The sequence below is a fragment of the Mesoplodon densirostris genome, chromosome X (genome assembly GCF_025265405.1).
Source record: "Mesoplodon densirostris isolate mMesDen1 chromosome X, mMesDen1 primary haplotype, whole genome shotgun sequence".
NCBI lineage: Eukaryota > Metazoa > Chordata > Mammalia > Artiodactyla > Ziphiidae > Mesoplodon > Mesoplodon densirostris.
In genome coordinates this window covers 47962681-48034769 of record NC_082681.1, presented here as the reverse complement: position 1 = coordinate 48034769, position 72089 = coordinate 47962681, and the positions used below count along the sequence as shown (strand labels likewise).

Genomic DNA, 72089 nt, shown 5'->3' with positions numbered 1-72089 from the left:
TTTTTTGTGGCTGAGTAGTATTCCATTGTATATACATACCACATCTTCTTTATCCACTCATCTGTCGATGGACATTTAGATTGTTTCCATGTCTTGGCTATTGTAAAGAATGTTGTTATGAACAGTGGGATGCACATATCTTGAATTAGAGTTTTCTCTGCATATATGCCCAGAGAGTGGGATTGCTAGATCATATGGCAACTCTATTTTTAGTTTTTTAAGGAACCTCCATACTGTTTTTCATAGTGGCTGTACCAATTTACATTTCCACCAATTTATGATTCATGGAGATCTAGGGAGAAAGTGAATATGAAGATGCAGCTGAATGGGTTTCTAAAAGCATGGTAAATAGCAGAAAATCACAGCAAAATATAACATTGACAGATGGAGTTTTCAATAAAGTAGCTATAGTAGGTATCTATGTAGATTTCAGTACAGATATAATGCATAAGGCAAATGTAATGTAAAGTGGAGAGGGCAAGGGGATCTATTAAGGTGAGGTTTCTACATATCAGTTGAAGTGGTAACATAATGATTCTGAGTATTGATTCTGAATAGACTGTGAAAAGTTAAGTAGGTAGTTTGTAATCCACAGAGCAACCACAAAAATATTATACAAAGAGATATATTCAAATTCAGAATAGAAAATTAAAATGAAATACTAAAAGGCATTCAGATAAGCCAGGGGAAACAACGTAATGAAAAACAGAGAGGACAAACAAAACATGAAAAATAAAGTGGTAGATCTAAATAGAAACATATCAATAATTAATTGTCAATGGTCTAAATACATAACTAAATGACTTAGATCATCAGAATGGATTTATAAAACAACAAAAAACAAAAAATGGCCCAACTATATGTTGTCTACAAGAAACTCCCTTGAAATATAATGATATAGGTAGCTTAAGAGTAAAACAATGAATAAAAATACACAATGCAAACACTGATCAGAAGAAAGCAGGAGAATCTATAGATTCTTTACATTATCAGACAATGTCGACTTGAAAGCAAACACAGTTACCAGGGATAAAGAGAGTCAGTCAATTCACCCGGAAGATACAACAATTTTAAATATGTATTATATCTAACAATGGAGTCTTAAAATACAAGAGGCAAAACTGACAGAACTGAAAGGGGAATAGACAAATCCACAATTATAATCGGGGTCTTCAATACTCCTCTCTCAGTAATAGATAGAATTAGTAGACAAAAAATCAGCAAGGTTATAGATGAACTGAACACCACCATCAACCAAATAGATCTAACTGACATTTATACAACAGTCCACCCAAAACCAGCAGAATACACACTCTTTTCAAATGCACATGGAACATTCAGCAAGATAGACTATATCTTGAGTCATAAAACAAACCTTAACAAATTTAAAAAATTGAAACCAAACAATGTGTTATCTGACAACAATGGAATAAAATTCTAGAAATTAATAATAGAAAGAGAACAGGAAAATCTCTAAGAACTTGGAAACTGAGCAACACATATGAAATTAATTCATGCATAAAGAGGAATTCTCAAGGGAAATCAAAAATACGTAGAACAGAAATCAACTATACTACAATTAAAAATACATAGAACAGGGCTTCCCTGGTGGCGCAGTGGTTGAGAGTCCGCCTGTCGATGCAGGGGACACGGGCTCGTGCCCCGGTCCGGGAAGATCCCACATGCCGCGGAGTGGCTGGACCCGTGAGCCATGGCCGCTGAGCCTGCGCGTCCGGAGCCTGTGCTCCGCAGCGGGAGAGCCCACAACAGTGAGAGGCCCACGTACTGCAAAAAAAAAAAAAATACATAGAACAGAATTAAAATGAAAATAAAAGTGAAAACCTACAGCTATCAAAATTTGGGAGTCAGAAAACAAATAGGTCATTGTCAGGGTTGAGGTAGGGAGAATGGACTGACTACAAAAAGGCACAGGAGAATTTTTTGGCATAATGGAACTCGTATATCCTGATTGTGGTGTGGTTATACAACTGTATACAAGTGAACATATACAAGTGTATGTACTTTTCAAGACATAGAACTGGACACTGAAAGGAGTGAATTTTATTTTCTCTAAATCATACCTTAATGAAACCAATTTAAAAGGCACACATCTTGTTAAATGAAGAATGTAAGTAGCAGATCAGTGTTATTCTGTGATTCTAATTTCATATCTAACAAATAAATCAGTTGATGTGTAAACCACTGTATCTATTTATGTATGTGTATTTCAATATGCACAGAAAAATGCATGCCAAATACAAATCAAACAATAGCAGTGGTTACCTTTGGGGAGTGGGATGCAGGAATATTGATTAGAAAAGAGACTTTCACTTTGTCTGGCTGTGAGGCATTTTAAACCACACATAAATTATTTATATTTATAATCCATTATGAAACAATGTATATGGGAGATATTCTGATAGACTGAGGGTATTTAGGAGAATAAAAATAATATTCATTATACACTTAAAACACATTTGTCTAACTCTTCCTTTCACTAAAATTAATGCAGGAATGATAATTAGCTCCATATGGTTTATGATCTAAAAATGCAAAAAATAAAATCAAGTTCAGTGGATACAGCTAAAAATTTAAATAAATGTGAACTATGTTCCTTCAGAATTATAGTTCATTAAGGGAAGATGTTATGCCCTTGGTGAATAATAATGGTATCTTTTAAGAACATCAAATGATCAGGAACTGTAACTGGGTATGATTATAATAGGGAAAATGTTATAGGGGAATATGGGCCTCTTGTCATGAACAATTTCCAGGTAGGTTCTAACCGGATTTTTTTGGTATCCTGTTCTTCCTAATGGCTGTCATTCTTTTAATGGTTGTGCCCTGCCTCCTTCCTTCCTGTCTCAGTTAGAACCTACTAGGCTGGGCCCAAGATGGTGGAAGGCTTGACTTCCAGTAGACATTGAGCCTCATTATATGCTCATTGTAATATATTAGCATATACCAAATGACACAACCACCTGCGCCATGACAGTTCCCAGGCCATAAAAGGCCACAAAGTGGGCAGTGGCTCAAGTCCTGGAATCCCCACCACTTCTCTAAAGTAGTTGGAATAATCTTTCCACTTATTAGCCTATGAAATTACCCAGCCCATAAAAAACGAACTACTCCATATTTGGGGGCCCATTCTCACCATCTGAGATGGCCCACACTCTGTCTGTGGAGTGTGTATCTCTCTCAGTAAATCTACTTCTTACCTATCACTTTTCCTCTCACTGAATTCCTTCTGCAGTGAGACATAAAGAACCTGAACTTCATTAAGTCCTGAGGCCAGGTGTATGGTTTTAGCTGGGAGACTGTGGATTTGACTACCTTCCTAAGCCAGAGATTGTGGGTTCAAGTCCCATCTGAGGTGCAAGTCAGGTGGGTTCGAGTCTCATCTGAGGTGAGATTGGGTTCAAGTCCCAGTCTGAGGTGCATGGCTTCAAAAACTAGAATGAGGTATCACCTTACACTAGTCAGAATGGCTATTATCAAAAAGTCTACAAATAGGGCCTCCCTGGTGGCGCAAGTGGTTGAGAGTCCGCCTGCCGATGCAGGGGATACGGGTTCGTGCCCCGGTCTGGGAGGATCCCATATGCCGCGGAGCGGCTGGGCCCGTGAGCCATGGCCGCTGAGCCTGCGCGTCCGGAGCCTGCGCGTCCGGAGCCTGTGCTCCGCAACGGGGGAGGCCACAACAGTGAGAGGCCCGCATACCACAAAAAAAAAAAAAAAAAAAAAAAAAAAAAAAAAAAAAAGTCTACAAATAATAAATGCAGGAAAGGGTGTGGAGAAAAGGAAACCCTCCTACGCTGTTGGTGGGAATGTAAATTGGTGCAGCCACTATGGAAAACAGTATGCAGGTTCCTTAAAAAACTAAAAATGGGGCTTCCCTGGTGGTGCAGTGGTTGAGAGTCCACCTGCTAATGCAGGGGACACATGTTCATGCCCCAGTCCAGGAAGATCCCACATGCCGTGGAGTGGCTGGGCCCGTGAGCCATGGCCACTGGCACGTCCAGAGCCTGTGCTCTGCAACGGGAGAGGCCACAACAGTGAGAGGCCCATATACTGCAAAAAACAAAAAACAAACAAACAAACAAAAAACTAAAAATGGAGATATCATATGATCCAGCAATCCCACTCCTGGGCATATATCTGGAAAAGACAAAAATTTTAATTCGAAAAGATACATGCACCCCAATGTTCATAGCAATACTATTTACAATAACCAAGACATGGAAACAAACCAAGTGCCCACCAACAGATGACTGGCTTAAGAAGATGTAGTACATATTTATAATGGAATATTATTCAGCCATAAAAAATAATGAAATATTGCCATTTGCAGCAACATGGATGGACCTAGAGAATATCATACTAAATGAAGTCAGACAGAGAAAGACAAATACTATATATCACTTATATGTGGATGTAAAAACTAATACAGGTAAATTTATTGATCAAACAGAAACAGACTCACAAACACAGAAAACAAACTTATGGTTACCAAAGAGGAAAGGAAGAGAGGGATAAATTAGGAGCATGGGATTAACAGATACACACTAATACATATAAAATAGATAAACAACTAGGATTTACTGTATAGCACAGGGAACTATATTTAGTATCTTGTAATAACCTATAATGGAAAAGAATCTGAAAATATATACATATATATAACTTAATCACTTTGCTGTACAGCTAAAACCAACACAATATTGTAAATAAATTATACTTCAATTTTTTTAAACCTGCAAAATGTTGCTGAAAGAAATTAAAGACAGAAAGAAATGGAAAGACATCCTGTGTTCATGAATTGGAAGACTTAATATTGTTAAGATGGCAATACTGCCTGAAGTGATCTATAGATTCAAAGCAATCCCTATCAAAATCCCAATGATATTTTTTTTAGAAATAGAAAAATCCATCCTAAGATTCATAATGGAATACCAAGGGACCCTGAAGAACCAAAACAATCTAGGAAAGGAAGAACAAAGTTGGAGGCCTCAAACTCCCTGATTTCAAAGCTTGCTACAAAACTACAATAATCAAAACAGTATGGGGAATTCCCTGGCAGTCCAGTGGTTAGGACTCCATGCTTTCACTGCCAAGGGTGTGGGTTCAAACTCTGGTCCGGGAACTGAGATCCCACAAGCCGTGCAGTGTGGCCAAAAAAAAAAAAAAGTTTACAATAGAATGTTATTCTGCCACAAAAAAATAAAGAAATATTGTCTTTTGCAACAACATGGATGGGCCTTGAGGGCATTATGCTAAGTAAAATAGGTCAGAGAAAGACAAACACTGTATGATCGCACTTTTATATGGAATCTCAAAAAACCAAGTTCACAGTTACAAGGAACAGATTGGTGGTTGCCAGAGGTGGTGGGTAGGAGGTGGGTGAAATGTGTGAAGGGAGTCAAAAGGTACAAACTTCCAGTTACAAAACAAATTTTGTAACTATGTATGTTGACAGATGTTAACTAGACTTACTGTGGTGATCATTTCAAATTATATACAAATATCGAGTCATTATGTTATACATTTGAAACTAAAATATAAAGTATGTTAATTATACCTCAATAAAAAAATCTTTCTTTGAGATTATTGTTTATCAAAAATGGGAGAACTACAGGGAAAAATTTTTCTTCAAAGGAAAATTATGTATAAAACCTTCTGGTTTATTTGATTCTCATTCTATGGGAGCTATTTATAACTGAGAGCTTTAGGCAACTTAGAGCAATGGAAATAACTCTTGTCTAGAAATATGCAAATGGACTTTGGCAAGACTGAGAAGGAAAGGTCATCCCCTCCTGGAGAAAAACCGCTGAAAAAGAGGCCAGGAATTGTCAGTTGATCTGATTACCTGCAAACAATACCTGGAGCAGTTTTGGTCTCAGAGCACCTTATAGATTTAAAAATTATGCAGTTTTAAATTTTTATGTGAGTTATATCTGTCAACATTAACTTTATTAAATATTAACATGGAGAATTTTAATATTTTTAATTCATTTAAAGCTTACAATAAAGTAACTATTACATCATATAATCCTAAATTATAAATTTGCACACAAAATGTATTTCCTAAAAGAGTCATGAGGAGATAGGAATTTTTAAAAAATATTTGAATACAACTCAATAACAATAAAACCCAACCAAAAAAATGGGCAGAAGACCTAAGTAGACATTTCTCCAGAGAAGACATACAGATGGCCAATAGGCACATGAAAAGATGCTCAACATCACTAATTATCAAAGAAATGCAAATCAAAACTACAATGAGGTATCACCTCACTCCAGTCAGAATGGCCATCATCAAAAAGTCTACAAATAATAAATGCTGGAGAGGGTGTGGAGAAAAGGGAACCCTCCTACACAGTTGGGGGGAATGTAAATTGGTGCAGCCACTATGGAAAACAGTATGGAAGTTCCTTAAAAAAATAAAAATAGGGCTTCCCTGGTGGCACAGTGTTTGAGAGTCTGCCTGCCGATGCAGGGGACATGGGTTCATGCCCCGGTCCGGGAAGATCCCACATGTCGCGGAGTGGTTGGGCCCATGAGCCATGGCCGCTGAGCCTGCACATCCAGAGCCTGTGCTCTGCAATGGGAGAGGTCACAACAGTGAGAGGCCCGCATACCACCAAAAAATAAATAAATAAATAAATAAATAAAAATAAAGTTACCATGTGATCCAGCAATCCCACTCCTCGGCATATAACTGGAGAAAACTCTAATGTGAAAAGATACATGCACCCCAATATTCATAGCAGCACTATTTACAATAGCGAAGACATGGAAGCAACCTAAATGTCCATTGATACGAATGGATAAAGATGTGAAATATATACAATGGAATACTACTCAGCCATGAAAAAGAACAAAATAACGCCATTTACAGCAACATGGATGGACCTAGAGATCATCATACTAAGTGAAGTAAGTCAAAGAAAGACGAATACCATATGATATCACTTATATGTGGAATCTAAAATATGATACAAATGAACTTATTTACAAAACAAACAGACTCACAAACATAGAAAACACACTTATGGTTACCAAAGGGGAAAGGAGGGGGGAGGAGTAAATTAGGAGTTTGGGATTAGCAGACACAAACTACTATATATAAAACAGATAAACAACAAGGTCCTACTATATAACACAAGGAACTATATTCAATATCTTGTAATAACCTGTAATGAAAAAGAATATGAAAAAGATTAGATATATGTATAACTGAATCACTTTGCTGTACACCAGAAACTAATACAACGTGGTAAATCAACTATACTTCAATTAAAAAAAAGAAAAAGAAAATAACCTTAATATCTGTTCTAATATGTCTGTTGAATTCTTATACATGTTCCTGCACTTAATTTGTTGCCATTATGGTACATAATGAATCTCTGGAAAATTTTGCCATACATTCATGAGAAAATGAGAGTGAAAAAGGTAAATAACTTTATCTTACAGACCCTGTGGAAGGTTGACCTAGAAAAATAAAAGAACTGACTCTTTAGTAAAGTGGTATAATGCAACATTATTGAACAAAACTCACTATTTCATTTTGAGCAAATTAGACCATAGATATATTAAAATGTAGTTGATAATATTTAGTTCTTTGTAAAAAAGATGTTTAAAAAATAGCAGGATGCCACACTTTAAAAAATAAAGTAGATCAAACTTTATTAGAATACAGTTCTTATTAAGGAAACTGAGGTGGCTCTGTAAAGAGCCTTTGGTTTGCGATGCTCAGCTGGCCTGGAGGCAGCTCATATGTGGGTGGTGTTTCTGATGACTACTTTGGTGGCCTCGGACACGACATGCTTTCTGATATTCCCAGGCAGCAGCAGGCACAAGGAGATGAGGATCCCTCTGGAGGTGATGACAGAGCACTTGGTGGAGAGGGCCAGGAGGGAGGCATAGTCTGAAATACCCCCAGTGATATTGTTAAGAAAACAATTCATGCTGTGCATGACATTTAATGAAATACCAATGTTAGAGTGGACCTGCTTCAGAGCCTTGTAGACAGGGGTGGAGTAATAGTTACTAGAGTATCTCTATCCATCTCCCCCTTCTCTGTTTTGGAAGTGGCTTTCTTGAAGCCCTTCTTGGCAAAGATAGATTTAGAAGAATGCTCAGCCATGATGGACATAGTTTTCCAATATCTTTCAATGAAAGAGAAAGGTGGTAGTGACCGCAAGCTATTTATATACCGTGTATGCAGATGATGTATTGAGTACGAGCAACATCTGACTGGATGAAATGTAATGCAGGAAACCCTATCAATAAGCCCCCACGTCGTTAAATGTGATTGGGTAGTTCTACCTGGCAAGAGCCAATTAGAAGGCATCGAAAAACCTGACTATCTAAAAGCTTCCTGTAGCCTCTACTGAGAAACCGCTTTGCAGGCACCATCTACAGCACCTAAATTGTAGAAAATTCAGCTTCAGGTCTTTGAGACTATGACTTCTGTAACCCAGGTACATAATGCCAGAGCAATGATGCTGGCCACGTTTGGGCCATTTGTCCACCAACCCAGAATCTAATATCCTGGGCTAAGCCACCCTGGCTTGAACAGGAACTCTCCGACTTAGGGGATGAGCTCCTGGAAAACAAGGGACCTATCTGGAAAGCCACTGCTCCAATTCTGAACAAAAGCCTCAGTGAATTGCCAAAAAGGGGAAAATGGAAAAAACAATCTCCAAATACAGAACACAAACAAAAATAAGTATATTTATGAAAAATGTAACATATCCTTAAAAGTTAAACAAGATTAAAATTGTCTGTCTTTACTTTTTTTATTTTATTTATTTTTGGCTGCATTGGGTCTTTGTTGCTGCATGTGGGCTTTCTCTAGTTGTGGCAAGTGGGGGCTACTCTTCGTTGCAGTGTGCGGGCTTCTCATTGCAGTGGTTTCTTTGTTGCTGCATGCGGGCTTTCTCTAGTTGTGGCAAGTGGGGGCTACTCTTCGTTGCAGTGTGCAGGCTTCTCATTGCAGTGGCTTCTCTGCTTGTGGAGCACGGGCTCTAGGTGCACGGGCTTCAGTAGTTGCAGCATGCGGGCTCAGTAGTTGTGGCATGTGGGCTCTACAGCGCAGGCTCAGTAGTTGTGGTGCACGGGATTAGTTGCTCTGCGGCATGTGGGATCTTCCTGGACCAGGCATCGAACCTGTGTCCCCTGCATTGGCAGGCGGATTCTTAACCACTGCGCCACCAGAGATGTCCCAAAACTGTTTGTCTTGACAATACTTAAATCCAAGAAAACCACCCTTAACCACATAGTTGGTGAATAAATATGAGAGCTGTTGCCTGGGGAAAAAATAATAGATTACACATCTAAGTAACCTCCTTAGGGGAAAAAAAAAGGAATAATATAGAAAATATTATTACATGTAAAAGATAGCTATTTCAAATATCTATGTGATACAATTGAAAATATTGATAAAATGTGTGGATTTGTGGAAAGTATAAATTACAGAAATTAAACCTCCCCCAAAAAAGACTTAAGGATTAAGAAAATGGAAGAAATTGAGGTCATCAAAGAGCTACCATCCCAAATGGCCAGGCTACCAAAAGTACTTAATGTCAGACCATTAAGAAGAGATATTTTTGTTGTTGTTAATGAAAACAATAGATTATGAAGAAAATTACAATTTTATTTAAAGGAAATATATGAAAGAGCATGCTAAAAAGAGTTGAGTGGTCATATTTATAAACAAAGATATAAAAATTCTGCATAAATGATTAACAACTATATCTGGTATAGTAAAAGATGAACAAAAAAAGACATAGCAGGCAAAATGTTTCAGAATGAGTAAAATACAAATATGTTTCACTTTATGATGTTAAAGAGGAAAAAAACCTTCAATTAATCTCCATATATGCTTTAAATCCCTTTGCTAATATGACGTTTGTGTCATGGTGAAATACTAAAATTACCATCATTAGAGACAGGGTTCACAAAAACTGAGCCTTCTCATCAGGACTATTATTTATCATTATCTGGTATATTAGAAACATTTTATAAGAGGACTTGAAAAATGATTTTACTGCAAAGACGTAGACAAACTATCACAAAATAACCTGCAAGTAAATTCCCTGCAGGGGAAGGGAATGCCACATGATTGTCTTACACATCAAAAAAAAATTTGGGGGCCTCCCTGGTGGCGCAGTGGTTGAGAGTCCGCCTGCCGATGCAGGGGATACGGGTTCGTGCCCCGGACTGGGAGGATCCCATATGCCGCGGAGCGGCTGGGCCCGTGAGCCATGGCCACTGAGCCTGCGCGTCCGGAGCCTGTGCTCCGCAACGGGAGAGGCCACAGCAGTGAGAGGCCCGCGTACAGCAAAAAAATAAAATAAAATAAAATAAAATAAAATAAAATTTGGGGAAAGCAAAGGTTCTTTTCAGAGCTGTGTGTTCAGAGAAAACTGTGGACATGTTCAGAAAAAAAAATGCACTAAGTCAATTATATCATGCTAATTGTTGTTGCTTCAAAACGCCAGTGTTTGTCATTATGCCATACAAATGTTTTTACCAAAGTTATTCTAGCAAATTAGTCTCATACATATTGTGTTGGAAGGCATTTTGATGTATTGAATCCATTAGTACAGTTGTGTGTTTTGGCTGTTTTGTACTTGTAAATTCAGAAAATAAACAGAAGCATTAATAAAAGAACATCTAAAATGCACCTATAGGACTTCCCTGTTGGCACAGTGGTTAAGAATCCGCCTGCCAATGCAGGGCACATGGGTTCGATCCCTGGTCCAGGAAGATCCCACATGCCGCAGAGTAACAAAGTCCACGCACCACAACTACTGAAGCAGCCTGCGTGCCTAGAGCCTGTGCTCCACAACAAGAGAAGCCAGCACAGTGACAAGCCCGTGCACCACACCCAAGAGTAGCCCCCTCTCGCTGCAACTAGGGAAAGCCCTAGTGCAGCAATGAAGACCAAACGCAGTCAAAAATAAAATAAAATAAATAAATAAAATAAAATAAAATGCACTATAAGTTGGCTAAGAGTGCAGGGGTGATTGAGACAGATGGATCTGGTAAGTAGAGAGAAAAACCTGGCTTGGTGTTAAAGACTAGAAGGGACAATGAGTACATCTGATTTTTAACCTGGTAGGCGAATGAGGAGGAATCATGCTCTAATGCTGTGTTTTTTGAAAAAGGGTAAATAAGGGAAATGGCTTTGACTACAGTAAATAACATATTGTAAGCATGAATCAGGGAGAAAGAGTGTTAACAGAATAAAAATACCACAAACTTGTTTTGAATTGATTTTAATAAATAAAACAAACAAACTAAAAGCCCAGAAGTAGATAAATCAAAATTTTCAAAAAAGAGTACCTTTTTCCAGCTTCCAAGACTCTGAAATTACTATTATATTACATTCAGATTTATTTGCTTTTATTCTTTAATTTTTTTTTTTTAGATGTTGGGGGTAGGAGTTTATTAATTTAATTTATTTATTTTTGCTGTGTTGCATCTTCGTTTCTGTGCGAGGGCTTTCTCTAGTTGTGGCAAGCGGGGGCCACTCTTCATCGCGGTGCGCAGGCCTCTCACTATGGCGGCCTCTTGTTGCAGAGCACAGGTTCCAGATGCGCAGGCTCAGTAGTTGTGGCTCATGGGCCCAGCTGCTCCGTGGCATGTGGGATCTTCCCAGACCAAGGCTCGAACCCGTGTCCCCTGCATTAGCAGGCAGATTCTCAACCACTGCGCCACCAGGGAAGCCCTATTTGCTTTTATTCTTTTCCGATCTATAATCTTTCATTTTAAAAAACCTAAACCTTAATTACCTGCAGTTCTTCATCATTCTGATGATGGGAGACTTCAATGAGAGAAGTTCATGCCCCATTCTCCACTGGCTCAGACAATGAAGGATCTGGCTCTTAATCATATTAAATGAACCATGGTATATATGACAAACCCACAGCTAACATCATCCTCAATGGTGAAAAACTGAAAGCACTGCCACTAAGATCAGGAACAAGACAAGGTTGCCCACTCTCACCACTCTTATTCAATATAGTTTTGGAAGTTTTAGCCACAGCAATCAGAGAAGAAAAGGAAATAAAAGGAATCCAAATCGGAAAAGAAGAAGTAAAGCTGTCACTGTTTGCAGATGACATGATACTATACATAGAGAATCCTAAAGATACTACCAGAAAACTACTAGAGCTAATCAATGAATTTGGTAAAGTAGCAGGATACAAAAGTAATGCACAGAAATCTCTGGCATTCCTATACACTAATGATGAAAAATCTGAAAGTGAAATCAAGAAAACACTCCCATTGACGACTGCAGCAAAAAGAATAAAATATCTGGGAATAAACCTACCTAAGCAGACAAAAGACCTGTATGCAGAAAATTATAAGACATTGATGAAAGAAATTAAAGATGATACAAATAGATGGAGAGATATACCATGTTCTTGGATTGGAAGAATCAACATTGTGAAAATGACTCTACTACCCAAAGCAATCTACAGATTCAATGCAATCCCTATCAAACTACCACTGGCATTTTTCACAGAACTAGAACAAAAATTTTCACAATTTGTATGGAAACACAAAAGACCCTGAATAGCCAAAGCAATCTTGAGAACGAAAAATGGAGCTGGAGGAATCAGGCTCCCTGACTTCAGACTATACTACAAAGCTACAGTAATCAAGACAGTATGGTACTGGCACAAAAACAGAAATATAGATCAATGGAACAGGATAGAAAGCCCAGAGATAATCCCATGCACATATGGTCACCTTATCTTTGATAAAGGAGGCATGAATGTACAGTGGAGAAAGGACAGCCTCTTCAATAAGTGGTGCTGGGAAAACTGCACAGGTACATGTAAAAGTATGAGATTAGAACACTCCCTAACACCATACAGAAAAATAAGCTCAAAAGGGATTAAAGATCTAAATGTAAGACCAGAAACTATCAATCTCTTAGAGGAAAACATAGGCAGAACACTCTAGGACATAAATCACAGCAAGATCCTGTTTGACCCACCTCCTAGAGAAATGGAAATAAAAACAAAAATAAACAAATGGGACCTAATGAAACTGCAAAGCTTTTGCACAGCAAAGGAAACCATAAACAAGACCAAAAGACAACCCTCAGAATGGGAGAAAATATTTGCAAATGAAGCAATTGACAAAGGAATATTCTCCAAAATTTACAAGCATCTCAATAACAAAAAAACAAAAAACCCAATCCAAAAATGGGCAGAAGACCTAAATAGTCATTTCTCCAAAGAAGGTATACAGATTGCCAGCAAACACATGAAAGAATGCTCAACATCATTAATCATTAGAGAAATGCAAATCAAAAGTACAATGAGATATCATCTCACACCAGTCAGAATGGCCATCATCAAAAAATCTCGAAACAATAAATGCTGGAGAGGGTGTGGAGAAAAGGGAACACTCTTGCACTGCTGGTGGGAATGTGACTTGGTACTGACACTATGGAGAACAGTATGGAGGTTCCTTAAAAAACTACAAATAGAATTACCATATGACCCAGCAATCCCACTACTGGGCAATTACTCTGAGAAAACCATAATTCAAAAAGAGTCATGTACCAAAATGTTCATTGCAGCTCTATTTACAATAGCCAGGAGATGGAAACAACCTAAATGTCCATCATTGGATGAATGGATAATGAAGATGTGGCACACACATACAATGGAATATTACTCAGCCTTAAAAAGAAACAAAATTGAGTTATTTGTAATGAGGTGGATGGACCTAGAGTCTCTCATACAGAGTGAAGTAAGTCAGAAAGAGAAAGACAAATACCGTATGGTAACACATATATGTGGAATCTAAGAAAAAAAATGTCATGAAGAACCTAGGGGTAAGACGGGAATAAAGACACAGACCTACTAGAGAAAGGACTTGAGGATATGGGGAGGAGGAAGGGTAAGCTGTGACAAAGTGAGAGAGTGGCATGGACATATATACACTACCAAACGTAAAATAGATAGCTAGTGGGAAGGAGCCGCAAACCACAGGGAGATCAGCTCAGTGTTTTGTGACCACCTAGAGGGGTGGGGTAGGGAGAGTGGGAGGGAGGGAGACCCAAGAGGGAGGAGATATGGGAACATATGTATATGTATGACTGATTCACTTTGTTATAAAGCAGAAACTAACACACTATTGTAAAGCAAGTATACTCCAATAAATATGTAAAAAAAATGAACCATGGTAATAGATCAAGAGAAATATGACTCTCCCCCACCATCCTTTTCCTCAAGCTATGTGAATATCAAGTTTATTTTATTTTTTTCACCTTCCAGCATATATGCCTGACAACATAAATCCTACCACATTAACTTGGCAGGATGAAAATGTCACTAAAATTTTCTCCAGGATAGGGGCCAATAAAATGGGGTTGGTCGTGATTCCTAATCCATCATTGCCCTCCTCTTTGATCGTGACTGGTCACTCCTGGATAAGAAGAGAATCGAATGAGTGTGGTGTTGGGGAGGAGGAAGTTTGAAAAAATGGCCATTTATGCTTTCTCCTTAATATGAGGGACTTTAAAAGCAAATCTAGGATTATTGGTCAGCATGAGTGGAGCGTGAGGGCTCTGTATTCCCCTTTAGCAGGTTGTCAATCCAGTTCTTGCCATGCTTCCTAGCGTCCATCTGGGGGTCATGACATGCTCAGTCCTGCCCCTCACCGATCTGCTGTTGCCTTAAAATTCTTGTGAAATCCTGAAACCTGCCCATGATGTCACTAAGTATTCCTTCAAACGGTTCCTTATACAGAGGTACGTGTGAACAGTGTCAGCTCTTGGGAGTTGAAGTTAGGTGGTGACCATATGACTTTGGGTGGACATGTTGTTTGACCAGGTATTTTGTCGTACACCACTGGGAATTTTGTTTTAAGAAGGCATAAGGTTCATAGTTATAGTTCTTTTTAAAATAATTGGACTGGCATAGTGAATTCTATCCCTTCTAGGAACACAGTGTCTTTTCCCAGATGGGATCTTCACAGAGAGGTGAAGGGCATTACCCAAGGTCACACAGCTACTGGGTCAGAACTGACACCAGGACCCAGGTGATCTCCTGAATCTCACTTTACTGTCTGGTCTATCAGACATGGTATTAGCCTTTGTGTGTTTGAACCTATTAGAAGTGTATAGAAACCGTGCTTCTCTGCATCAATCTGCTTGACAGGAAATACTTTAAAATAAAAGCTAATACAGTGTTAATTTGTTTGACCATCTTAAACTCCATTTGGAGAATTAATTCAAATTAAAATTCATAAGCATAAAATGCATAATGCTTTTCCCTTAACAAACTCCAATAGCTGGGGATGTCAGACATCAGGTTGAGTTCTAGGGGATGCTTCTGCTTTTCCCTCTCCCTAAATTCTTTCTTATGGCCTCAAATCTGCCCCCATTTGTGACTCCACAGGTATGTGTTTTTGTAGGGAGGAGAGAGATGGAAGGATTACAATGGAAGTATCAGTGTTATATTTGTGATATTTACCCCATGTTGTTGTTTGTGGTTGTAGTTTGTTCATTTTCATGTCTGTATTTTAATGCATTATAGGACTATAACACTCTTTTTCTGTTGATGGACATTTGCATTGCTTTAAGTTTTGAGCTTAATAATCAGTCTTGTTCATGTCTTTTGGTGTACACAAGGACATATTTCTGTTGAAATATACCAAGAGTGCAACTGCTGAGTCAAAATGTATTTGAGTGTTTAGCCTTAGTAGATATTGACAGTTTTCCAAAGTGGCTGTATCAATTTACACTTCCTAGAGTAGGTATGTGGGTTCCAGTTACTCTATATCCTTGCCAACACTTGATACTGTCAGTTTTTTGTTATCCATTCTCCCATTTCATAGATGGGCAAACCAACTGGGCCTAAAAGAGGTTAAATACTTTTTTAAAGTGCAAAGTCTGAATTCTAGACTCTTTCCACTAGGCCATCAACTTTTACTTTATGGGTTTCCAGTACTCGAATTAGTTGTTTCAAAAATACACAGAATAATTTTTTTGTAAGTTTAAAATTATATTAAATAAAGTTACTCCCCTTAAATGAATGAAATGTTACCTGTACCCTGATATGCATCTATATTAGTACTTACTCAGCATCATATCTTTTTTTTTTTTTTTTTTCTTTTTGCGGTATGCGGGCCTCTCACTGTCGTGGCCTCTCCCGTTGTGGAGCGCAGGCTCCGGACGCGCAGGCCCAGCGGCCATGGCTCACGGGCCCAGCTGCTCCGCGGCATGTGGGATCCTCCCAGATCGGGGCACGAACCCGTATCCCCTGCATCGGCAGGCGGACTCTCAACCACTGCGCCACCAGGGAGGCCCCAGCATCATATCTTAATGATGATGGTTGTGGTGGTGGTGGAGGTTTAGTTGTTCCCTTTGGTCTAAGACATGGACTGACAAAATTTTCTGTAAAGGACCAGATAGTAAATATTTTAGGCTATGTGCACTATCTGTTATCATATTTGGTATTATCATATCCTTTCTTTAGGTTGTTCTGGTTACTATTCCTGCATAACAAATTACTCCAAAAATTAGCAGCTTAAAATGATCACTTATATTCAGGAAGTATTCAGCTTCTAGGTTCTTTATTATTATTATTATTATTACCACTATTTTCTTCCAGTTTTCTTGAGGTATAATTGACATATAGCACTGTATAAATTTCAGGTGTACAGCATAATGATTTGATGATTTACATACATCATGAAATGATTATCACAATAAGTTTAGTGAACATCCATCATCTTATGTACATACAAAATTAGAGAAATAGAAAAAAAAATTTTTGTGATGAGAACTCAAGATTTACTTTTTCATATATAACATACAGCAGTGTTAATTATATTTATGTTGTACATTACATCCCTAGTAATTATTTATCTTATATTTGGAACTTTGTACCTTTTGTCTGCCTTCATCCAATTCCCCCCGCTCTAGCAACTACAAATCTGATCTCTTTTTCTATCGGTTTGTTTATTTGTTTTTGAAGTATAATTGACCTACAACACTAAGTTAGCTCCTGTTACACAACATAGTGATTTGGAATTTCTATACATTTCAAAATGATCACTACAATAAGTCAAGTCACAATATGTCACCATACCAATATATTACATCGCTATTGACTATATTCCACACTGCACATTTCATACCTGTGACTCATTTATTTTGCAACAGGAAGTTTGTACCTCTTAATCTCTCTCATCTATTTCTTTCCTCCCCCCAGCCAGCTCCCCTCTGGCAACCACCTGTTTGTCCTCTGTATCTATAACTGCTTCTGTTTTGTTATATTTGTTTTGTTTTTTAGAATCCACATATAAGTGAAATCATACAGTATTTGTCTTTGTCTGACATTTAATTTAGCATAATACCATCCAGGTTCATTCATGTTGTCATAAATGGCAAGATTTCATTCTTTTTTATGGCTGAGTAATATTCCATTATATATCACATCTTCTTTATCCATTCATCTATTGATGGGCACTTGGGTTGCTACCATATCTGGGCTATTGTAAATAACGCTGCAGTGAACATAAGGGTGCACATCTTTTGTAATTAGTGTTTTTGTTTTCTTCAGATAAATACCCAGGAGTGGAACTGTTGAATCATATGGTAGTTCTATTTTTAGTTTTTTAAGGAAACTCCATACTGTTTTCCATAGTGGCTGAACCAATTTACATTCCCATCAACAGTGCATGAGGGCTCCCTTTTCTCCACATCCTCGCCAACACTTGTTATTTGTTGTCTTTTCAATAATAGCTATTCTGACAGGTGTGAGGTGATATCTCATTGTGGTTTTGATTTGCATTTCTCTGATGATTAGCGATGTTGAGCATTCTTTCATGTGCCTGTTGGCATGTATCAGTTCTTCATTTCATTTTTATTGAAAAATAGTATTCCATTATTATACCACATTTTATTTATCCATTCATCAGATAATGGACATTAGGGATATTTCCACTTTTTAATTATTATGAATAATGATGCCAAGGACTTTTGCATACAAGTTTTTGTGTGAATGTATTTTTTCATTTCTCTTGGATCTTTACTTAGAAGTGGAATTGTCAAATCATATGATAACTTAAGGTTTAACATTTTGAGAAACTGCCAGACAGCCTGGTTTCCACAGTGGCTGCGTCATTTTCCATTCCCACCATCACTGTGTGATTGTTCTAATTGCTCTACATATTTGCAAACACTTGTTATTATCTGCCTTTTTTCATTATATCCATTCTATGGGTATGAAGTGGCATCTCAATGTGGTTTTAATTTGCATTTCCCTGACAGCTAATGATGTTGAACATCATGCTTATAGGTCGTTTGTATATTTCCTTTGCTGAAATATCTATTCAGATCCTTTGCCCATTTTTATTTTATTTATTTATTTATTTATTTATTTATTTATTTATTTATTTATTGGCCACACTGCTTGGCTTGTGGGATCTGAGTTCCCCGACCAGGGATTGAACCCGCACCCTTGGCCGTGATGGGCAGCATCCTAACCACTGGACTGCCAGGGAATTCCCTGCCCATTTTTATTTATTTATTTATTTATTTATTTATTTATTTATTTATTTATTTTGCAGTACATGGGCCTCTCACTGTTGTGGCCTCTCCCGTTGCGGAGCACAGGCTCCGGACGTGCAGGCTCAGCAGCCATGACTCACGGGCCCAGCCACTCCACGGCATGTGGGATCTTCCCAGACCGGGGCACGAACCCGTGTCCCCTGAATTGGCAGGTGGACTCCCAACCACTGCACCACCAGGGAAACCCTACCTGCCCATTTTTAAATTGTTTATTTTTTTTTATTGAGTTGTAAGTGCTCTTTGTATATTCTAGATATAAGTCCCTTATCAGACATATTACTTTCAAAAATTTTCTCCCTTTCTGTGGGTTGTCTTTTCACTTTCTTAATTGTGTTGTTTAAATGAAAAGTTTTACATTTTGGTGAAGCCCCATTTTTCTATATGTCTTTTATTGCTTGAGCTTTTCGTGTCATATCTGAGAAACCATTGCCTAATCCAAGGTCATGAAGAATTACACCTTTATTTTCTTCTAAGAGTTTAATGGTTTTAGCTCTTATATTTAGGACTTTATTTTTTTTGAGTTAAGTTCTGTATGTGGTGTGACGTGGGAGTCCAAATTCAATTTTTGCATGTGGATATCTTGTTGTCTCACCATCATTTGTTGAAAAGACTCTTCTTTCACCACTAAATTTTCTTGGCATTCTGGTTGAAAATCAACTGACTGTAAATCTGAGGGTTTATTTCTGTACTCTCAATTCTATTCCATTGGCCTATATGTCCTTATGCCAGTAGTGCATTGTTTTGATTCCTGTAGCTATACAATAAGTTTTGAAATATGGAAGTGTAAGATCTCAAACTTTATCCTTCCCTTTCAAGATTGTTTTTGTCTATTCTGAGTTCCTTGCATTTCCATATGAATTTTGGGATCAGCTTATCAAAATCTGCAAAGAAACCATCTGATATTTTGATAGAGGTTGTGTCGAGTCTGTAGATCATCTTAGGAAGTACTGCCCATCTTAACAATATGAAGTCTTCCAATCTATGAACATAGGCTATCTTTCCATTTATTTAGGTATTCTTTAATTTTGTTCAACAATATTTTATAGTTTTCAGTATACAAGTCTTGGACTTTCAAAATAAATTTATTTTTAAATGGTTTATCCTTTTGATGATTTTTTTTGAAATCTAAGCAAGTTTTTAAATTTTTATTTATTTATTTATTTGGCTGCCCTGGGTCTTAGTTGCAGCACGTGGGATCTTCATTGCTGCGTGCAAGATCTTTTAGTTGCAGCATGCAGACTCTTAGTTGCAGCATGTGGACTCTTAGTTGCGGCATGCATGTGGGATCTAGTTCCCTGAGCAGGGATTGAACCCAGGCCCCCTGCATTGGGAGCGTGGAGTCTTAACCACTGGACACCAGGGAAGTCCCCTCTTTTTGATGATATTTCGAATGGAAATGTTTCCTTACTTTGCTCTTTGAATTGTTCTTTGCTAGCATATAGAAATACAGCTGATTTTTGTATGTTGATTTGTATTCTACCACATTGCTCAACTCTTTCTTTCTCATAGTTCTTTAGTGGATTCCTTGGGATTTTCTATATGCATGATCATGTCATTTGCAAACAGAGATAGTTTTACTTCTTTCCTTCCAATCTGGATACCTTTTGTTTCATTTTTCTTGCCTACTCTGAAAAGCATTTAAGTGTATGTCAGAAAATATGGCTCTTCATTTTCCTTTAACTATTAAAGTAATTATACAAGTTTAATTTCCATAATAACCTATATCTTACTATTGATCAGACATGCTTCCTTATCATATACTAAACACTTTTATACCTGGGAATGTTAGTGAGCTCTCTGTTTTATTCCTCTTACTATCTTTATTCCAGTACTACAGTGAGTTAAGATTGTAGCTTTATAAATCATTCCGCTTCATTGAAGTATGAGTCCTTCCATCAGACATAAATGAAATCTACACCAGATAAGATAAGGTAGCTAGCATAATGCCTGGCAGATAGGTGGTATTCTCTAGAGGTCAATACCACATCCTCTGGTTATCCTTTGTGTCCCACCATCCACAGTAATTTGGGGTTATGGATAGTTAATAATTATTTTTACGGCATATTGAGCACCCAACATAAAAGGATTATTTTTCTAACCAAATGTCCAAAGATAACCAGGGTAAACAAATGTACTAAGAAGATTATGTAACTAAATCTGTACCGATGGACAATTGTGATGCTCCATTTTTTTCCCTTTATAAACAAAGCCTACAGAATCACTACTGGAGCCCCTGTTCCAGCAAAGGATAAATGCATAATAAATAATTGTTATGGGAATTTAAAACCATAAAACTTTTTAAAACATAAGATTCTATTTTAGCACCTTACTAATTATCTCCATGGGTAAATATTAGAGGTGGAATTGCTGGGCCAAAATATAAAATATTTTTATTTTTAAACAATTTACAAAGTTGCCCTTCAGAAAATTTTACCAGTACACTCAACAAGAGCAGGCAGGGTAGGCGGGTGGGAGAGGGTAGGAGCAGGAGTTTGGGATTAGCAGATGCAAACTGGTATTTATAGAATGGATAAACAACAATGTCCTACTGTAGAGCACAGGGAACTATATTCAATATGCTGTGATAAACCATAATGGAAAAGAATGTATATATATATGTGTGTATATATATATATATATATATATATATATATATATATATATATAACTGAGTCACTTTGCTGTACAGCAGTAATTAACACAACATTGTAATTCACTATATTTCAATAAAAAATAAATTTAAAAAAAACAAGAGCAGGGAGAAATGCCTGTGTCCCCAATCCCTTAACAAATCTGTTACACATTTTAATGTAATCAAATCCATCAACGCTGTTCTTGTTTAACTTTCAGTTATTTTATTTTTAAAGACCTTCTACACAGAAAGCTTATGTAAAAGCAGAGGCTAGTTATTCACAGCTTGTTATAACATGGGAGTTAGCTCCCCTAACTTGTGTTTGGCAGAGACTTAAAGACAGGCAAGGGAATGGGAAAGCTTTAGAGTGAAAAAAAGGAAGACCAGGTTTTCTCTGATTGGAAGTTGTTGTCAGGGAAAAGCTGGAAGCCAGGTAACTAGAAGCAGCGGCATTTTATGTTACTGGTTTGGAGAGCATATTTAGGTTTCTCTAGTTGGGGCAGGGCAAAAATAGGGAAGCTGGCAGTCATTGATCAAGTCCTGAAGATTGCTGTAGAGGCTGTGGTTTGGCTTGCGGGGCTGCTTGCTACAGAGATTGTGGGTCACAATTCTATTGTCATGTATGATCTGGTCATCGTCCGTTGTGTATTCAGTCTCTCACTTAAAAAAATCATTCTTTCATTCTACTTCAAATATAATTTCATTTTCAGATCTAAATATTTAATTCATTAGAAAATTTATGTTTGAGCATACCAGGAAAAAGGGACAACTTCATTTTGACGGGAACATTTTTCTTAATTTTTTCTAAAGTGCAATATTCTACCCTTTGTACAATATTAAAGTTCACATTCGTAGATTTCATTGGTAAGTCTACGTTCTCCTAACGGAATTTAAGAGCAACGTTATAGACTCCTCCCCCGGACCGCCCAGCCCATTAAAAAAAGCTTCTGTGTTTTTTAATTAAAATTCTTTCTCTGACCAACTTCTCAAGAAGAGGAAAAGGACAAAGGGGCCGGGAGAGGTTGGCGGAGGGACCTGCCTGAGGGAGGCGGTGGGCGGCTTGCAGACTCCGGCTGGTGGGCGGGGTGCGAGGGCGGAGCTCGGGTGACGCAGCGCTCACGTGACCGCCGGGCGCCGAAGTGGGCACCGGTCCGGGTGCCAGCCCTCCCTCCCTGCTGTCGGACCCGGAGCCATCTGGGAGCCCCTAATTGTTGCTCCAGGTTCTTTCAGGTCAGTGTGAGAGCTCTCGTTGCTGCCTGCGGGACACCAGAATGAGGGAGGAGGAACGGGCGCGGAAAGGAAAAGGGCTGGGGATGGGGTCCGGGTCGAGGGGAGCTGGCCAGAGTGTAGATAGAGATGGCGGTGGGAAGAACGGCTAAGGGGGAGCAAGCGGCCATTGGGCAGAGGGTGGGGAAGGCGGACACCCCATGTACCCATTCGCCTTTCTGCACACTTCTTCTCTACCCTCCGTCCATTTTGGAGCCAGAGATGATGAGTTGGGGGGTGCCCCAGCAGTGAGACAGTGGAAATAAACCCCCTCTGGCACTCTGTGCGTAGAGTAAAAAGTTGACCTCAGGGGTGGGGGGGGGCGAGTTTCCTCTGGGGGAGAAGGACGCAGAGATCCAAAATTAGTTTGGAAAACATCCTAGTCTGGCGCCCGAGGAGTGAACAGAAATGGCGGCTGGGGTGCTGTGGGGGCGGAGGAGGTGGGGGAGGGAAACGTTGGGTGAGGAGGACCGGGATTCGGAAAAAGGACCCGAGTCCCTGTGCATCCACCGATGCCTCATCCCCGGTCTCCTGTCTGTCTGCAGGTGTACGTGTCTGTTGTTCCCAGGGCTCTACTGGGCTAGAGAAAGAGGACGAACCTGTCCAGAATCCCCGCAGGTCAGTGAAGGAGGAGGGCACTGGACAGGGACCCAGAGGGGTGGGGAGTGTGGAGGGCACGGCCCGGGCAGAATTGGGGGCCCCACTGCCCACTTCCCAACACATTTACACACGCTGCCATGCTGAGCAAGCGTAGGGAAAAATGGCAGGGTCTGTCTGGGAAATGGTTGGTGTGCACGAGGAATGGTGGGGTAAAGGGTGGACAGAAGGCACACTAGGAGGGCTGGGCCAGGTCCGGGGACCCCTGACAAGGGGCGAGAAGCGACTGCTACTATCCGGACCTGCAATCCATCCCCAAGCCCTCATCTCCCTTGTTTCCTCTTTGTCTTCTCTTCCCCCTGCCCCATCCCTAGGACAGGAAAAGGAGGGGACACTCAACATGGAAAAACTCTGCAGTGAAAATGAAGGAAAGCCTGAGAACCAAGGCAAGATGGAAAACAAAGAACAGCCACTGGATGCGGGAAAGCCGGGAGTAGCTTGTACTGTGGAAGACAAGGAAAAGTTAGAAAACAAGGGAAGGACAGATCTCAAGGGAAAGACAGAAGATGAGGAAGTACTAAAGGATAAGGAAAAGCCAGAGAGTGAGGCAAAGCCAAAAGAAGGAAATCCAGAGAGCCAAGGAAAGCCAGTGAGTGAGGGAAAACCAAAAGAAGGAAAACCAGAGAGTGAGGGAAAGCCAGTAAGTGAGGGAAAGCCAGTGAGCGAGGGAAAGCCAAAAGAAGAAAAGCCAGCCAGCGAACCAAGGGCTGCAGGAAAGCGCCCAGCTGGGGATGATGTACCCAGGAAGGCCAAAAGAAAAACCAACAAGGGGCTGGCTCAGTGTCTCAAGGAATACAAGGAGGCCATACACGATATGCATTTGAGCAATGAAGAGATGATAAGAGAATTTGACGAGATGGCCAGGGTGGAGGATGAGGTGAAGAAAACCAGACAGAAATTGGGGGGATTTATGTGGATGCAAAAAAGTTTACAGGACCCCTTCCACCCGAGGGGCCCAAGGGAACTCAGGGGTGGCTGCAGGGCCCCACAAAGGGGCTTTGAAGACATTCCTTTTGTGTAGTGCCCCAGCAGGCATTTGAAAGGCCTTGTGCTTTATTTAACCTTATGCTAATACTATGCTTTAGGTGTCACTCTCTTTATCCAACTGCAGCCCTGTGTGTTTCAGTAGCAGATTTTCATCCATTGCATGGAAAAATGTTTATGGTGCATTGTAAAATGTTTAAAAAACCAGTTTTCAGAACCATATATACGGCATCAGTCCATTTTTGTAAAACTACAAAGATACTTACCTAGTGATCCATGTACAGAAAAAACTCGGAAAGCTGTGTCTACTAAAAGATTAACAGTGGTTATCTATGGGTGATTTGTTTTCTGTTTTGTGTTCATCTGTTTATATTCTCTTAAAAAAACACAGATTACTTTTATCATAACAATAATGAAAGATAAAAAAAATAGGAAAGCAATACCAAGCAATCAAAAGTACTGTTCAGCTTATGAAGGCAGTGGAGACACATAAAATTTCTGTTGTCAGGACATGAAATGATAAGTAAAAGTCACATAACCTCTGGGACCCAAAGCTGGAAGAATCAACCTGGCAATTATTATAGATCCATTATTGTAAGGGAGAGTTTTAGCATCAGTGAATTGGGGATAAAACTTGCTTTCTAGGACTGTGGAGAATATCCGATGAGATGCCAAGTGTGTGAACTGTGTTAGGCTGGCTCCTACCCTCTCCCCTGCACTAGCAGGACCAGAACCCCATCAAATGTTTGGGAGAGGGCTGAGAGAGCTCTCACATGTGTCCATAAATAAATCCAGACAGCTGAGAGGTGGGTGTCACTCTCCCCTGGGTAATGCCATGACTCTTGGGCGCTGTGCCTCTTCTTGTTTGTCCTGTACCCTCCTAAGGCCCCCACTGCTGCTGATGTGCTGGAGATCATGATGGACTAAAGCAACACAGTGTCACAACAGAAGGGTGGAGAATTTTCTGCCTACAGTAGAGTTTCCCTAACTCCGGTGGGTAGCACCCAATTGTCACTTGGGCCTTGATATTTATGAAGTTCTTATAAACACACCTTTCCAAATTTTTTGTTGGTTTGTATGTGTTTTTGCATACAGCCCTCTCCACTGGATTTAGATACAGGAGATTGAGCCAGGAGAAAGATAAATCTGAGTGACCAGATGCTGTGCTATTCTCACCTGTTAATCTCTTGTCTGCTGACATTTTCTTCTTAGAAGGAGCTGTCCCCTAGGAAATTCCTGTTAAGCCCTGGCTTATCATTTCAGCAGACCCATCTACCTATGTGATTTCTTGCTCTGGCTCTTCATTAGCCTTTTATTTGCTTATAGTGTTTCTTTAAATAAACTTTTATTTTAGGACAGTTGTATATTTACAGAATTATTGCAAAGATATATAGATTCCGTTTACCCCATACCTAATATCCCCTATTATTAACAGCTTACTTTAGTTTGAAGTGTTTGTCACAATGAACCAATGTTGATACATTATTATTTACCAAAGTACATACTTTATTCATATTTCCTCAGTTTTTCCCTAATGTCCTTTTACTGTTCCAGGATCCTATCCAGGTTACCACCTTACATTTAGTCATTATGTCTCCTTAGGCTCCTCTTGGCTGTGACAGTTTCTCACACTTTCCCTGTTTCTTATGCCTTGACATTCTTGAGAAGTACTGGTCAGGTACTTTGTATAGTGTACCACAATATCAGCTTGCTTGATTTTTTTCTTGCAGTTAGGTGTTAAGTGCTTCTAGGAAGAAGATCACACAGGTAAAGTGGCATCGTATTAAAGGGTATATGCTATCAATATTATTCCTGTTGACGTTAACGTTGGTCACCTGGCTGAGGTAGTGTTTGTCAGGATTCTCCATGGTAAAGTTACCCTTTTATTTCTCCCTTTCCAGACTGTGCTCTGCAAGAAAGTCACTCTGCACAGTCCACACTTAAAGAATGCGGCGTTATGTCAAAGTTACCTCATTTCCAAAGTTACCGCCTTGAGGATGGAGTATCTCCAACATTTATTTGGAATTCCGCATAGGATATTTGATTTCTCCCTCATTTATTAATGTATTCAATTTATATAAGTACGGGCTCATTAGTTTTATTCTTTGGACTATAATCTAATACTATTTTATATACTTCCATTGCTCAAATTGTTCCACTTTTGGCCATTGGAAGCTCTTTCAGTTGGCTCTTGGATCTATTTGACATACTTCCATCATTGTGTATGTGTGTGCTTTTTTAAAAAAAATTCTTTCTGGCACTACAAGATGCTCTAGTCTTACCTTGTATATTTCCTGCCCAAGTCCTAGAATCAGCCATTTCTCCAAGGAGCCCTGGTACCTTTGGTTGGAGAATGGTATTAAATCCAAGATTTGGGTGTTAGGTGTACTTGTTACTATTGGGATATCATTGCTTATAGGCCCTCTCGGTAGACAGAGAAAGAAGATATATGGGTATATAATAACCCATGCATATATATGCATCTCTGTCTCTCTCCATATATATGTAGGTATGTGTATATATATGTGTCTTTATATGTTTTAAAATACATAGAAAATTTTGTCTTTAGTCTTACAGACTCCACTCATTTCCAAAGTTACCTATGCCAGTGCCCTATTTTTCCATCCCTTTCAGTGAAGTTGTTTCATGCATTTGTCATACACTTAGAGTCTTTTGTCACATCCTGTGTTGTGGGAATGCTATTATAAATGGCACTTTTAAATAATCAAATTCCAATTGTTCATTACTGGTATATAGGAAAGCAAGTAACTTTTTTGTTGTTGTTGTTGTTGTTGTTTTCTGTGGTACATGGGTCTCTCACTGTTGTGGCCTCTCCCGTTGCGGAGCACAGGCTCCGGACGTGCAGGCTCAGCGGCCATGGCTCACAGGCCCAGCCACTCTGCGGCATGTGGGATCTTCCCGGACCGGGGCACAAACCCGTGTCCCCTGCATGGGCAGGCAGACTCTCAACCACTGTGCCACCAGGGAAGCCCCAGCAAGTAACTTTTATATATTAACTTACATCCTGCGATCTTGTGGCCAGGAGTTTGTCAATGCTTTGGCATTTTCTACATAGACCATCATGTCATCTGCAAATATAGTTTTATTTCCTCCGTTCCAATCTGTATACTTTTTATTTCCTTTTTTGTCTTACTGCACTAGCTAGGACTTCCAGTATGATGTTTAATAGGAACAATGAGAAAGGACACCCTTGGCCTGTTCCTGACCTTAGGGTTAAGTGTCTACTTTCTCACCACTAAGTATAATGTTAGTTTCTTGTATTCTTTATCAAATTGAGGAAGTTCCCCTCTAATCCTAGTTTGAGAGCTTTTATCATGATTGGGTGTTGGATTCTGTCAAATGCTTTTTCTGCATCAAATAATAAAGATCATATGATTTTTCTTCTTTAGTCTGTTAACATGTGGTGGATTATATTGATTGATTTTCAAATGTTGAATCAGCCTTGAATACCTAGAATAAATTTAACTTGTTTGGTGCCTAACTTTTTATACATTATTGAATTCAATTTCATAATATTTTGTTGAGGATTTTGTGTCTGCGTTCATTAGAAATATTGGTCTGTAGTTTTGCTTTCTTGTAGTTTTGCTTTCTTGTAGTATCTTTTATCTGGTTTTGGAATTAGGGTAATATTGGTTTCACAGAATGAGTCACGTGTTCTCTACTTTAATTTTATGGAAGAGATTGTGGAGAATTGGTATTATTTCTAACTTAAATGTTTGGTAAAATTCACTGGTGATTTCTAAATGTTTACTGGTGATCCTTAAATGTTTGGTAGAATTTGGTCCTAGTGATTTCTATCTTTGGAAGGTTATTAATTATTGATTCAATTTCTTTAGTAGATACAGAACTATTCAGGTTATCTTTTTCCCCTTGTGTGAGTTTTAGTAGTTTGTACCTTTTGAGTAATTAGTCCATTTCATCTAAGTTATCAAATTTGTAGGCATAGAGTTGTTAATAGTATTCCTTCATTAAGAAGATAATGTCCATGGAATTAGGAGTGATAACCCCACTTTCATTTCTGATATTTTAATATGAGCCTTCTTTCTTTTTTTCTTGGTTACCCTGGTAAGAGATTTAACAGTTTTATTTATCTTTTCAAAGAACCAGCTTTTGGTTTTGTTGATTTCCTGTGTTGTTTTCCTGTTTTCACTTTCCTTGATTTTGTCTCTAATATTTCTTCCTGTTTGCTCTAGGCTTAAATTACTCTTCTTTCTTTAGTCTTCTGAGGAGAAAGTGTAGGTTATTGATGTTAGAACCTTCTTCTTTTCCATATATGCATTTAAGCTAGAAATTTCCCTTTAAGCACTACTGTTGCTTCATCCCAAAGATTTTGATATGTTGTATTTTCATTTAGTTCAAAGCATTTTTACATTTTTCTTGAGAATTCTTTGGTTCATGTGTTATTTACAAGTGTGTTGTTTAATTTCCAAATATTTGGGTTTTCCATCTATCCTGTTATTGATTTCTAGTTTAATTCTACTGAGAGCATACTTTTATGATTTCTATTCTTTTAAATTTGTTAAGGTGTGTTTTATGACCTAGAATAGGACCCTCTTGGTGAATGTGCTATATGAGCTTGAAAATAAATATGTTATGATGTTGGATAGAATGTTCTATAAATGTCAATTAAATCAAGTTGATTGATAATACTGTTCGACTATATCCTTACTGATATTCTGCCTGCTTAATCTGTCAATTACTGGATGGCGGCATTGAAGTCTTCAACTCTAATAATGGATTTATCAGTTTCTCCTTTCAGTTTTATCAGTTTTTGCCTCATATATTATGACACTTTTGTTAGGTGCATATACATGTTTAGGATTATTATGTGTTTTTCTCAGAATTGATCCCTTTATCATTATGCAGTGCCTCTTCTGATCTCTGATAATTTTCCTTGTTCTGCTTTGTCTGAATGTATGTAACTACTCCAGCTTTTTTTGTCCAGGTTTCTTCTGATTAGTGCAGATCTTTCTCTGTTGCTTTACTTTTAACCTCTCACTCTTTAAATTTAAAGTGGGCTTCTTGTACACAATATATAGTTGGCTTTTTTTAATCCACTGTGATAATTTCTATCTTTAATTGGTGTATTTAGACCATTCACATTTAAAATGATTCTTGATATATTTGGATTTAATATCAACCATGTTTATAACTGTTTTCTATTTGTTGCCAGAGGCTTCCTCTGCCTTCTCTAGTTTTCTTTTTCTAATACATTTATTTATTTATTTATTTTTATTGTTGACTGCGTTGAGTCTTCATTGCTGCACGTGGGCTTTCTCTAGTTGCGGCGAGTCGGGGCTACTCTTCATTGCAGTGTGCGGGCTTCTCATTGCGGTGGCTTCTCTTGTTGAGGAGCACGGGCTTTAGGTGCATGGGCTTCAGTAGTTGTGGCTTGCAGGCTCTAGAGCTCAGGCACAGTAGTTGTGGCTCATGGGCTTAGTTGCTCTGCGGCATGTGGGATCTTCCAGCCCAGGGCTCGAACCCATGTCCCCTGCATTGGTAGGTGGATTCTCAACCATTATGCCAACAGGGACGGCCCCCTGCCTTCTCTAGTTTTAACTGAGTATTTTACATGATTCCACTTGTCTTCTTAGTGTATCAGTTATATGTCTTTAAAAGAATTTTCAATGATTTTCCTCGTTTACATTTTTAACTAAGATCACTTTCAAATAACACTCTTTTGCTTCACTTATATGTAGTGCAGATACCTTATTACAGAATGTTCATCATTCATTTCACTCATCCATTTGCTACAGTCACTTAATACATTATTACTTTAGATAAAGAGTTATTTTTATATCAATTAAGAATAAGACAAGGGCTTCCCTGGTGGCGCAGTGGTTGAGAGTCCACCTGACGATGCAGGGGACACGGGTTCGTGCCCCGGTCCAGGAAGATCCCACATGCCGTGGAGTGGCTAGGCCCGTGAGCCATGGCCGCTGAGCCTGCGCATCCAGAGCCTGTGCTCTGCAACAGGAGAGGCCACAACAGTGAGAGGCCCATGTACTGCAAAAAAAAAAAAAAAAAGATAAAAGAATTCATTTTACTTTATTTATTGCATTTCCATTGCTCTTCCTTTATGTAGATCTGAGTTGTTGGCCTGTACCATTTTTCTGCTGCCTGAAGAAAATCTTTTAACATTTCCTGAAGGAAATGTTTGCTGATGCTGAATCCCATCACTTTTTGTTGTCTGAGAAAGTATTTTATTTCTTCTCCACATTTGAAGGATTATTTCACTGGGTATAGGATTTTAAGTTAGTGTTTTTTTTCTTTCAACACTTTATTTACACAGTTAGAGAGATAGGAGTGTTAACACTGAAATGGAGGATTTATTTATTCTCCTTGTATTTCTGTCAAATTTTATTTTAGTTATTTTGAGGTCAATTTAATAAATGCATACAAATTTTAAATATCATGAGGTGACACTCCTTATGTCTTGTAATGCTTTTTGCTTTAAAGTCTATTTTGTTATTAATTTAACTATAATGGCTTTCTTTTGGTTAGTGTTTTCATGGTTTTTTTTTCTGTACTTTTACTTTCAGTCCTTATGTATCTTTATATTTCAGATAGTCTTTTGTAAATAGTATATAGTTGGGTTTTTTCCAGTATGTTTCATTTAATATACTTACTGATATTAATACTGGATATAACCATTGTACCAAGTTCTGTCTCTATGTCCCACCTGATTTATGTTAGTTTTTTCTTCTTTAGGATTGGTTATTTTCTTATTTTTGCCCCTCTATTAGCTTAGAAGTTTTACACTCTTACTCTTCCTTAATAGTTATCTGGCAATTATAGCATACAGTCTTGACTTATTAAAGTCTTGACTAATATTAATTTATACTTTTACACATTCCCTAGATAACGCCAGAACTTTAAATACTTTTACTCTAGCTCTCTTGACTCTTATGTTGTCAATATAAATTAACAAGATAATATTATTTTATATAATATTGATTTAAATTTATATAGATATTTAGCCTTTTAATTGCTTTTTATTCCTTTCTTCATCCCCAGTCTTCCATCTGAGATCATTTTCCTGTTATCTGAAAAATGCCCTGTAGAATTCAGTACTTACTTTGGTTTATGCCTGCTGCTGGAAACTCTCTCTGTTTTTGTTTATTTGTAAAGCTTTTATTTCACCTTCATTTTTGAAGGGTATTTTTGCTGGTTATTAATTTCTTGGTTGGCATTGATTTTCTTTCAAGATACTAAAGATGTCATTTCACCATATTCATGCTTTCATCATTGCTGTTGCAAAGCTAGTAATTAGCCTAACTTTTGTTCCTTTTGAGGCATACTCTATTTTTCTTTTGGCTACCTTTATGATTTTTCTCTTGGATTCTCTGTAAGTTCACTATTATGCATTCTATATGTGGGTTTCTTCTTATTTATGCTGTTTGGGATTTGTTGGACTCCTTGGATCTATGGATCAATGTCTTTCATCAGTTTTGAATAATCTTCAGCCATTAATTCTTTAGATTGCCTCTGAACAATTCCATTTCTCTTTTCCTTCTGGAAGTCCAATTAAACATGCATCAGACCTTATCATACCCTCCTGTCTGTATTTTCCATCTTTTTGACTACCCATGCAGCCTTATGGATAATTTCATCTGAATAGAGTTTCTAGTTCTTTAATTCTCTATTGGGCTTCATCTAATCTGCTGTTAAAGGCATCCACTGAGTTTCTAATTTCAGCTTAGTTACTTTTTAGTTTTGGAGGGTTTTTTTCTTTTCCTACTTTTTCTGATTTCTTGTTCCCTGTTGAAATTTTCAAGATTGGATTTTATTTATCTGAATACAGTAAGCATTGTGGTTTAGTAGTCTGTATCTGATAACTCAAATAATTCAAAGCTAATGGATCTGTTTGTGTTGTCTATTCTCTCTGGTGCTTTTCACCTATGATGGGTTTTGTCTTCGTGTTGCTGCTTATCTTTGTGTATGGGCATTGTATTTAAACAACTGTTCGTTGAAATAATTTGAGGCCTAGGATGATGGAATCTTCCTCCAGAGAAGATTTTGTTTGCATTGGTCAGGTCTGTAAGGATGCTTTCTGTCTAAAACCACCTTAATCTATACTGAAAACTTATACTTTACTAGTCCACCTAGATGTTGCAAAGCCAAGCTAAAAAACTTTGTGAGGGCTAGTTTATTTTCAGTTTACAGTTACCCTTAAAGTGAAACATTTGAAGTTCCTAGGAAACCCCTCCCCTTTTAATAAGCCTTGGGCTTTGATTTTGTTACTCTAGTGCTTTGAGTCTGCTGAATATTCAACTCACTTTGACAGTGGTTTATTCCTTAACTTTTATTCCTTAACCACAGATGACCTCAAGACAAATAGAGCTAACCTTATGAGTACTAAAAGAAGACATGGTGAATTCTTTCACCTCATGTAGGAAAAGAGTTCTTAACTATGAATCAAAATCTAGATGCCATAAAAGAAAAGTCTAATAAATGTGACTACTTTTTTAATGCATGGCAGAAATACATCATAAAGTCAAAAGGCAACTAACAAACTGGAAGTAAATATTTGCAACTTATATAACAGATAAAGGCCTAATATAGTTAATGTGTAAAGAACACTTGAAAAGTGTGAAGGACCAACAACCCAATAGAAAAATGTGGAAAATACATGAAGAGACAATTCACAATGATATTTAAACTGTTGTTAAACAGAAATGCAAAATAAAATGCCATCGATATACTTCTCACCTATCATATTAGTGAAAAATAGTATGTCACACACTATGTTGGAAAGGGTGTGGGGAAATAAGCACTCTCCTATATTGCTGGTGGGAAAGCAAAAATGGGTCTGAGACTCAAGGGAGGGAATAACCTGGATATGTAGATTTGGAAATCATCTGTGTTTAGAGGGAAATGAACAGAGATCAGCCAGGGAGCGAGAACACATGGACCGAGAAGAGCAGAGACTCAGGACGTAGTTGCTACTCAAGGAGGCAGCGCAGCTTCCTGGCCGGCACCACCACCAGGGCTCTGGAGTCAGGCGGACCTGGTCTTGAAAGCGGGCTGTGGGGCTCCGTGTGGAGCGCTCTTGGAGAAGTCGGGTACCCTCCCTGTGATCAGCTGTCACAACTGGGGATAAAGGGCATCTCAGAGGGATGCTGAGCGAGGACCTGAGAGGCGCCAGGTAAAGCACCTGCAGTCAGGAAGCCTGCCCCCACCTGCTCTGTTGGTAACTCCCACTTTTCCACACCACCCCCCCCCCCAAGCCTGTCCGCAGCTGTCCAGTCCCTGTGGGATGTAGGTGAGGGGGCGGGGCGGGGGGAAACCGGGCTCGGGTGACGCGGCGCTCACGTGACCGGCAGGGCGCAGACGTGGGCAGCAGCCCCCGCGCCCCCCCACCCCCAGCCCCGAGGTCTGGTCCCGTCGCCCGCGCGGAACCAGTTCCCAGAGCTGCCCGGGTGGTGGGCGAGGGGCGAGCGGGCTTAGGCGAGCCACAGGAGGCGCAGGCCCGGCCCGGGCGCTGCAGGTCAGTGTGAAGGTGGGCGCTGCTGGCGGCCCGGGTGGGGGTGGAAGCGGATGGGACTAGGATCCGGGAGCAGCGGGGAGAGGGGAAGAGGTCCCAAGATGGGTGAGGAGGGGCACGGGGCGCGGCGTGGGCAGGTGGGGAGGGAGGACCCTTCAACCGGCCCTGCCGCCTCTTTGACGCCCCTCCTCTGCGCCCTCCATCCATTTTCTAGCCTGAAATTGGTGGGGGGGAGTGCGCCCCCGCAGCGCGACAGTGAAACGTAGACAAATTCTGAAAATAACTCCCTTTCACACTCTCCACCCAGGAGGAAATATTGACCTCAGCGTAAAAGGTTGGGGGTGGGGCAGGTTGCTTGCAGGGGAGGAAGACCCAGAGGTCCAAAATAGTTTGGAAAGCATCCTGGTCTGGTGCCTGAGGCCTGAAAAGTAATGGCGGCTTGGATGCAGGGGAGGTGGGGGAGGAAACGTTGGATGAGGAGGGCCCAAATTCAGGAAAGGGACTTCAGTCCACTGACCCTGCAGCCCCTCTCGGTCTCCTGTCTGTCTACAGGTCTGCATGTCTATTTCCAGCACTCTGCAAGGCTAGTAAAGGAGGAGGAACCTGTCCAGAATCCCTGCAGGTCAGCGAAAGGAGGGAGAGGCACTGGACAGGCACAGGGCTGGGGACCGGATGTGGAGGGCACAGCTTGGGCAGAATTTGAGGGCCCCACTGCCCATCCCCCCACCGTATGTAATATACACACTTTTTGCCACGCTGAAGGATGGTACAAGGTGGCAAGGCCTGCCAGGGAAATGGTTGGCTCTCAGTGCAGGAGGAATAGTGGGGTAAAGGGTGGCCAGAAGGCTCACTAGGCTGGGCCAGGTCAGGGGAACGCTGACAAGGGTGAGATGCCAGTACTATCCGGACCTACATTCCACGCCCAAGCCCTCAGTTTCCTTGTCTCCTCTTGTCGCTCTCCCCACCCCACCCCATCCCATCACCCAGGACAGGAAAACGAGGGGACATCTCAACATGGAAAAACTCTGCAATGAAAATGAAGGAAAGCTGGAAGGCAAGGGAAAGACAGAAGATGAAGTAGAGCCTGAAAATGAAGGAAAGTCAGATGAGGAAGAAAAGCAAGAAGTGGAGGGGAAGTCAGAACACGAGGGAGAGCTCCAGAATGAGGGTCGGCCAGAAGACGAGGGACAACCAGAAGACGAGGGGAAGCGAGAAAAGCAGGGCAAGTCTGAAGCTGAGGGAAGACCACACGGTGAGGGCAAGCTGGAATCCCAGGCAAAGCCAGAGAGTCAGCCGCGGGCTGCCGAAAAGCGCGCGGCTGAAGACTATGTGCCCCGGAAAGCAAAAAGAAAAACGGACAGGGGGACGGATGATTCCCCCAAGGACTATCAGGACAACTTACAGGAAAGGCATCTGGGCAGTGAGGAGATGATGAGAGAATATGCAGATATGTCAAGGGCTCAGGAAGAGCTAAGGAAAAGACAGAAAATAGGTGACTTTCATTGGATGCAAAGAGATGTACAGGATCCATTCACCCCAAGGGGCCAACGGGGTGTCAGGGGAATGAGGGGCGGAGGTAGGGGCCAGAGGGGCTTACATGATATCCCATATCTTTAGTGCCTTTGGCCTTCCAATTCTGACTCCTCTGATGAGAATATTGCTGACCCTGCTTTCCCTGGCAGGCATTTGCCAGGCTATGTGCTTTAACCTTAAGCTGATACTTTGCTTTAGGTGTCACTCTCATTACCAGCAGCCTTTTGATCCAACTACAGTGCTCTCTGTGTTTCAGTCAGGGATTTTCACCCACGTGCATGGAAGAGATGTTCATGGTACACTGTAAAATAACAATAAAGAAAAAACAGTTTTCAGAACCGAACATATAGTATCAGCCAAATTTTGTAAAAATATAAACATTTGCACAATACATTTGTGCACAGAGAAAACTCTGAAAATGTTTGCAGTAAAAAGGAGGTGATGGTTTTTTCCTGCATTTTAGCCAGAAAATAGGTCTCACCTGCACTCAGAAATGAATCCAATCGCCTGATGGTACCTCCATGCCATTCGCCTGCAGGTGTGCCCACCCCCTGTCTTCCCCTAGTTGTAACCATGTCAGTGGGCACTGCTACACCTTCTCCTGGGTCCTCTACCGTCCTATGGCTGCCAACATGTATGATTCTTTTTTTCTTTGCTCACTCGTCTCCACTTTTTCTTATATGGATTATGTTTGTCATAATAAAAAATCTAGAAATCAACACATGATAAACAATTGGAATGTTCAGTGAGCTTATGAGGGCAATGAAGACACTTAAAGTTCCTGTTGTCAGAATGTAAAATGATAAGTAAAACATTACCTCTGGGACGCATAGCTAGAGGAATCAACCTGACAGTTGTAACAGATCCAGTGCTCTAAAGGTCAGTCTTGTCATCTGTGAAATGGGAATAAACTTGCCTGTGTTGGGTGGGCTCCTTTGTAGCAGTAGGATCCTGGACCTTGTCAGACACTCAGGGGAGGGCTGAGAGTAGGTCTCAGCTATGCCCAGGAACAAGTCCAAGTAGCTGAGAAGAGACTGCCACTCTTCTCTGGATACTACTATATCTGCTGGGCACTCCTGTTGTGCCGTGTACCCTCTGCTGACAGCTACTGATATGATGGAGTCCTCATGGTGACAAAGCCCCTCTGATTCCCTATAGTTCCCAAAGGGCCAAAGCCCCTATTTGACTCCTATAGGAATGTAGGTTAACCCCCTCTTCCAACTTCAGAGTTGTACCTACCCTGGTGGTACTGCCCCAGGGCTGTTTGGGCTCCACTATATTGCATAGTTCTTAAAGTAGTCATTAATATTTTTAGTTCATTTTATATTTGCTTATAGTAGTTTCTTATCTCTTGACTTATATATTTTGGGTCCACCAGGGGTTGTATCCTGAGACAAATCTGTGGACGAGACAGTGGGTGATTATTTGAACTACACACCACAGTACCTCAGGGAAGCCACATGTAAATTTACATACCTTTCTTAGTGTGAGTTTTCGCTCTAAAAAGTCTCCTGGTTGGCTTCCTACACAAAATCAAAGGACTTGTCCACACATAATCAGAGAGGGTTACACAAGTGAGTTTCAAGCTGAAAATATCCCTTCCCACTCCAAACCAATTCCAACTGAGAAGTGTAACTGTGCTCTTAAAAATATTAAAAACTCTCGGGCTTCACTGGTGGCGTGGTGGTTGAGAGTCCGCCTGCCGATGCAGGGGACATGGGTTCGTGCCCCGGTCCGGGAGGATCCCACATGCCACGGAGCGGCTGGCCCTGTGAGCTATGGCTGCTGGCCCTGTGCGTCCGGAGCCCGGGCTCCGCAATGGGAGAGGCCACGGCAGTGAGAGGCCCGCGTACCGCAAACGAAAAAACAAACTAACAACAACAACAAAAAAAGACACAGGAAAAATATTAAAAACTCTCAATGTTAGGCATTTTTATTTAACCCACTAGTATGTTGCTTTTTCCAAAGACTTTTTTATTCATCCTAATATCCCTTACACTGTACTTGACACATATACTTAATAAATTATGATTGAATCAGGAGCCCTGAGTTAAAAAAGATACACTGTTCATGGATTAGAAGACTCAATGTGTTAATATGGTAATTCTCTCCAAAAGTCATCTATAAATTCAATGCCATCCCAATAGAAATCTCAGCTAACTGCGATTCTAAAGGCTCTATGGAAAAGCAAAGGAACAAAGTTAGAGGACTCACTACCTGATTTCAGGGCTAACTATAAAGCTACATTAATCAAGACTATGTAGTATTTGCATAAGGACAAACATATAGATTGGTGGAATAAAACACAGTCCAAAAGTAGATCCACATATATATGGTCAATTCATTTTTTAAAAAGGACCCGAAGGAATTCAGTGGAGACTTTTCAAGAAATGATGCTGGAACAATTGAACGTTGTCTTGGTCAGTTTGGGCTGCTATAACAAAAATACCACAGACCGGAATTTCTCATAGTTCTGGAGTCTGGGAAGCCCATGATCAAGATGCTGGCAGATCTGGTATCTAGTGAGGGTCAGATTCCTGGTTCATAACCAGATGTCTTCACATGGCAGAAGGGGCAAGGAAGCTCTCTGGGTCTCCTTTATAATGAAACTAATCCCATTCATGAGGGCTCCACCTGCATGGCCTAATTGCCAATTACCATCCAATTATTTGGTAATTCCAAATACCATCCAATTGGATGAATTTCGGGGTTACACAAACATTCAGTCTATAGCAGACATCAATATACAAAAAAAGTACCCTTACACCATATACAAAACATGAATTCAAAGTGGCTTACAGAACAAAATGTGAAACCCAAAATTATAAAAATTTCATTTAGGGAATTCCCTGGCGGTCCAGTGGTTAGAACTCTGCGTTCTCACTGCCAAGGGCCCAGGTTCGATCCCTGGTCAGGAGAACTAAAATCCCATAAGCCATGTGGTGTGGCCAGAAAAATAAAATAAAATAAAATAAAATAAAACAAAAATAAAAACTTAATTTAAAAATAGGAAAAATATGGAATAGTTTGTAGGTTCAGAGTAAAATATTATTGCTTATTAATTCTGAAGTGGTTTAAAGATTTTTGAAATTAACTTTCTGCCACTATCTACTTAATAGGCTCCAGAGGTTTCTCCTACTAAGAAAGGAGAAAAGGCAAATGCTAATGATAAAACATTTACATGTGGACAATAAAATTTAAGATATCATTTAAAAATTAGGAAAAAAGGGTAATCCTGGATTAGCATATGACATGAATCTGTGCCATATGACAATTTAAGATAATAACGGGACAATGAGGGTATTGACAAATTTCTGTGAACTTCAAACAAGTCTGGAATATCTATACTAATAACATACCCATACATATATAATCTAAGATGGCTTAACACTTATTTGACAATGTTTTCCACGTAATTTAACATACCAAATAAACCTAATTGTTTTAATATCTCTTTTATAAGGTGAGAGCCGATTTTTTTTGAGATTTTCTACGTACCCACTGGGAAATCTCATAAATAGTTTGAGGTCAAAAAGACTCCATTTAGAATCTGATTTTGGGAAGTTGTCAAAAATTCCAAAAGTTTGAACATTTGATTAAACAGGATCATAGATCAATATGAAACAATACTTAATTATCTATTTAACCATTTAACCAAAGTGACAATAAAAGATTTTTAAGGTAAATACAGAAGGTTAGAAAACTGTGAAAAAATATAGCTCTTTTCACATTGAGAAGACTCAATTCTCCCATGTAATCAAAGACCTGATAAAGATAATATGAAGCACAAAAAATTATTTTGGTAAGACAAAATCTTTGCTTTCCAGGCAGATTACCCAAAAGGTAAAGAGAAACATTTCACAATCTCTTATCAAGAGAAGACCAATAGTCCAAACACTTTTTCTTTTTAACAGAGAGAAAACCAAACTCTAATTTTGCACCAGTGTCCTTTTTTTTTTCTTTTTTGGCTGCGCTGAGTGGCATGTGCGATCTTAATTCCCCAACCAGGGATCGAACCTGTGCCCCCTGCAGTGGAAGTGGGGAGTCTTAACCACTGGACCTCCAGGGTAGTCCCTGCACAAGTGTACTTTTGCTATTAAGACTCATTCTTTAAAAACTTACAAATAAATCCATTCTAATCTTAGCCAGCTTGACCACATATACAATTCCTTTCCCAAGATTCCTTTGCCTCAAACGTTCTACCCACTCAGGTTTTTTTCCCTGTATTTTCCTCTTTCTCATTCTGGAACACCCAGTAATTCTACTTTAGAACAAAATTACTCTTTTTCCCTTAACAAAAACATGTCTTTCATACCTCTTCTTATCCAAAACACACATCCTATTTTCCTTACCTACTTTTCATACACAGTTGTTTCCTTTCACCCTTATTATTTCTAGTATTTTTAATTACATATATTGATTAGCTTTCTTAACCCTTAGAAACCTTAATTTCTAGTGAAACGAAAAAGTAAGCAATTGTGGACTGCCTGTTACACAACCATTCTATGGATTGGTAAATTTAAAAATATATTTCATAATTTCTAAAAGTATATCCTTCCTGATAGTAAAATTTCCAGTATGGCACAACACATGTTTGCTGATAGATACAAATATCTTCAGTTCCTTTATAAGAAGATACCAAAGTAGATAAACCTATGCTCAGTAGTTTCAGTATTTTTATTTGAAAATGATCTAGATATTCAACGCATATCCATCATTAGTTAGTGTTAACTTTAAGGTTTCAAGTTATCAAAAAGATTTTTGAAACTATTTTAAGTAGACATACCATAAAATATAATTACTGTTGAAAAAATTCACATATAAACTTTTAATTACAGCTATATAATTCATCTGTTCAGGTTACTCATGAAAATTTCATGAGGCATTAAACAGATAACCATCAACTTAAGTTATTTTTCTTGCTAACAAATCCTGTAACAGAAATAACATGACTTTTAGTAAACCTGGCTAGAATAAAAGCTGTATGTTTGCATTATATTTAAGGCTGATAACTCTGAAGGCATGCCTGTTTTAATTAAACCAACAAAGTTAAACTAGCTTTTATTTACCAAAGATTATCCTAGACCACATGAACTTGAAAAACTTTTGGGCTAGTTTCTATATTTCTGAGAGAATCCTTTTTTTTAACTGGATCTACAGCTCAACAGATCAACTTTTAATTATCCAAATTCCTATATTAAGATTCAGGGGATTCTGAATTCCATGATTACAGGCACCTGGCATAAACAAGAGTAAATTTTCTCTGCAACAAGTTTACATCATCCTAAGCCGACAGTCAATTTGATCAACAGTCTGTCTACACAGTGAAAGGTAGACAGGTACAAAATGAGCCCAAATAACATGAAAAAAAAAAAAAACCCTCAGCAGAAACAACACACAACAAATACAGATCTATAGGAGTTCCAGACACTGGAATTATAAGACTCAATTTAAAAATAAATTTTCTGGGACTTCCCTGGCAGTCCAGAGGTTAACACTTGACGCTTCCACTGTAGGGGGTGCAGGTTCGACCCCTGGTTGGGGAACTAAGATCCCACATGCTCTGCAGAACAGCCAAATAAAAAAATTAAATAATAATAATAATAATAATTTTTCTTACTAAATAGGAGTTAAAAGACATGATTGAAAATTTCAGCAGGTAACTGGAAATTATAAAACATGAAATAGAAATTCTATAACTAAATTTTTAAAATTTATTTTGTGTTGAAGTATAGTTGAATTACAATGTGTTAATTACTGCTGTACAGCACAGTGACTCAGTTATACATATATATATACATTCTTTTTCATATTCTTTTCCATTATGGTTTATCACAGGATACTGAATATAGTTCCCTCTGCTATACAGTAAGACCTTGTTGCTTATCCATTCTATATATACGAGTTTACATCTGCTAATCCCAATTTCCCAATCCAACCCTCTCCCACCCCCTCCCCCTTGGCAACCACCAGTCTATTCTCTATGTCCCTGATTCTGTTTCTTTTTCATAGATAGGTTCATTTGTGTCATATTTTAGATTCCACATATAAGTGATATCACATGGTATTTGTCTTTCTCTTTCTGACTTAACTTCACTTAGTATGATAATCTCTAGTTGCTGTACCACCCTGCCTTGATTACTGTCATTTTGTAGCAAGTTTTGAAATTAAGAAGTACAGGATATCCTATTTTATTCTTTCTATACTAAGATTGTTTTGTCTATTCTGGATCCTTTGATTTTGAAATCACCTTGTCATTACCTACATAAAAGCCAGATGTGATTTTAATAGGGATTGCATTGAATCTGTAGATCAATTTGGTAATATTACCATTAGAACAATACTGTCTTTCAATCAACGAACATGGGATTTATTTCCATTTATTTAGGTCTTCTTTAATTTTTTTTCAACAACATTCTGTATTTTCAATTTATAAGCCTGGACTTTCTTTTGTTAAACATATCCCTAAAAATATTTTTCTTTTTGATGTCATCGTAAATGGAATCATTTTCTTCAGTTCATTTTCAGATTGTTAATTTCTATTATAAAGAAATACAATTGATTTTTTTATATTGATACTGTATCCTGCCACAGTGTTCCACTCATGTATTAGTTCTCATAGTTTTTTAATGGATTCCTTAGGATTTGCTATGTACAAGATTATGTTATCTTCAGATAGAGATCCTTTTACTTCTTCCTTTGTTAACTGGATGCTTATTTATTTATTTATTTTTGCCTAATTACCTTGGCCAGAATCTCTAGTACAACCTCTAGAAATGGCAATAGAAGACATCCTGGTCTTGTTTCAGTTCTTAGAAGGAAATTTTTTAGTGTTTCACCCTTATGTATGATGTCAGTTGCATGTTTTTGTAGGTTTCTTCTATCAAGTTGAGGAAGTTCCTTGTATTCCTAGTTTGTTGAATATTTTTATCATGAAAAAGTGCTGATTCTTGTCAAATGTTTTTTCTGTATCTGTTGAGATGCTCATGTGGTTTGGGGCCTTCATTATGTTAATATGGTGGTTTATATTGACTGATTCTGTGTTATACCAAACTTGCATTCATGGGATAAATTCCACTTGGTCATTGTGTATAATCCTTTTTATATATTGCTGGATTCAACTTGCTGGTAATTTATTGAGGATTGCATTTATATTCATGAAAAATATTGGTCTGTATTTTTGTTGTTGTTGTACCTAGTCTTGTTATGATATCAGAGTGATACTGCTTTCATAGAATCAATTGGGAATTTTTCCTCTTCTATACTGTTATGGTAATGAAACAAGGGGACCATTAAGCTGAAGTGGCTCTAATGACTTGGTAGTCTATGTGAGCAAATAAAAACCTAAGCCAGAGTCAGTTCCTATAAGTTTCTCAAGCTTAAGGAGAACACAGATAGAGAACAAACGTATGGACACCAAGCGGGGAAAGCGGCAGGGTGGTGGTGGTGGTGGTGGTGTGATGAATTGGGCGATTGGGATTGACATGTATACATTGATGTGTATAAAATTGATGACTAATAAGAACCTGCTGTATAAAAAAATAAATAAAATAAAATTCAAAAATTAAAAAAATAAAATAAAATAAGAACAACTAATCACAAGCAGCCAACTAGGCTTTCCCAAGTAATGCAACCACTTAAGCTATAGCAAATTAGATAACTTTTTTGCTTTGCTTCTGTGTCTTCTCTATAAAATCCCTGCCCCTAGGTCCCATTGGTGGAGTGCTTTTAACAACTTCTGGTTTTTTACAGCCCAATTTGAATCAATGTTTGCTCAGATAAACTCTTAAAATTTTTAATATTCTTCAGATCTTTTAATTGTCCTGGTGTCAGAAGTGGGATCCAAAGGAGATCACCAATGGCCCTAAGGAGAAATGAGCAATGAGCAAGAGTAGATACCTGCTGATCCCATTGTGCTCATTGCTTTCTTTCTGTGTCTGGAGGTCGTGAATAAGTCCCTCATGAATATCCAAGCTCTATAGCTTTTGCATCATGAGGATCCGACTTTATGTGAGCATTTATTTTTCCAGACTGGGTCTGCAGTTGGACTGGTCTGACTTAAACTGGACTGGGCCAGTGTGAGGCCTCAGGTAAATAAATATTGTTTTAAGAGGAAAAAAGAAAAAATTGGTTCATTCAAGTCCAAGGAGTCAGGGACTACTCCATCTGAGATTCCAGCTAACTATATGTATAAAAATTATGGGCCTAGAACCTGTGCTTGTCTGAAAAAATGGTTTAACCTTACCAAGGATAATCTTTAATTACAGTGGCCACAGTGAGAAACTTTAACCTAGATGAGCTCATCCATTTACAAGGTGCCCTAAAGAAAAAGGATTCTCAGCCAAGTACTCAGAAGGGTAGAGAGAAAATTATTTTTCCTCCCCTACAATTTCTGATAACACAGATGGGACCCTCTGGGACACCTCACTTGCTCTGGAGCCTATAGATGGGATCGCAGGAAAACTGACAGAAGCCAGTGAAAGGTAAGAATTCTGACCAAAGTCAGCTCTCCTGGATCTCAGTCTGTAGTGTCCAGTTAAGAGAGGAAGGTAAAATTTCATGGTGTCCCTTTTTTTCCAAATTCGGACTCCTGTGAGTTTGGTTTTGGGGTACCCATTTGTTATCAATCCTTTCCATCCCAGGAACAACTATTACTTTCCTGTCTGTCTCTCATTTTGGGTACTGAGGACTTGGCTTGGCTTTCTTCCTGCTGGGGCACACAAGTCATTGCTTACGTGTACAGGCAGTTCAAACGTCAGGTTTGGGCCCCAAAGAATATGACCAGACAGAAATGTGGGTTGCACTCCATTTATGGCTAGTGTCCTACTGACTGTTGCCAGCTCTCAGGGGACTTGTCCAAGTCTTTCTTTCTTTTGGTTATCTTTACAAGTGGGCCTGGATCATGGGAGAACTATATTTTTTCACCATCTTTGGGGAAGCTTCATGTGTCCACAGTTAAGCCATAAAAGGCTTATTGATTTTGGTTGGAAGTAACTTGATAGGAATACACTCAGCTTAAAGGTATAAGGAAAAAATAAATTTAAAAAGAGTTCAATACTGCCAGGAATATTTACTGTTTCTAAAAACCTTACAAGGTATTTGAGAAAATTTTTCTTTAAAAGGAACTCTGGTCAGAAGTTTGCCAAATTGGAAGCTGATATTCACAGCCTGACAGGAACATTTTTAGGCCTTCTCCCCTAAGCTAAAAGGGAACTATGTACCCAAAGTGGAAAAAGCAAAATGAAACATTCTGAAGTCTTTGTGGAAAGATTTACTAAAACAGAGAGATTTAGTAAAAGATCTACTAAAACACCAGGACTTCCCTTCCACCCACCAATGTAGGGGACACAGGTTTGAGCCCTGGTCTGGGAAGATCCCACATTCTGCAGAGCAAATAAGCCCATGCGCCACAATGGCTGAGCATGCACTCTAGAGCCCGCAAGCCACAACTACTGAGCCTGCGTGCTGCAACTACTGAAGCCCGCATGCCTAGAGCCCGTGCTTCGCAACAAGAGAAGCCACCACAATGAGAAGCCTGCATACTGCAAAAATGATTAGCCCCTGCTCACCACAACTATAGAAAGCCTGTGTGCAGCACCGAAGACACAATGCAGCCAAAAATAAATAAATAAATAAATAAAAGAATCCTCCTGCCAATGCAGGGGACATGTGGGTTCGAACCCTGGCTGTCCAGGAAGATCCCACATGTTGTGGAGCAACTAAGCCCATGTGCCACAACTACTGAAGCCCATGCACCTAGAGCCTGTGCTCCACAACAAGAGAAGCCACCGCAATGAGAAGCCCACGTACCACAATGAAGAGTAGCCTCCGCTCACCACAACTAGAGAAAGCCCATGTGCAGAAACAAAGACCCAGTGCAGCCAAAAATAATATATAAATAAACAAATAAATTTATTTAAAAAAACATTCCAAAGATACACAGCTCTAAATCTAGGACATAGGACTCTTTTGATTTCCGTCTTAGTTGGATATCTTCTCCCTGATATAAAGAAGCAAATTGTATTGTAGTTGGATTGGTGGGTTAGCCCCTTGATATCACTCAGGTTTCAACCCAATTCTCTGACGAATTAAAAACAATTGTACTTGTCTTACAAATTGAGTCTTTCAGAGAACAGAAATGTGACTCTAGAAGCAATTTAAAGTTCACCTATCCTTTTTACCAAATCCTAAACCTGCTCTATTCATCTCAAAAATGCTTACAGATATTGTAAAAGATCAAGACATTGGAAATAAAACTATAATTCAGAAAGATACATGCACCCCTATGTTCATAGCAGCACTATTCACAATAGCCAAGACATGGAAACAACCTAAATGTCCACTGACAGATGAATGGATAAAGAAGATGTGGCACATATATACAATGGAATACTACTTGACCATAAAAAGGAATGAAATAATGCCATTTGCAGCAACATGGATGCAACTAGAGATTATCATACTAAGTGAAGTAAGTCAGAAAGAGAAAGACAAATACCATATGATATCACTTATATGTGGAATCTAAAATAGGACACAAATGAACCTATGTGTGAAAAAGAAACAGAATCAGGGACATAGAGAATAGACTGGTGGTTGCCAAGGGGGAGTGGGGTGGGAGAGGGTTGGATTGGGAGTTTGGGATTATCAGAAGTAAACTGGTATATATAGAATGGATAAGCAACAAGGTCTTACTGTATAGCAGAGGGAACTATATTCAATATCCTGTGATAGACCATAATGGAAAAGAATATGAAAAAGAATATATATATATATATATATATATATGTATGTATGTATGTATAACTGAGTCACTGTGCTGTACAGCAGTAATTAACACAGCATTGTAATTCAACTATACTTCAATAAAAAATAAATTAAAAAAAGACAGGGCAGTACTTCCATAAGGATAGATATATAGATCAATGGAAAAGAATTAAGAGTCCAAAAGTAAACCCTCACATTTAGGGTCAATGGATTTTTGACAAATGTAACAAGACAATTCAAAGGGGGAAAGAGTTGTTTTAAAACTAATAGTGACAGAACAATTGGATATCCAGCTGCCAAAGATTTCATTTAGACCACTACATCATACCATACACCAAAATTAGTTCAACATGGATTATAAGTATTAATGCAAGAACTAAAATTATAAAAACTCTTAGAAGAAAACATAGGAGTAAATCTTCCTGACCTTAGGTTTCACAATGTTTTCTTAGATATGACAACAAAAGCATATGTGACAAAAGGTAAGATATATAAGAAGTTATCAAAATAAAAAAAAAATTTGTGCATCAAATGATACCACTGGTGGCACAGTGGTTAAGAATCTGCCTGCCAGTGCAGGAGGCGTGGGTTTAATTCTTTGTCCAGGAATATCCCACATGCCGCAGAGCAACTAAGCCCGTGCACCACAACTACTGAGCCTGTGTGCTGCAACTACTGAAGCCCACATGCCTAGAGCCTGTGCTCCACAACAAGAGAAGCCACCGCAGTGAGAAGCCCGCACACTGCAATGAAGAATAGCCCCCACTCGCTGCAACTAGAGAAAGCCCGCACGCAGCAATGAAGACCCAACACAGCCAAAAGAAAGAAAGAAAGAAAAGAAAGTGAAAAGACAACCCACAGAGTGGGAAAAAATACTTGTGAATCGTTTATTCAATAAGGAACTAATTTCCAGAATATATAAAGAACTCTGGAAATTCAACTATAAAAAGACAAATAGTCCAATTAAAAATGGGCAAATGATTTGAATATGTATTTATGAAAGACATATAGATAACCAATAGACACATGAAAAGAAGCTCAACATCATTAGTTGTTGGGGAAATACAAATCAGAACCAAAAGGAGAAAACTCTTCATATACAGTATGATGGTTAAAATGAAAAGGATGGAAAATAACATGTTTTGGTGAGGATAATGAGAAACTGGAGCCCTCAAACATTACTGGTGGGAATCTAAAATGTTGAACCCAACTTGGAAAATAGATTGGCAGTACTTCAAAATGTTAAACATAGACTTCTCATATGACCCAGCAATTCCATTCCTTGGTATATACCTGAGGGAAAATGTCATAGCAGCATTGTTTATAATAGCCAATAAAAAAGTGGAAGAAAACCCCAAATGTCTATCAACTGAATAAATAATATGTGGTATATCATATAATAGAATATATTTGCCAATAAAAAGGAAGAAGCACTGATATATGCTAGAACATGGATGAACCTTGAAATCAATATGCTAAGTGAAAGAAGTCACAAAAGACTCCATATTTTATTACTTAATTTATAAGATATTGTCATATCAGCAAAGCTATAGAGACAGAAAGTTGATTAGTGGTTGCTTGGGGCTGGCAGCAGGGTGGGTATGATTGGTAATGGATACCAGGTTTCTTTTCGGGATAATGAAAAATGTTCTAAAATTAGATTGTGTGATGGTTGCCCAACCCTATGAATATACTAAAAACCATTGATTTGTACACTGTACATGGGTGAATTTTATGGAATATAAATTATAACTCAATAACACTGTTGAAGAGAAATTATTATATAATAAATATAATAACGCACTGTGGGTTTATAATACATGTAGAAGTAAAATGTAAGACAACAATAGAAAAAAGGATCAGAAGGGGAATACACAGGTGTAAATTTCTTCCATTATTCACAAAGTCATATAATATTATTTGAAGATATCGTGTGATAATGTTACTGAGTCCAAGCTTGGTCTGCTTGCCACACGACAGGCCAATAAATCAGGAGACTAGGTGTTGAGGCAACGAATATGACTTTATTCAGAAAGCCAGGTGTCCAAGAAGATGGTGGACTAGTGTCCTTATCGGGGTTTGGATGCTAGTTTCTTTTATAGAACAGAGATGGGGAGGAGGTGACGAAGTAAAGTATAAAGGCCATAAGTCTTGCAAAATATTTCCTGGTTTTGGCCAGTCTCAGGGAGGGGATGTGTTAGTTTGTTCTTTTCTGCAGCCATTCACAGGTGGGCAGGGTTAGGCTGTTTCCCTGTAAGCTGAACAAAGGTACTTTAGCTTAACATTCAGGCAGAGGGTCAGGGTTCCCCGAGGCAGGCCATCATGTATGCCTATAGCTATAGACAGAACAAAAGCAATGGAAAGCTAAGGTCAAAGTAAAAGAAACAGATCCAACATGGAGTCAGATTTTGTTCTTCCCTGTTACAATAATATAAAGTAAATACTGCAAACTCCAGAGGCATGGCTCAGATATTTTACCTGGAGGGAGAAGCGGACTGTAAAACAGAGAGCTCTAAATCTCATCCCAAAAGAAATGACTTCGTTTAACAGTGTGAAGAAGATCAAGCCTAAAGGAGCTCTTGAAAACAGTGGAGGTTGTATTGTGTGGTATAATAAAAATATACATTGGGTTTTTGTCTCCAGTTCCTGGCATAGAGCTCCTAAAACTCTTGGGGTTTCCTAACTTATAGGAGTGTATTTTTTTATTCATAACAAGTCCCTTTTGATTACATCTGAGTTTATACTAATGAGGTGACTCATGGTGGGGCCCCAGATAGCTTCAGGATGGGGGCTGGCCACCACAAAGACCAAATAAATTATTAGAGGGGTGTGTGGACAGAAAAAAGTTTCTTGCCATTCTGGTAAACAAGATGTTGCCCACTATCAAGCCATCAGCCACTGTAGCCACCCCCAACTGTGCACCCTGAGGGGAATTCAGGATGAAGAAAAACAGGACATTGGCCCTAGGTAGTTAAGATCCATATCAAAGGAAAAATTTCAATGGGCCGAGACTCCTGCATCTTCCCATATATAGGAAAGCACTAAAACCATTAACTTGAGATGTCTGTTTTTGTGATTAGCAATAACTTTTTGACATTCCAGTACGTGGGTTTATTTTTGTTTCTTTTCAGCAAAAACTCCTATATATCCTGCCTCCTCCCTTATCTCTTTGGAACAGTTCCTCAGAGCTATCTGAGAGGCTGTATCCCAGGCTATAGTCCTCAGTAAGACCACTGAATAAAACACAATTCTCAGCTTTTAGGTTGTGCATTGTTTTTCAATCAACAGCTAAAACTTTCAGTCCTAACACCCTGCCCCACTTCCCTGACCTCTGGAGAGGGAAGAAGGGGTGGAGATTGAGTTCAATCACCATTGGTCAATGATTTAATCAATCATTCCTATGTAATGAAACATCCATAAACCACCCTAAATGACAAGGTTTGGGGAGCTTCTGGGCTGGAGAACACATGAATGTGCTGGGAAAGTGGTGTGCCTAAAGAGGACAAGAAAACCCAGCATTTCTATTTCCCCCCAATACCTTGCCCTATGCCTCTCTTCCATTTAGCTGTTCCTGAGTTGTATCATTTAAAATAAACCAATACTAGTAACTAAAGCATTTTCCTGAGTTTTGTGAGTTGTTCCGGTAAATTATCAAAACTGAGGAGGGGGTCATGGGAACCCCCAAATGTCTAGTCAGCTAGGCAGAAGTGTAGGTAGCCAGGGCACCCCATTTGCGGCTGGTGTCCGAAGTGGGGATATTCTTGTGGGACTGAGCCTTTAACCTGTGATGAGTTAGTGTCAGAATTGAGTTGAATTGCAGGACACCCAGTTGAAGAATGAGAAAATTGGTTGGTGTTGAAAAACACACTGCCTTTGGTATCAGAAATGGTGTCAGACAACACCACACATGGTGAAAAGCAACTGAGAGGACATTGGTAGATTCATTGGAGATACAGACTAAACTGTAGGTCACCTCATTTAACAGAGAGAAACTGGGAAAGAGAGAGCTAGGAGGAGACCTGGGGGCAGAATTAATCTCAGTCTGCAGAACAGTATATGCCTCAGGGCCTTGTTGTAAACAAGAGAGCAGTCAGCAGGCAATTAGTGGCATTTTACAGCTGTGTATGGTCAGGGACATAGAGAGCCCTGTCAAAACCACTGTCATCCCAGAGTGACTGTGGGCATACCTAAAGCTGTGCCCACTGAGGAGTAACACAAGAGGTTTCACACCTCTTATGCATGTGGGCCCAGGCATTATTTATTTAGAAACCAGCTGGATCATCAAAAATAATCTAAATTCTCTAAAATTATCTAGCTAGTCACTAAACAAATAAACATGAAAATAACAATAACAAGCCCCAGATGGGGAGGGGGAGTTACTACAATATATTATCTAAAATGTCCAGTTTCCAACAAAAAATATGAGACATGCAAAGAAACAGGAAAGTATGACATATATCAAAGTAAAAGCAGGCAACAGAAATTGCCTATGAGAATGAACAGATGTCAGATTTAACAAAGACTTCAAAGTAGCTGCTATACATGTAATCACAGAACTAAAAGGAACCATGATTAAAGAGGTAAAGGAAGATATGATGACAATGTGAAACCAATACACAGAAATTATTTTTTTAAAAAAGAACAAATGGAGGGCTTCCCTGGTGGCGCAGTGGTTGAGAGTCCAACTGCCGATGCAGGGGATACAGGTTCGTGCCCCGGTCCAGGAAGATCCCGCATGCCGCGGAGCGGCTGGGCCCGTGAGCCATGGCTGCTGAGCCTGCATGTCCGGAGCCTGTGCTCCGCAACGGGAGAGGCCACAACAGTGAGAGGCTCGTGTACCGCAAAAAAAAAAAAAAAAAAAAAAAAAAAAAAAAAAAGAACAAATGGAAATTCAGGAATTGAAAAATACAATAACTGAAATGAGAAATTCAACAGTGGATTTAAACTGGCAGACTAATTAGTGAACTTGAAGATAAACTGATAGATATTAATCAATCTGAACAACAGAGAGAAAGAAGGCTGAAGAAATACAGAGCCTCAGAGAAATGTGTGACACTATTAAGTGCTATATTGGTTAAGGAAATGACTCCCAATGGTAATTCGAATCCAGAGGAGCCAAGTGAAGAGATCCAGAAATTATTACAGCAGGCAGGTAGCTAGGTATGAGCAGAGAAATGGGGGCAGGGGCCAGGTGGCAGGAAATCATGCACCTTGTAAACAGTGGGGGTCCATAGGCAGACAAAGGAAAGCAGGAACCTCCAGACTGACAGGAAACCACACATTTCAGGTGATAAGTGTCCGGGTAGCAGACAAAGAAAGGTGAGGAAAGACAGGAATCTCCTACGTCAGAATGTAACCTGTTGCTCATTATGCTCTCATTATGCTCTCATTACAATAAAATTAGCCTTACAGATAAGAGGTACCCATCATGCACCAACCCCATGACACTCCTGATCTAAGCTAAATAAGTACAATAATCCCTTCTCCCCTCGGGAAGATGGAGCTGGGATGAAAAATCAGGGAATACAACCTCCAAACTCCTCCTTCTCCAGTGAATGTTCCACCCCTTCATTTGTATGCCCCTCATAACTGGCTTGCCAAAGAAATCCAGGGCAGCAGATCCTCACCTGTCTGCCCACTCTCCCTCTGAGAGCGTATCCTCGCTTAAATAAACTCTCACTTTACTTTTTTTTTTTTTTTTTGCGGTATGCAGGCCCTCACTGTTGTGGCCTCTCCCGCTGTGGAGCACAGGCTCCGGATGCGCAGGCTAAGTGGCCATGGCTCACGGGCCCAGCCGCTCCGCGGCAGGTGGGATCTTCCTGGACTGGGGCACGAACCCACGTCCTCCGCATCAGCAGGCGGACTCTCAACCACTGCGCCACCAGGGAAGCCCTCACTTTACTTTCTTAACCTCTCTGCTTCATCTCTGAATTCTTTCGTGATGAAGAAAGAACCTTAAATTCACTGGGAACAAAATGATACATTAGAAGGTTAATATAACAAAAGCTATGAACATATACTAGCTTTCCTTTCTTCTCTCCAAAGTTACATAAAGTAATAATTATAACAGTGTATTGTTGGGTTTGAAGATGTATGGGTGTCATATATATATATATTGGGTTGGCCAAAAGTTTTGTTCAGGTCTTTCTGTAACATCTTATGGAAAAACCCAAACAAACTTTTTGGCCAACCCACTATAACAATAAAATCACAGAAAGGGAGAAAGGGAATAGAGTTACATAGGAGTAATTTTTCTGTATCTCATTAGAATTAAGTTAGTTATAAATCTGAAGCTGATTCTGATAAGTTAATATGTATATGGTAACTAACTAAAAATATAGCAAAAAATTAATGAAATTAGAATGCAACATTAGAAAATATTCACTTAATGCAATAGAGGAACAAAAAAGATATGAGACATAGAAAACAAAAAGTAAAATGGCAGAAGTAAATCCAACTATATCAGTATTAACAGAAAGTGTGAAGAGATTAAACTATCCAATAAAAGGCAGAGTTGTAAAGTCTAGTAATATGCTATCTACAAGAGACACACTTCGAATTCAAAGATACAAATAGATTTAAAGTAAGAAGATAAAAAAGATATACAAACAGCAACCACAAGAAAGTTGAAGTGGCTATAGTAATGTCAGACAAAATAGACTTTAAAACAAAAATGTTAGTAAAGACAAAGATAGACATTTTATAATGATAAAAGGGTCAATCTATCAGGAAGATATAACAGTTATAAACATATATGCGCTTAATGAGAAAGCATCAAAATACATGAAGAAAAATTGACAAAAACAAAGGGAAAAGTAGACAATTCAACAACAATAGTTGGAGGTTTTCAATATTTAATAATGGATAGAACAACTAAGCAGAAGATCAACAAGAAAATAGAAGATTTGGGGCTTCCCTGGTGGCTCAGTTGTTGAGAGTCCACCTGCTGATGCAGGGGACATGGGTTTGTGCCCCAGTCCAGGAAGATCCCACATGCCACAGAGCAGCTAGGCACGTGAGCCATGGCCACTGAGCCTGTGCTCTGCAACGGGAGAGGCCACAACAGTGAGAGGCCCGCGTACCACAAAAAAAAAAAAAAAAAAAAAAAAAAAAAAGAAAGAAAATAGAAGACTTGAACAACACTATAAACCAACTAGACTTAATAGACATCTATAGAATACTCCACCCAATAATAACAGGATTATTCTCAAGTACGCATGGAACATTTTCCAGGATAGACCATATGCTAGGTAATAAAACAAACCATGATAAATTTCAAAGATTAGAAATAATATTAAGTATGTTTTCCGATAATATGGAATGAAAGTAGAAAACAAAAACAGAAAGAAATTTGGGAAAATCACAAATACATGGAAATTAAACAACACGCTCCTAAATAACCAATAGATCAAAGAAGAAATTAAAAGGGAAATTAAATTATACTGAGATGAATGAAAATGAAGACACAACATACCAAAACTTATGAGAGCCAGTTAAAGCAAGGCTTAGAAGGACATGTACTGCTGTAAATGCCAAATTCCTAGAAAGACACAAACTACCAAAACTGATTCCAGACAAAATGGCAAATATGAACATACCTATAATAAGAGAATTAATTAGTAAACAAAAAGCTACCAACAAGGAAAAGTCCAGGCCCAGATGGCTTCACTGGTGAATTCTGCCAAACATATAAAGAAGAATTAATACTACTACTTCACAAAATTTTCTAAAAAATACAAGAGGAGAGAATACTTCCTCACTCATCCTATAAGGTCAGTATTATCCTGTTTCCAAAACCATACAAAGACATCATATGAAAAGAAAACTACAGATTAATATCTTATATAAATATGGATGCAAAAACCCATCACAAAAATACTAAAAACTGAGTCCAGCAACATATAAAAAGAATTATACACCATGAGCAAGTGGGATTTATTCCAGGAGTGTGAGGTTGGTTTAACATCCAAAATTCAATCAATGTAAAACACCATATCAATAGAATAAAATACAAAAACCACATGACAATCTGAAAAGGTGCAGAAAAAGCATTTAAAAAAATCGAACACCTTTTCATGATAAAAACACACAACACACTAGAAATAGAAGACAACTTCCTCAACCTGGCAAATGACATCTAGGAAAAATGCACAGCTAACATACTTAATGGTGAAAGACTGGATGTTTTCCCCTTGAGATTAGGAACAATACAAGGATGTTTGCTCTTTCCATTTCTATTCATCATTGTGCTAGAGGGTCTAGCCATGGCAGTTAGGCAAGAAAAAGAAAGAAAAGGCATCCGGATTGGAAAGGATAGAAGTAAAACTATGTTTATTCACAGATGACATGATTTTATATGGAAAATCCTGAAGGATCCACTAAAAAACTATTACAACTAATACATGTGTCCAGCAAGGTGGCAGGATAAAATTTCAATATACAAAAATCAACTGTATTTCTATATACTTGCAATGAACAATCCAAAAAATGAAATTAAGAAAGCAATTCCATTTACAATAGCATCAACAAAATAAAATACTTGGTGATCAGTTTAACAAAAGAAGTGTAAGAATTGTACATTAAAAAATTAATAATGTTGTTGAAAGAAATTAAAGACCTAAAAATGGAAAAACATCTTATGTCCATGGATCAGAAGACTTAATATTGTTAAAATGACAATAATCCCAAACTGATCTACAGATTAAATGCAATCCCTATCAGAATCCCTGTGAACATCTCTGTAGAAACTGACAAGATCACTCTAAATATTTGACATAGAGCTACCATAGGACATAGTAATTCCACGCCTAGTTATATATCCAAGAGAAACAAAAACATATGTCCACACAAAAACTTGAATATGAATGTTTATAGCAGCATTATTCAAAATAGCTAAAAGGTGAAAACAATCCAAATGTCCATTAACTGATGAATGGATTTTAAAATATGGTATATCTAGATGATGGAATGTTATTTGGCTATAAAAAATAAAGTACTGATACATGCTACAACATTTATGGACCTTGAAAACATTTTGCTGAGTGAAAGAAGTCAATCACAAAAGACACATATTACATGATTCTATTTATATGAAAAGTCTAGAATAAGCAAATCCATAGAAACAGGAAGTAGAAGAGTGGTTTCCCTGGGTTGGGGAGAATGAGGGGGGATGATGGATGATAGCTAAAGGGTATGGGCTTTTGTTCTGAGATGATGAAAAAGTTCTAATATTGACTGTGGTGATGGTTGCACATATTTGAGGATATACTATGAAACACTGAAATATACACTTTCAATGGGTAAACTGTATATGTGAACAATATCTCAATAAAACTGTTTAAAAAGAGAATGAAAGAAGCCATCATTATAGATACTCCAAACATTTAAAGGATAGTAATGGGAATATTATGAGTAACGTTACATCAATAAACTCAATAACATAGATAAAATTGTCAAATTCCCTGAAAGATACAAATTGCCAAACTCACTCAAAAAATAAATTGAAAACCTGAACAGAAGAATGGTTTTAAACCATCATGTCTCTAGAAGAAAATAAGGACCCTAATTCATAAGCATATCTAACTTCCATGGTGTAAACCATGGCCAATTTCAAGCTATCAAAGCGACATCACTGAATGAAGATTTGTTAAGAGATGAAAACAGTCAGCTCTCATTAGCTGGTACAAGCCAGCTCCAGCATGACACTTTCTGTTATCTATAAAAGAAAATTAATTTGTTATTAAAAACCTTCCAGGGCTTCCCTGGTGGCGCAGTGGTTGAGAGTCCGCCTGCCGATGCTGCCGATGCAGGGGACGCGGGTTCGTGCCCTGGTCTGGGAGGATCCCGCATGCCGCGGAGCGGCTGGGCCCGTGAGCCATGGCCACCGTGTACCGCAAAAAAAAAAAAAAAAAACCTTCCAGGAAAACTCCAGGCCCAGATGTCTTCACCAGTGAATTCTATCGAACATTCAAGGATGAAATAATACCAATTTTAAATAGACTCTTTCAGAAAGTAGAGGAACAGGTCTCCTCTTATATAATGAGGCCAGAATTACTCTGATACTAAACAAAAACATTATAAGAAATCTAAGACCAATATACCTCATGAACATAAAAGCAAAAATTCTCTTAAAAATTTTGGGAAATTGAATCCATCTATATATAAGAAGTATAATAAATATATCATGACCAAGTGAGGTTTATCCTAGGAATGAAAAGTTGGTTGAGCACTCAAAAGTCAATGTAATAGATAGCGAGTGGGAAGCAGCCGCATAGCACAGGGAGATCAGCTCGGTGGTTTGTGACCACCTAGAGGGGTGGGATAGGGAGGGTGGGAGAGAGGGAGACACAAGTGGGAAGAGATATGGGAACAAATGTATATGTATAACTGATTCACTTTGTTATAAAGCAGAAAATAACACACCATTGTAAAGCAAATTATACTCCAATAAAGATGTTAAAAAAAAGTCAGTGTAATTCATCATACTAACATGATAAAGGAGAAAAATTATAACCATTTTAATAGATACATAAAAGGCGTTTGATAAAAGACAATACCCAATTATGATAAAATTTCTTAGGAAATTATGAATAGAAAGGAAGTTCCTCAGCCTGAAATAAGGCATCTATGAAAAAACTACAGCTGACATCATACTTAATAGTGAAAGACTGAACACTTTCCTCCTATGAAAGGAACAATTCAAGGATGTCTGTTCTCACCACTGCTATCCAACAATGTACTGGAAATCTTAATTAGCGGAGTAAGGCAAGGGGAAAAAAAGTGTGCAGATGGGAAAAGAAGTAAAACCATCTTTATTTGCAGGAATATTACAAGCATGTACATAGAATGCCCTAAGAATCTATACAAAGTTATTAGAACTAATAAGTGAATTTAGCATGGTCTCAGGATAAAATGTCACTATACCAAAATCAAGTATATGGGTCTTCCCTAGTGGTGCAGTGGTTGGGAGTCCGCCTGCCAGTGCGGGGACACGGGTTTAGGCCCTGGTCTGGGGGGATCCCACGTGCTGTGGAGCGGCTGAGCCCTTGCGCCACAGCTGCTGGGCCTGCGCTCTGGAGCCTGCAAGCCACAAGTGCTGAGCCCATGTGCCACAACTACTGAGGGCCGCGTGCCTGGAGCCCGTGCTCCGCAACAGGAGAGGCCACCGCAGTGAGAAACCCGCGCACTGCAATGAAGAGTAGCCCCTGCTCGCCACAACTAGAGAAAGCCCGTGCGCAGCTGCGAAGACACAGTGCAGCCAAAAATAAAATAAATAAATTTATTTTTAAAAATCAAGTATATGATACAGCCACTATGGAGAACATTATGGAGGTTCCTTAAAAAAGTAAAAATAGGGGCTTCCCTGGTGGCGCAGTGATTGGGAGTCCGCCTGCTGATGCAGGGGACACGGGTTCGTGTCCTGGTCCGGGAGGATCCCACATGCTGCGGAGCGGCTGGGCCCGTGAGACACGGCCGCTGAGTCTGTGCGTCCGGAGCCTGTGCTCCGCAACAGGAGAGGCCACAGCAGTGAGAGGCCCGCATACCACCACCAAAAAAAAAAAAAAGAAGTAAAAATAGAACTACCATACAACACAGCAATGCCACTACTGGGCATATACCCTGAGAAAACCATAATTCAAAAAGTCATGTACCACAATGTTCATTGCTGCTCTATTTACAACAGCCAGGACATGGAATCGACCTAAGTGTCCATCAACAGGTGAATGGATAAAGATGTGGCACATATGTACAATGGAATATTACTCAGCCATAAAAAGAAACAAAATTGAGTTATTTGTAGTGAGGTGGATGGACCTAGAGACTGTCATACAGAGTGAAGTAAGTCAGAAAGAGAAAAACAAATACCGTATGCTAACACATATATATGGAATCTAAAAAAAAAAAAAAGGTTCTGAAGAACGTAGGGGCAGGACAGGAATAAAGATGCAAAAACAAACGTAGAGAATGCACTTGAGGACATGGGGAGGGGGAAGGGTAATCTGGGACAAAGTGAGAGAGTGGCATGGACATACATACACTACCAAATGTAAAATAGATAGCTAGTGGGAAGCAGCTGCATAGCACAGGGAGATCAGCTCAGTGCTTTGTGACCACTTAGAGGGGTGGGATAGGGAGGGTGGGAGGGAGGGAGATGCAAGAAGGAAGAGATATGGGGATATATGTAATCAGCTATGTATGTATAGCTGATTCACTTTGTTATAAAGCAGAAACTAACACACCATTGTAAAGCAATTATACTCCAAGAAAGATGTTAAAAAACAACAACAACAAAAAAAAAACAGAAAACAAAAATCAAGTATATATCTTATGTACTGGAAATAAACAATTAGAACTTGAAAAATTTTAATGCCATTTGCAATGGCATCAAAATGAGTGAAGTAAATAGGGATAAATTTTAGGAAATACCTGAAGACTTATACACTGAAAACTACAGTATATTGCTGTGAGTAATCATGGAAGACCTGAAAAATGACAAAGTATACCATGTTCATGTATCAGAGGACTCAATACTGTCAAAGTGGTAATTCTCCCCAGATCTGAATACTCAGTATAATTCCAATTAAGATCCCAGCTGGCTTTTATTTGTGTGTGAAAATCTACAGGCTGATCCTAAAATCTGTAAGGGAATGCACAATATCTGTAGCAGTCAAAACAATCTTGAAAAAGAAGAGATATGGGAACATATGTATATGTATAACTGATTCACTTTGTTATAAAGCAGAAACGAACACACCATTGTAAAGCAATTATACTCCAAGAAAGATGTTAAAAAACAACAACAACAAAAAAAAAACAGAAAACAAAAATCAAGTATATATCTTATGTACTGGAAATAAACAATTAGAACTTGAAAAATTTTAATGCCATTTGCAATGGCATCAAAATGAGTGAAGTAAATAGGGATAAATTTTAGGAAATACCTGAAGACTTATACACTGAAAACTACAGTATATTGCTGTGAGTAATCATGGAAGACCTGAAAAATGACAAAGTATACCATGTTCATGTATCAGAGGACTCAATACTGTCAAAGTGGTAATTCTCCCCAGATCTGAATACTCAGTATAATTCCAATTAAGATCCCAGCTGGCTTTTATTTGTGTGTGAAAATCTACAGGCTGATCCTAAAATCTGTAAGGGAATGCACAATATCTGTAGCAGTCAAAACAATCTTGAAAAAGAAGAGATATGGGAACATATGTATATGTATAACTGATTCACTTTGTTATAAAGCAGAAACGAACACACCATTGTAAAGCAATTATACTCCAATAAAGATTTAAAAAAAAGAATATCAGAGGACTGACAATAACTGACTTTGAGTCTTCCTATAAAGCTGTAGTAACCAAGACAGCATAGTATTGGCAAAAGGATGGGAGTGAAGATACGCAGTATGTGTGTCTGCCATTCTTGCTGTCCGGTTTGCATGTCGCATTCCCCGTGCCCCATGAGCACCAAATTCAAGTGGACCCTTGATGAATGGGTGCTTAGCAAGACTCAAAGCAAGAAAATGGCAATCTCCTTACTTCTATGATTGCTGATAGCCAGGAGAGGCCACCTTTTGGGTTCCACTCAGAACTTACTTCCAGGGACTTCCCTGGTGGTCCAGTGGTTGAGAGAATCTGCCTTCCAATGAAGGGGACGTGAATTCAATCCCTGGTTGGGAAACTAAGATCCCACATGCCACAGGGCAACTGTGCACCACAACTACTGAGAACGTGGGCCACAGGTGGAGAACCCATGTGCCACAACTACAGAGTCCACATGCTCTGGAGCCTTCACGCCACAACTACTGAGCCCGCATGCCACAACTAGAGAGAAGCCCGTGTGCTGCAACGAAGATCCCGCATGCCGCAACTGAGACCCAACGCAGCCAAAAATAAATATTAAAAAAAACAACTTACTTCCAACGCATAGTCACATTCCAAGAACCACAAATGACCAAGAAACCCAATCATATCCTTATTGACATGTATTACTTCCTTGAATTTGCCAGCCACTTACTGTGGGAAATGATGACAAAGAAGAGAAGATAGAACAACCCACAGTTCCAGTTCCATTCTATGTGTGGAGAATGTGCACGTGTGCACGTACCAAGAAGTAAAATAAAAACAGTTGAGGTGGATAGACCTAGAGTCTGTCATACAGAGTGAAGTAGGTCAGAAAGAGAAAGACAAATACCGTATGCTAACACATATATATGGAATTTAAGAAAAAAAAATGTCATGAAGAACCTGGGGGTAAGACAGGAATAAAGACACAGACCTACTTGAGAATGGACTTGAGGATATGGGGAGGGGGAAGGGTAAGCTGCGACAAAGCGAGAGAGAGGCATGGACATATATACACTACCAAACGTAAAGTAGATAGCTAGTGGGAAGCAGCCGCATAGCACAGGGAGATCAGCTCGGTGCTTTGTGACCGCCTGGAGGGGTGGGATGGGGAGGGTGGGAGGGAGGGAGATGCAAGAGGGAGGGGATATGGGAACAAGTGTATACACTGATTCACTTTGTTATAAAGCAGAAACTAATACACCATTGTGAAGCAACTGTACTCCAAGAAAGTTGTAAAAAATAAAAAAAAAATAAAAACAGTTGAGTCAGTTTTGTGCAGCATTCCACTGTTCTGGTAAGAAGTGAATACATATACAAAATATGAATTATGCAACTTTGGTGCTTCTGCATATGAGTAAAATGCTCTTATATTTGCATTTAAAACTGACATTGTACAATATAAAGATGGACTATATCATTTATGTTAATAGTTATAATTTTCAACTGTCCTTTACTTAGAACATTAAATAATAAATAGAAAGCACCATGTCAAGGTCAACATCAGTGGTCATAAATCACATTGATAGTATGCAGCTGTGATATCATGTGATGAAATGGCACTTTATCCTGTGATCTTCCTCCCCCACACCCATAACCCCAGTTTAACAAAGAGAAAAACACCAGACAAATCTCAGTGGACAGGCATTCTACACATACCTGCCTAGTACTCATAAAGCTCATCAAAATCAGTAAAAGTCTGGGAAACTGTCACAGCCAAGAGGAGCCTAAGGAGAAATGACAACTAAAAATATGTGGTATTCTGGATAGGATCCAGGAGTAGAAAAAGGGCATTACCTAAGAAAAAGGAAATTTGAATAAAGTAGACTTTAGTTAATGACAATGTGACAATACTGGTTCATTAACTACAACAAATAAGATGCTCCTGGGTACGGAGTATATGGGAATCCTCTATAGTATCTTCTCCGTTTCTTTGTAAATCAAAAACTGTTCTAAAAAATGAAGTCTGCTAAAAAAAAAAAAGTCAAAAGAGAGACCACAGAAAAAAGAAAAGCTTTATATGTTAGTACCTTTAATAGCACTTTTTCCCTTGCTTTTTGAACAAAGGGCTTTGCATTGTCATTTTACACTGGGCTCCGCAAATTATGTAGCCTACCCTGCCTCTGTCCCTACCTCTGTCACCCAGACTTCACACTAGAGTTGTTTTGGACCCTTTTGAGAGTCCCTGAGGCCAAGAGTGAGTAAGGCTGTGAGTATGCTGGGGCCCAGGAGGGAAGAGTTCTGTGCTCTGAGCTCATCTGGATTCTGGGAAAGGCAGCAGCAGCCAGTCTGGAGAGGCCCCCACTCAGGCCAAATGGTGTTCCTAAGAGAAGCCCCTTCTCACCTCACCGCGGTGGGCAGTGTGGAGTCAGAGCATCCTAGAGCTGCAAGGGACCTCGTTCACCACAGCCCCTGACCCCACGTTTTAGGGCGAAGGAGGAGGACACAAAGAGAGGCATGGAGAGGGGTAGAAGGCTCCCAGCCTCCAGAGCCCTCCATCCAGTGACAGCCTGAGTCCTGCCCAGCGCAGAGCCAGGTACTGCCTCCCTTCAGCCCAGGTCTGGACCAGCTTTCCCTGTCCCTGAGTGTTTCCCAGAAGCCTGAGTTGCCACCCCACCTTTCTTCAGAGTCCCTTGCTTGTTCCTCTGGGCATATGCAGGGTGTGTGTGTGTATTTGAGTGTGTGTGTGTGTGTGTGTGTGTGTCTGTCTGTCTGTCTAGGCTCAGTTAGGATGACGCCAGAAGCAGAAAAGAGGGGCTCTTGTCATTGCATTTCCCACTTGGCTATTTCCCCCAGGGCGGAGGTGGGGGAGGTGAGCCTGCTGCAGCCCCAGGCAGCAAGTCATGAGACCAAAGTACTGCCATGGGTGTCATTAGGAAAGAATGCAGAGGCAGTAGCAGCAGGGGGAGCCTCTGGGCTGGAGAGGGCAGAACTCCTCAACTCCAAGTCCAGACAGACGGGCCCTGCAAAGGGAAACCAGCCCTCCATGGGGTCTGGGGGCAGTGCTGGAGAGGCGCTCAGAGGGCAGGGGGACTCTGTATCTGCCACAGAAGTACAGCCTCACCAGGGAGCAGGAATCCCTGAACCAGAAACCCACTCTGGGCTTCCTCAGATCCCCCAGAGAAAGGCCACACCCCTGAAGACTGTTGTCATGGCAGCAGCTGCCAGGGCTGACTGCCTTCCCCCTTTGCCTGCATGGCTGCCCTGCCTGCCTTCTGGGACCTTCAGCTCCTGTTCCCTGAAAAGGCCTATGCTGCCCACCCTGGCTGCTTGTAAGCATGGCTGGAGCCCACTGCCCTGCAGCAGTTTTACAAAGTGGTTACAGTTTCAGTCTCTCATGCCACATTGCCAGGGTTTAGATCCCATGTCTGCTACTTACTATAATCTGTTTCCGTGCGAACAATTTGTAAGCTCTCAGAGTTTTAGGTATCTCACCTTTAAAATGGAGTTCCTTAGACTTAAACCTTCAAAGAACCCTAAATCAGCAGTATCAAATCAAATCCATGGGAAGGATTATTTCATTGTCACCACCCTCCCTCCCCCCACATGCAGCCAAGTAGCAGACCACATTCCCTTTGTACCAAATGGTTGTCACCGTGGCAGAACCCCCTTCACCTTATGCTCTGTTGATAGCCCTTTCTCTCAAGGGAATCTCAAATCAGCTGTTGTCAGGCAGAGACTTAGAGCCAATATGAAGGTATTGTCTTCATTCCTTCTTTCCGGTTCTAGTTCCTCATACCTCCCTTGTCAGACCCCCATGTTTACCAAATGCTCATCAAGGGTTAATTTATACTGGTTTGGGAGCTTTCAGAGGCAACTATGTCTTCTATCAGCAGCAGCAGAAGGTAATTCCACCCTGAGAAAGGAAAGGAGGGAGCTGGCCTGGCAGAGTGTACTCCTGGCTGCCACACCCAAAGGGAAAAGGAATTGTTTCATTTGGAGTCAGAGCTCTTTGCTGAAGATCTCCTCTAGATCTTTCCTGATCTTGCTGAATTTATCAACCAGTTTAGTACTAATGGTGTGCTGTAAATTAATATTTTGTTGCTAATGTACTGAACGACAGAATCTGAATACAAAGAATGAGGGAGTGAATCTAACAGACAACATTTAACCCAGAAAAATACAAGCTTCTGCACTTGGGTTAAAAGTAAACTGATTTACAGAAGTGCATTAACAGGGATTTGGGGATCTCAGTTGACTGCAACTTAAAGTGGATTCAACTGTGTTATATGGCATCCACAAAATCTACTACGATCTTAGGATGCATCTGTAGATGTATCGTGGCTATTCTAGAATGAAGGGTGTGGTAAGATCACTCCATGCTACCCCAGGAAGAATATCCAGTATTTTCAGACATTTACAAATTCAGGAGCATGTAGAATGGTGAGTGACTTTGAACAAACATATCACGTCAGAAGGAGCTGAAACAACTGGGGAGGCTCAACCTAAAAAAAACAGTCTTGGTGAGAACATAACTGTTTAAGGATTAAATGAGATAGTATATGAGATAGTGCTTAGTGCAATGCATGGCACATGGGCTCAATTAATGTTAATAATAAAAGAATGATAATTAGTAGTAGTATTAGTACTGTCATACTATTATTATTGTTACTAGCACTACTCCAGGTCCTTTACACATACTGACTCATTTATTCTTCTTACCGATCCTATGAGGTAGGTACTATTTTGTCTCCAATTTTGCAGATGGGAAGTAGAGTCACAGAAAAGTCAAGTATATTGCCCAGTGTATCTCACAGATGGGCAGGGGAAAGAACAAGAACATTAACTTTGGCAGCGTCAGGTTGTCAAGGGTAAAAGGCACTTTTGTTATTTTACACTTGCTTTGTAACACTCCAGAGGGCAGAACCAGGACCAATGTGCATAAACTACAGGGAGGCAGATTTCAGCTCAAAGGGGGAAAAAAAAACACTGAATGATTAGAACTGTCTGAAATTTCACTGGAGTATCTCTTAGGGTAGTGAGTCCTCCATCACAGGATGTGAGGAAAAAAAGGATAAAAATGAAGAATGAATAAATGGGGCTCCTCTTGGAAAGAAACCATACAAATGATGAAGCCAACCCTTGGTGAAAAGAATAAAGAAGGTATAGTGAAACTTGGTTTAAAAGACACATATCATTGAAAAATTGAAAGGTAAAACAGTTATGGAAAATATATAAAGGTGAACTAATATCTATCTGTCTTGCTGCTATCTCAACACAAAGTAAACTAGATGTTGGAGAAAAGTGACAAAAAGCTCCTAAAATGGGAAATTCCACGTATGAATTTCTGTTTGGAAACTTACTAGACAGCCCAGGGTCCTCACAGATCTGATGGTCACCTACCCTGAAAGTGTAAATTATAAGGAGAGGTATAGTCTGCTCTCTGGAAGCAAGGCCATCTGCATGATAAAGTAGCGTCCAGGCTGTGAGATGCAGGCATGAAGTTGAAGATCATAAAACACCATTAGATCCAAAAGTACATGCTTGTAATAACAACTGTGTTAGCATGATTTTTTTTTTTTTTTTTTTTTTTTTTTGCGGTACGCGGGCCTCTCACTATTGCGGCCTCTCCCATTGCAGAGCACAGGCTCCGGACGCGCAGGCCTAGCGGCCATGGCTCACGGGGCCAGCCGCTCCGCGGCATGTGGGGTCCTCACGGACCGGAGCACGAACCCGTGTCCCCTGCATCGGCAGGCGGACTCTCAACCACTGCGCCACCAGGGAAACCCAAGCATGATTTTTTTTTTTTTGCGGTGCGCGGGCCTCTCACTGTCGCGGCCTCTCCCGTTGCGGAGCACAGGCTCCAGACGCGCAGGCCCAGCGGCCACGGCTCACGGGCCCAGCCGCTCCGCGGCACGTGGGATCCTCCCGGACCGGGGCACGAACCCGCGTCCCCTGCATCGGCAGGCGGACTCTCAACCACTGCACCACCAGGGAAGCCCCCAAGCATGATTTTAATCCTGCTAATTTGTGTGTGCTCCAAAGAATTATTACATAGTTTAATATGAATGTCCTCTGTGCTGAATCTATCTTTTTGGGTATAGCAGTCCCAGGACCCAAATATTTGCAGATTTAATGAATTGATATAAATTTCCTCAACCAGAAACACCAGTAGATGGCTGGTTAAAGATTTAGATCCACAGCAAAATCTATTTATTCTATTATAAATAATAATTACTCAATAGTATATATATGGTACATATGTAATATAAATACATACATACATATCTAATGCCATGCTCTCCACCAAAAGTGCTCCCATTTCAGATAATAAATAAGTTTTCAAACTATTTGTACATAGATGCACAAATGTGTATTTTGATTTATGAAAATCAAAGTACTCAGTCTTTTTAGATTTATGTATTGATACTTCACAAACTTTACTCTTTCTAGAGCTCTAGAACTGAATGATTACCAATTTAGACTGGCTCTTCTACTTGTGATTTAGGTCTGGAGACTCAAAAAAAATCCTTAAGTCATGTAAAAGTGAAAGTTTATCTCCCATGAAAGTGACAAGAGATGAAAACCATGTTGATAGAGCCTAAACGGACATGATGGAGTTATGGATGTGGATTAAACCTGGAAGAGGTGGCATATGATAGTGACTCATTAAGGAGAAACAGTCAAATTTCAGTACAGGATCTGAACTGTAGGGGAAATAATGGGCCTTGGTAGCTGATGACAGGAGAATGAGGGAGAGAGGTGTTATCAGGGGAAGAGGCAGAGAGGAAGAGGCAATAACCCTCAAGACTGGATGCTGACCGCGTCTAGTAACCAGGAAAAGGCAAATATAAACAGAGAGGTGAGTGACGACGATGTCTGGTATGTTAGGGGGTCAGGAAATATCGGCTGGTTGCGGCAGCACCGCCGCCGGTCAAAGTGGTAACTGGGGATCTGAGCTTGGCGGTGACGCGCGGCCATCACGTGACCAGAGCCTGTGTCTGCCCAAGTCCCTCTCGTCCTGGTCCTTTTTCCCTGTCCAGACACCATCTTCCTATTGCCCTTTGGTCGAGGGGAAAAACAGAAGGAAGTAAGTCCCCTCCGCCCTCTTAAATCGGTGTAAGTGTCGGTGCTGCCCAGTAACTCTTGGGATTGGGATGGCACAGAGTTCAGGCCTTCCCCTGTGCCCAGCCCCGCCCCGCCCCCGCGTCCATATTTCAGTGCAGAAAATGGTGGTCTAGGGGGTGGCGTGGGGAGGTGAGTGGGCCCCCCCACGGGAAGGAAACACGGACACTTAGAAACAGCTTCTAAGTAGTCCTTCGCTTTCACTTCCCGCCTGGAAACAAATGGCGAGCATTGCGGGGTTGGCGGGGGTCGGGGGAGAACGAAGCTTTGCGATGGGGCGGGGGGGAGGAGAACACGGGGGGAGGCAGCTGGTGTCTGTAAAAGGGACGTGTGAGTCAGTCCTTCCCTCATCCCCTCTCCCCGCCCCCTACCCTGTCTTGTCGTCTGTCTGCAGCTCCGCAGGTCACAGCGGGGCACCTGGAGGAGAGGATGCCTAGGAGCCAGCCGCCGGGAGAGGTCCAGGTCGGGGTAGGGTTGGGCAGAGGGCCGGGATGGGGTGAGAGGGAGGGGGCTGGAGGGAGCCGGGTCCGCGGCACTGCCAGCCCGCCCCGCCCCGGCCCCAGCGGGAGAGGCCTCTGTGGCAAGGCCTGCCGGGAAAATGGTGGGCTTTCGGAAGGCGGGGGTGACAAGGTGTGTGTGGGGGGGCGGGGGGGAACAACCAGACGCGGCGGGGTCCCGGGGGCCGAAGAGCCCCTTGGCCAGCGTAGGTTGGAGTACCCGGGCCCAGGCTCAGGAAGAGGCAGGTATTGGAACCCATGGGCGGGGTTTGGGTCCAGACAGCGAGTATTCTGACTCGCCTTTGCCTTTCCTGTCTCCTGTGAATAACCGTGCTTAAAAAAGACCATCCTGAACATGGAAAAAGCCTGCCAAGAGCCCGAGGAGCAGCCACAGAGCCCGCCCAAGGCGGAGGAGGAGCGGCCTCCTGTGGAACACTCTCCCGAAAAGTCGTCTCCGGAGGAGCCGTCTTCAGAGGAGCAATCCTCGGAGGAGGACTTCTTTCCTGAGGAACTGCTTCCTGAGCTCCTTCCTGAGATGCTCGTGTCCGAGGAGCGCCCTCCTCAGGAACGCCTGTCTAGGAAGGACCTTTTTGAGGAGCGCCCTCCCATGGAGCAGCCTCCTTGCGGAGTGGGCAAACATAAGCTAGAAGAGGGAAGCTTTAAAGAAAGGCTGGCTCGCTCCCGCCCGCAATTTAGAGGGGACATACACGGCAGAAATTTAAGCAATGAGGAGATGATAAAGGTAGCAGAGGAGATGGAAGAGATGAAGCGAGTACGAAACAAATTGATGATCATGCATTGGAAGGCAAGGCGGAACCGTCCTTATCCTATTTAATGTGTTCGGCCTTTAATTCTGTTTTGCCTGGTATGAGTATTATCACCTGACCTTTGTTTGCTTTTTCTCATGTACCTTACCCCGTCTTCCTAATCTTAACTTTGCGTGGCTTTATTTGAGGTGTTTTGCCTGTAACTGGCATAAAATTGCCCCCCATCTGCAAGTCCCCCTCTTTCAATTATGTCTTCTCCATTTGCATGGAAAGATGTATATTATATATTGTGAAGTGAAAAAAGCAATTTTCAAAAAGTATATGTAGTATCCCCTTTTTGTAAAAAATGTATATTTATATATTAATATGCAAAGAAAAAACTGAAAGTATATACTTCAAAGGCTTAACAGTGGTTATCTGTGGTAAGATAACAGGTGATTTGTTTTTCATTTTTGCTGCATCTGAATTTCTCATTTTTTCAAGATGAACACATTTTACATGTGTTGCAAAAAAAACCCCAATATAATAGAAAAATTGTAAAGCAATTTAAAAATAATGTCAATCAGCTTATAAAGATCATGTGGCACTTAATAAATACTTGACAGAACTTAAATCCCATGTTTTATTTCTGAATCTCTTAGGCAGAAATGTGAACAAGGTACTGTACTCATATTTGTTTAAGGGTCATTCTTTTCCCATTTAAATAGGAATAGGACAATTTACAGGGCTTCTGAGGAACCAAATGAGGTAAAGGTCATGTGAGTTGTATTTTTTCCCCCTACTTGCACATGCTGGACCCCATCCCCTATAGATTCCCTTCAGATACTGGGGATAGTACCCAAAGGAGGTCTCGTTTGCACTCACAAATCCTGTGCGATTCCAGGTGAGTGCCACATTCCATTCCTGTCCTGCTATTCTCTTCCCTTAGATACCACCATGTCTGCTGGGTACAGCTGCCCCTTCTCCTGGGTCCTGCTCCTTTCATGGCCCCCATCACAGCTGAGGTGCCAGAGTCCTCCAGGTGCAAAGCTTTACTGATTGCTCTGGAGTCCCTGCTGGGCCAAAGCTGAACTGTGTCTCTTAACAGATATATGAAGGATGCCCCTCCTCTAGCTTTAATATTACACCTGTCCAGGTGGATACCACCCCAGTGCTGCTTAGACCTCTATGTCTTAAAGAATTCTTAGCAGAATAGTCTTTCCTATTTATTTTTTTCCCCAAAAGCCTCCCTTTTCTCCATTGGGCACAAACATGAGTTCACTGGGACCTGGGCTCGGAGATGAATATGTGAGCCAGACACAATGCTTTGTGCTCAAAATTGGAACCCCCTCCCAAATAATCTCCAAGGATAACTATGGTTTTAATTGCCCAACACTTGCTTACGGTGAGTTCTCTCCCAGGGGCTTTTGGCAGGCTTGCCTTACCAATTCATCTGACTTACTCAATATGTATAAGTTAAAGAGGAAATTAAGACCTAAGCTCAGGGACTTCCCTGGTGGTCTGCTGGGTAAGACCCCTTGCTCCCAATGCAGGGGGCCTGTGTTCAAACCCTGGTTGGGGAACTAGATCCCGTACACATGCCACAACTAAAGATCCCGCGTACGGCAACTAACACCAGGCACATCCAAAATAAACAAATATTAAAAAAATAAGGCAAGCTCAAACTAGGACATTTCCCTTCTGCCCCACCCCACATCAACAAGAAACATGCAAAAGTCATTAAAGCGTTTTATGTGTGTGTGTGTGTGTGTGTGTGTGTGTGTGTGTGTGTGTGTCTGTATCAGGTGTTATGATTTCTGTTAAACTCCTTTTTAAAAATCTAAGATTTGTAAGTAATTAAAGTACTATATATATGCATATACATATATATGTGTCTGTATCAGATATTATGATTTCTAAGATTTTGTTTTATTGATCATGTTAATTCTAGAAACACAGATAGTGGCTAATAATTTTTGAATTATGACCCAGTCCTGAACCCAGTCTGTCTGATGGACTATGTTAGCTTCAGTGTGTTCACATCTCTAGAAAACATGAATTGCAATTCCAAAGGGATCACGTTAGGGGGAGGGATTCTTTCCCCAAATTCAACATTAAAATTCTTCAAATATTTCAGGTATCAGTGTTTCTCCTATAAAGTAAGCAGAGACCTGGGCTCTACCCCAGACCCACTAAATCTGCTTTTCTGTATATGAGCACACAAGGTGGAGAGACACTGCTATCTATATAAAATATACTCCTGGTTTTAGTAAGAGTAAACTATGACATAAATAGAAGAAAGTACAGATGATTCTATCAGAATTAAAGAGGTGAAAGGCTTGTCCAACCATATATTTAAATAAGGAATTAAAAACAACCTCATCGGGCCTCCCTGGTGGCGCAAGTGGTTGAGAGTCCGCCTGCCGATGCAGGGGATACGGGTTCGTGCCCCGGTCTGGGAGGATCCCATATGCCGCGGAGCGGCTGGGCCCGTGAGCCATGGCCGCTGAGCCTGCGCGTCCGGAGCCTGCGCGTCCGGAGCCTGTGCTCCGCAACGGGGGAGGCCACAACAGTGAGAGGCCCGCATACCGCAAAAAAAAAAAAAAAAACCTCATCAACTTTACTACATAAAATTTAGATTTTTTTTTGCAACAAAGCAAGACCATACACAGAATAAAAACCTAAGAGAGATGACAAAACAGCAAGATGTATTTCCTATGGTTGACATTATGTAATGCCTTGCATTACTTCCTTACAATATGAGTAAGGTACCTCAGAAATAAATTCAAAGTTCTCCTTTGGTAATCAGATCTCAAAATGGTAAGCCAGTCCTGTGCCCTTAATTTTGCTTTTGTTTTAATTTTTTCACTGTGTGATGCCATTAGGCGGGATCTTCATGTCTCCAGACCATTCCTCAAGGTTCTGGTAGCCTGATGGATGCTGATTGGGTTGGATTCTGGCTGGAGTGATGACGGTTCCAGCAACTCACTTGCCAGTTCTATAGGACAGGATAAATCTAGCCCCCTGGGTGCTCTGAGGCATGACACTGGGGCAGGATGCGGAAAGGCTCCCCCAAGCCACACTCTCCAGGGTGGTCTGACTTTGGTTTCTCTTCTCCAGTCTACAGCAGGCACCAGACTTCTAGGTTGATGGCCAGGCTGTCCTGGACATACACACCAGGAGGACAACGACTGTCCCATTGCAGGTCAGAGCACTTTGCCTCTCTTTCCTTTTCCCTGTCTCTTTTGGGGAACCTTTTATAGGGGAGGAGATAAAGCCCAAGGATTCCCAAGTGGAAACATTGGTCGGGACAATCTTTGAGCAAACAGATGTCTGACCTGGCTGGGCCTGACCAGGTAACTTGGGGCTGAAGCAGAAGGGGCTGGCCCTTCTGTCAGAGTCCAGTGAAGTAGGCCCCTGAAATGGGGTCAGACCTCAAACACGACCTCACCCATCCCTCTCCCACTCACGTTGCTCAGATTCCCAGAAGGGCCTCAGATGTGCCCTGGCCTGTTTGGGTGGTTCTGTGGTGACTTTAGGTCTGTGTGTGCCTGGTGCGGCGCTTCTGATGTCTGCGTCAGCCCAGGCCCAGAGGCATGGGAGCCCCCAGGTAAAGGGAGCTTCAAAGGCATGTGGTCTCACAGCTCAGGAGAAAAGGGGTGGCACCTCCTGTGTGAACACCCCTATGCACTGCAGGCCTAGCCCACGACTTGGAGGTCAGGGCAGTCAGGCTGTGGATTGGTGTGAAGATGCTTTTGGAGGCGTTGATGGTGGAGGGTCAGCAGCATCCAGAGCCTGGTTCTCTGGCCCCCTCACCACTTCCCTGCCCGCACAGAAGGCTGATATCCCCATCCCGTGTCCAAGAAGCTACTTGCCTGGCCAACTCCAGAGCAGAAAGTGTTGAGGGTCCAGGACCCTGGAGAGAGCTGTCTGCTAATCAGGATGCCCAAGCCCTTGGGAGACAGAGCCTGGGAGTGGGAGACCCTCTGGTGAGGCAAGGTAGAGGGATTGGGTCCAGGGTCCTTGCAAAATGCCCAGAGACTCCTCCCTCTCCCATTCAGATATATAAACTCAATTATTTTTACAAATGAGGAAGATTATACAGATAAATAAGAAGTAGACCCTGTGTTGTAACCCAGATTTGTCTGAATCAAGTTCTATGTTCTCCCCACTGTGCCACACTGCCTCCAATTTAGATTGTAGCTTTCTGGGGCTTAGGGAATAATTGATTTAGACTTGCTAAGTATGGTATCCTTGTTGGTTTGTGCATTTGGGTGAGCTTCCACACTATTATCGTTTTCCAGGTGGAACCGTCCAGTAGTCAGATAGATGTGTGTCTAGAATTCGGAAAAGAGATTGGCATGGAAATACTGATTTTGGTTGGTGGTACCTGGTGCATAGTAAGCAAGAATCTAATTGTATATCCTTCTGTCCTTTCCTATAAATATATATTTTTCAAACAGAAGTGCGATTCT

At 40.2% G+C, this 72089-nt stretch overlaps 2 protein-coding genes, 1 long non-coding RNA gene and 1 pseudogene across 13 annotated transcripts; 3 read left to right on the top strand and 1 right to left on the bottom strand.

The window, feature by feature from the left end:
- The first annotated feature begins 22345 nt into the window (after positions 1–22345).
- On the top strand, positions 22346–24475 carry TCEAL4 (transcription elongation factor A like 4). Of its 2 annotated transcripts, none has more exons than XM_060087884.1 (3): positions 22346–22469; positions 23051–23123; positions 23482–24475. In XM_060087884.1, the coding sequence occupies exon 3, from the start codon at positions 23503–23505 to the stop codon at positions 24181–24183; it is 681 nt and encodes a 226-aa protein (XP_059943867.1). In that variant the 5' UTR covers positions 22346–22469; positions 23051–23123; positions 23482–23502; the 3' UTR covers positions 24184–24475. The 2 variants fall into 2 exon arrangements, with proteins under 2 accessions (XP_059943867.1, XP_059943866.1); XM_060087883.1 differs by having other exon boundaries at positions 22347–22469; positions 23477–24475.
- Positions 24476–32866: 8391 nt separating this feature from the next.
- Positions 32867–66969, bottom strand: LOC132481961 (uncharacterized). The gene is made up of 3 exons (XR_009530848.1): positions 66743–66969; positions 35402–35488; positions 32867–33260 (listed from the first exon to the last, which is right to left on the bottom strand). It is a non-coding gene; the product is annotated as an uncharacterized LOC132481961 (long non-coding RNA).
- LOC132481958 (transcription elongation factor A protein-like 3) lies at positions 34669–35221 on the top strand (annotated as a pseudogene).
- On the top strand, positions 61736–68248 carry TCEAL1 (transcription elongation factor A like 1). 10 transcript variants are annotated; one of them, XM_060086908.1, is made up of 3 exons: positions 61736–61842; positions 66766–66839; positions 67212–68248. In XM_060086908.1, exons 2-3 carry the CDS (start codon positions 66801–66803, stop codon positions 67701–67703), a joined length of 531 nt encoding a protein of 176 aa, XP_059942891.1. In that variant the 5' UTR covers positions 61736–61842; positions 66766–66800; the 3' UTR covers positions 67704–68248. The 10 variants fall into 10 exon arrangements, with proteins under 10 accessions (XP_059942891.1, XP_059942896.1, XP_059942889.1 ...); XM_060086913.1 differs by having other exon boundaries at positions 61737–61842; positions 66766–66833; XM_060086906.1 differs by lacking the exon at positions 61736–61842 and adding an exon at positions 65995–66108.
- Positions 68249–72089: the final 3841 nt, after the last annotated feature.

Excerpts from the sequence above, each read along its gene's own strand:
- TCEAL4 (XM_060087884.1), top strand. The coding sequence starts at position 23,503 with ATGGAAAAACTCTGCAGTGAAAATGAAGGAAAGCCTGAGAACCAAGGC.
- TCEAL1 (XM_060086908.1), top strand. The coding sequence starts at position 66,801 with ATGCCTAGGAGCCAGCCGCCGGGAGAGGTCCAGGTCGGG. Across the intron at positions 66,840-67,211 it reads CGGGAGAGGTCCAGGTCGGG|ACCATCCTGAACATGGAAAA; the intron begins GTAGGGTTGGGC and ends TGCTTAAAAAAG.